Source organism: Phocoena phocoena, chromosome 6 (genome assembly GCF_963924675.1).
Source record: "Phocoena phocoena chromosome 6, mPhoPho1.1, whole genome shotgun sequence".
NCBI classification, from domain to species: Eukaryota; Metazoa; Chordata; class Mammalia; order Artiodactyla; family Phocoenidae; genus Phocoena; species Phocoena phocoena.
This window is the reverse complement of record NC_089224.1, coordinates 81,614,458-81,675,405: the sequence shown is the minus strand read 5'-3', so window position 1 is coordinate 81,675,405 and position 60,948 is coordinate 81,614,458. Positions and strand designations below refer to the sequence as shown.

Genomic DNA, 60,948 nt, shown 5'->3' with positions numbered 1-60,948 from the left:
CATTCTCTTAAAAATCTAATAATTTATTCTAAACTTCTTTGGGTTTTCAATTGTAGATAATCATATAATCTGTGAGTAATGACACTTTTCAGATATATATATATATATATATATACACACACACACACATAAGTAACTTTTTCCTTTTTTTTTGCCTTATCACTTTCAATACAATGATGAATGGAAGTGATGATACATGACATCCTTGGTTTTTTTTGTTTGTTTGTTTTTTGTTTTTTTGCGGTACGCGGGCCTCTCACTGTTGTGGCCTCTCCGGTTGCAGAGCACAGGCTCCGGACGTGCAGGCTCAGCGGCTATGGCTCACGGGCCCAGCCACTCCGCGGCATGTGGGATCCTCCCGGATGGGGGCACGAACCCGTGTCCCCTGCATCGGCAGGCGGACTCTCAACCACTGCGCCAGGGAAGCGCCTATTTTTTATTTTATTTATTTAATTTTTGGCTGCGTTGGGTCTTCGTTGCTGCGCGCGGGCTTTCTGTAGTTGAGGCGAGTAAGGGCTACTCTTTGTTGTGGTGCATGGACTTCTCATTGTGGTGGCTTCTGTTGTAGCGGAGCATGGGCTCTAGGCGCACAGGCTTTAGTAGTTGTGGCTCACAGGCTCAGTAGTTGTGGTGCACGGGCTTACTTGCTCCACGGCTTGTGGGATCTTCCTGGACCAGGGATTGAACCCATGTCCCCTGCATTGGCAGGCGGATTCTTAACCACTACACCACCAGGGAAGTCCCAGGTGTTGATTTTTCATATGTATTTTCTCCATCTGTTGAGGTAACTACATTCTTTAATCTGTTAATGTTAATCTGATTTTTAATCAAGCAAGAAATTGGAAAAATATTTGCAATAATAATGTAGACAACTGATTAATATTCTTAATATAAAATTGGCCATCTTAATAAGAAAAACATAAAACCAAAATGGAAGAATGAATGAAAAGCCCATTTCTAGAAGAAATACAAATGTCTAATAAACATGAAAATCTGATTATTCCTGAGTAATCAAATAAATGCAAGTTAAAATAAGGAAATGCTATTTGTTGCCTACAAAATTGTGTTATTTATGAAGGTTAACATTCAGTGTTGCTCACAGTATGTAAAACAGGTGTTCTCAAACACTGTCACAGAATATAAATCATTATAATCGCTACAGAAAGAAATTTAGCACAAAGGTGTAAATGGGGACTTAAATGCAAACATAGCAATGTTTCTTAAAATAGTTTTTAAAAAGTGAAAATAAGATGTTCAATAAAACAAGTGAACAAAAAAAATCTGATTTTTAAAAATGTTAAACAACCTTGCATTTGAGGGATAAGGCTTAACTGGAACATAATGTATTATCATTTTTATATATTTCTGAATTTGATTTGCTAATATTTTGATTGAAAGTTTTACATCTAGCTCATATATAAGGTTGGTCTGAGTTATCCTTTCTTTTAATGTTATTTTCAAGTTTTCATATCCATTATGGTATACTTACTAAAAAATTGGGGAATAGGTCCTTATTTCCTATAGAATAATTTTTTCTTAAATATTTGATAGAATTTGCTACTCAAATCTTCTGGATTTGTTTTCTTTATAAAAATATTTTCAATACTTAATTCAGTATATTTGATCATAGGACTACTTAGTTTTATGTTTCTTCTTAAGTCAGTTTTTAAAAAATCAATAGATTTTATTTTTTGGAGCCATTTTAGTTTCACAGCAAATGGAATGGAAAATACAGAGAGTTCCTACCTATTCCCTGCAACGCCCCCCAACCTCCCCCACCATCTACATCCCTAGCCAGAGGTATATTTGGTACAACTGATGAACCAGTATTGACATATCAACCAAGTCCATAGTATACATGAGGGATCACACTTTGTGTTTACATTCTATGGGTTTTGACAAATGTATAAGGACAAGTATTCATCCTTATAGTACAGAATAGTTTCACTACCCTAAAAATCCCCTGTGCTCCACCTGTTCATACCTCCTTCCCACAAACCCCTGGCAACTATCTTTTTACTAGCAGTGTCTTTTTACTGACTCCACGGTTTTGCCTTTTCCAGAAATGTCATATAGTTGGAATCAAACAGTATGGAGTCTTTTCAGATTAGTTTCCTTCACTTAGTAATATAAATTTAAAGTTCCTCCATGTCTTTTCATGGCCTTATGGCTCATTTCTTTTTAGCACTGAATAATATTTCGTTGTGCAGAGGTACCACAGTTATTTATTTATCCATTCATCTAGTAAAGGACATCTTGGTTGCTTCCAAGTTTTGGCACCTATGAATAATGTTGCTGTATATATTTGTATACAGGTCTTAATGTGGACATAAGTTTTCAACTCATTTAGGTAAATACGAAGGACCATGATTGCTAGATCGTGTGTTAGGAATAAGTTTAGTTTCCCAAGAAACTACGAAACTATCTTCCAAAGTGGCTCTACCATTTCACATTCCCACTAGCACTGGGAGTTCCTGTTGTTCTACAGCCTTGCAAGTATTTGGTATTGTCAGTGTTTTGGATTTTCAGTGTTCTAATAGGTGTGTAGTGGTATCTCATGTTTTAATTTGCAATTCCCTAATGATATCTGATGTCACTTGCCATCTGTATATCTTTTCTTGGTGAGGTGTCTGTTCAGATCTTTGCCCATTAAAAAAATTGGGTTGTTTTCTTATTGTTGAGGTTTTTTTTTTGTGGGGGGGAGATACGCGGGCCTCTCACTGTTGTGGCCTCTCCCGTTTCGGAACACAGGCTCCAGACGCGCAGGCTCAGTGGCCATGGCTCACGGGCCCAGCCGCTCCGCGGCATGTGGGATCTTCCCGGACCGGGGCACGAACCCGTGTCCCCTGCATCAGCAGGCAGACTCTCAGCCACTGCGCCACCAGGGAAGCCCCTGCCTTTGATGTTTTACTAAAAAGTCATTGTTAAACCCAAGGTCATCTAGATTTTCTCCTGTGTTATTTTCTAGGAGTTTTATAGTTTGGCATTTCGTATTTTGGTCTATGATCCATTTTGAGACAAGTTTTGTGAAGGGTGTAAGGTCTGTGTCTAGATTGTTTTTTTTTCTCTCTCTCTCTCTTTTGCATGTGGATGTCCAGTTGTTTCAGCATCATTTGTTGAAAAAAGTATTCTTTCTCCGTTGAATTGCATTTGCTCCTTTGTTAAAGATCATTTGACTCTTTGTATGGGTCTGTTTCTGGGCTTTGTATTCTATTCCATTGATCTATTTTTTATTGTTTTTGTTTTGTTTTGTTTGCCAGTACCACATTGTCTTGATTACTGTAGCTTTATAGTCAGTCTTGAAGTTGAATAGTGTCAGTTCTCTGACTTTGTTCTCTTTCAATATTGTGTTGGCAATTCTGGGTCTTTTGTCTCTCCATATAAACTTTAGAATCAGTTTTTCAATATCCACAAAAGAAATTCTTGGATTTTGATGGGGATTGTGTTGAATCTATAGATCAAGTTGGCAAGAACTGATGTCTTAACAATCTTAAGTCTTCTTAACCATGAACATAGACAATTGCTCCATTTGTTTAGTTCTTCTTTGATTTTTTTGGTCAGAGTTTCATAATTTTTCTTATTTAGATCTTGTACATATTTTGCTAGATTTATACCTAAGTATTTTTTCCCCTTCCTTCCTCCCTTCCTTCCTCCCTCCCTCCCTTCTTCCTTTCTTTCTGGTGCTAATATAAATAGTACTGTATTTTAATTTCAAATTCCAATTATTCATTGCTGGTGTGTAAGAAATGAATTGATTTTTGTATATTAACCTTGTATCCTGCAACCTTGCTATATATAATTGGTATTGGTTCCAGGAGTTTTTTGTGGTTGTTGATTCTTTGAGATTTTCTACATAGGCAATCCTGTCATCTGTGAACTAAGATAGTTTTGTTTCCTCCTTCCCAATCTGTATACCTTTATTTACTTTTCTTGTCATATTGCATTAACTGGGACTTCCTGTTATTGATTTCTAGTTTAATTCTGTTGTGGTTTGAGAGCATACATTGTATGATTTCTATTTTTTTAAATTTGTTAAGATGTGTTTTATGGCCCAGAATGTGGTTTATCTTAGTAATTGTTCCATATGAGCTTGAGAAGAATATGTATTCTGCTATTGTTGGGTAAAATATTTTATAAAAACTTAGTTATCTTTATATCCTGTGCTCATATTTTCAAGACTCTTTTATTTCTTGATACATAATTATTCTGATAATTCTAATAGCTTAAGTCTGCAGTTTTTGTGGTTCTGATATGTCATCTTGTGTATGTGTTACATTTCTGACTGTGAGCTATCAGGTTTTTTTTTTTAAACATCTTTATTGGGGTATAATTGCTTTACAATGGTGTGTTAGTTTCTGCTTTATAACAAAGTGAATCAGTTATACATATACATATGTTCCCATGTCTCTTCCTCTTGCATCTCCCTCCCTCCCACCCTCCCTATCCCACCCCTCCAGGCGGTTACAAAGCACCAAGCTGATATCCCTGTGCTATGCGGCTGCTTCCCACTAGCTATCTACCTTATGTTTGTTATTGTATATATGTCCATGCCTCTCTCTTGCTTTGTCACAGCTCACTCTTCCCCCTCCCCATATCCTCAAGTCCGTTCTCCAGTAGGTCTGTGTCTTTATTCCTGTCTTACCCCTAAGTTCTTCATGACATTTTTTCCCTTAAATTCCATATATATGTGTTAGCATACGGTATTTGTCTTTCTCTTTCTGACTTACTTCACTCTGTATGACAGACTCTAGGTCTATCCACCTCATTACAAATAGCTCAATTTTGTTTCTTTTTATGGCTGAGTAATAGTCCATTGTATATATGTGCCACATCTTCTTTATCCATTCATCTGATGATGGGCTCTTAGGTTGTTTCCATCTCTGGGCTATTGTAAATAGAGCTGCAATGAACATTTTGGTACATGACTCTTTTTGAATTTTGGTTTTCTCAGGGTATATGCCCAGTAGTGGGATTGCTGGGTCTAGCTATTAGTTTTTATAAGAACTTTATCTTTGGAAATTCCTTGGGTGCTATATCATTTCCCTCTTTCTTTTAACAGGTGGAACTACTCTCCCAAGTTTCTTCATTCACTTCCTATGTGAAAGTCAACTGGGTCTTATGTAAAGTTATTAGTTCACAACATTTTTAACTTTCAAAACTCTGTATATGTTACTTTATTACCTTTCACACTACTTTTGCAGATGAAGTTTGAGGCCAGTTTGAGTTTTGTTCTTCTGTGTTAACTTTTTTCTGTTGGTGGAGATTTTTCCCTTTTTATTGCTTATGATTCTGCTTTCCAGAATACATTTAAATGGAGTCTTTTTCATTGATTTTGCACAGGAAGTGCTAAAGCCTTTCAATTCTCACTAGGTCATTTTTCATGTCTGGAACATTCTCTTTTATAGCTTTTATTATAGCTTGTTTCATTTATTCTAATCTCTTAAGGAACACCAATTACATGTTTATTGGCTTATGCTTGTTTTTCCTCTATGTCTATCATTTTGTCTTTCACTATTTAGTCTTTTTTTTCTTTTCTATTGCATTCTGAGAAAGAAGTTTCAATTTTCTTCAGCATTAAAAAGCAATTTTTTATTGGCCTCTGATAATCCATCATTCACCTGTTGTTGGAAATTGTCAGTGTCCTCCCTGTATCACCTTGGCACTTACCTCTGCACATTGGAGGCTGCTTACTATGAATACCTACGATTCTCCTCTTAGTCCACATGTGCTGCAAAATGGACATTTTAGGAAGTTAATGCTGCCAGAAGCCACATCAAACAATGACAGATGGGGAGTTGGTGGGTAAATGCCCAAGCTTCCTCATTCACCAGGTGGGATAGCTCTGAGGTGTGATCTACATTGTTTCCCAGTGTTTCCTAATGGGATTGAGCTCCACTCATCCATGGTGGAAACCTGCTTAATAACTCACCCTTTAGAGGCTTTCTTTCCTTCCCTGACCCATTTCCTTACTCCTCTACTGGTGCTTCCTGGAATCACTTCTAAAATAAACTACTTGCATTCACAACCTTGCCTCAGGGTCTGCTTCTGGGGAAACCCAGTCTAAAACAGACATTTAAGTTGTTTCCAAATTTTGTCATTATAAACAATGTGTTGATGAATATATCTGTACATGAGTCTTTGTCTGCATCTTTCACTATTTTTTCTAGAATAGATTCCCAGAAGTAGAATTACTAGGTCATAGGGCATAGATATATTATTTTATCTTTTTTTTTTAGTGTACAAATATTTCAAATATGTAATAGATATTGCCAAATTTCAGGTAGGTTTTAGATAGGAAATGGATAGAAACCAGTTCATAGCTGAATCCTCTGAGACCAGGGATTGATAACTGCTTCATTTTTCCTGCTTGTCCATATCCTTATAATCTTAAAGGATGTGGGTAAGGCAGTCCTTTTTTGGAGTGAGAAGAGTGAATGCTGTCTGTGTTTGATTTTGTTCAGGTAGCCTCACGTACCAATCTTTTCAATCTTATCCTTATTTTGAATTTATAAACACTTAGGTTCTATGCCATCCTGCCACAGACACTATCGCTGCCACAGACACTAGCCACAGCCCTACTCAGGTGCACGCTATTTATTTTATTTATGTAATTCATCCAAGATCCTTTCAGTGATATTCAATTTTATAAGCACTCTTCCCCCCAGAATCATATATGAACAGACCAGTTTGAGCCTGGATTTTGGGTTCAAGTTTTGTAATCTTGAATTCATCTCCTCTCCTCTCTTAGCCTCAGAGTTGATAAAAATGAAGCTTAGACATAAAAAAGAATGAAATAATGCCATTTGCAGCAACATGGATGGACCTAGAGATTATCATACTAAGTGAAGTAGGTTAGACAGAGAAAGACAAATATGGTATCACTTATATGTGCAACCTAAAAAAAAATGATACAAGTGAACTTATTTACAAAACAGAAATGGACTCACAGACATAGAAAACAATCTTATGGTTACCAAGGCGGGATGTGGGGAGGAATAAATTAGGAGTTTGGGATTAACAGTTATACACTACTACTACTACTAATGGATAAACAGCAATGACCTACTGTATAGCACAGGGGACTATATTTAATATCTTGAAATAACCTATAATGGAAAAGAATCTGAAAAATATATATATGTATATGTATGTGTATATATATATATATATTTAAATCACTGTGTTGTATACCTGAAACTAGCATGACATTGTAAATGAACTATACTTCAATTTTAAAAATGAGGCTTAGAGAGACAACGGTGGTTTGCCAAAATCGAACAAGAGGTTAATATACAGCTGGGTTCAGAGTCTAGTCCCTTTGAAACCCTAGGACTAAAAACAAATCAAACAAAAACCCTCCTGGGTGGCCATGATGAATCTTCCCCAGTCCCTGTCCTTGCCCTCTTTTTCTAGCTCAAGTAGATGTTTAATCTGGTACAAAGTCCCAGCGCCATCCTTTAAGATCAGGGCTCTTCCCATCTCACCGGGCTCCTCCTCCACCACATTTCCTTACTTGCCCTTTTTTTCCAAACAACTCTCTGGCTTTTCTCTTACCTTGTCCTGACCTGCCCTCACCTCTCTCTCCCAGCCATTGACTAGGTGGCTTCTCATGTGCCACCTCTTCAGGGAAGCTGTCCCTTTCCTGTACCAGGTGATTGATTTGTTTGTTTTCTGGACTAGACTAGAAGTTTCTTGGTGCCAGGAATGGGTCTGGGTTTGCCACTGTGTTCACCAGCACTTACTGCAGGGCTTGGCCAAAAGCAGCTCCTGGGTAAATGTGTGCTAAATACACAGATAGTTGGATGAAAGAAGAGGAATGGAGGGCACTTGCTGATCACCGTGAATGAGGATTTGTTTGCAAATCAACAGTCAAATTATTTAAAAACCCATCCCCACAGAGAGCTAGGGAAATGAAACAAGAATGACAGGCAAAATGGCTTCTAAGGATACCAGAGCCTCAGGGTCTTATTTTCACACCAGCCTTGGCTTATTTTATTTATTCAGAATTTTCTTATTTCCATGTAAATCACATTCCCTGATATCATATGGCTTTGACACTATGTCTTCCTGTCTTTTGGTTAAAAAAATAAATACTATGGTTAGTGAGCTCCTGGATTTAACGTGCTGCTATTATTAAGAGCTACTGGGCTTCCCTGGTGGCACAGTGGTTGGAAGTCCACCTGCCAATGCAGGGGCCATGGGTTCAAGCCCTGGTCTGGGAGGATCCCACATGCCGCGGAGCGACTGAGCCCGTGCGCCACAACTACTGAGCCTGCACTCTAGAGCCCACGAGCCACAACTACTGAGCCCGTTCACCTAGAGCGGTGCTCTGCAACAAGAGAAGCCACGGCAATGAGAAGCCCACGCAACACAACGAAGAGTAGCCCCCACTCGCCGCAACTAGAGAAAGCCCGCACACAGCAACAAAGACCCTATGCAGCCAAATAAATAAATAAATTTATAAAAAAAAAAAAAAAGAGCTACTATTTACTAGAGCTTTCTGTGTCAGGGAGTGTGTGGAGTGCCTGACATCTGATATCTAATTAAATCCTCACTGGTCAGTGCTATTTCCCTCATTTTGCAGGTGAGGAAGTAAGTCCAGAGAGGTTAACTATTCGTGGTCACCCAAGAAATGATCAATGAAGCTGGGATTTGAACCCACGGCAGACCTTTTTGTTCTCCAATTCTTGTCTCCCCAATTTACAAAGTGGTTCTACGTTCATCATCTCAATGGCTCCTTGAAGCCGCTCATAAATGAAGGAAACAGGGTTCCCTAATCCCCTGTGGAAGGTGAGGGAGTTAATGACATACTTAGGACTTCAACCTAGTCCAGCAGACCCTGTGCTCAGCTTTTGCCGGGGGTGTGACTGTGGACAATATGTTTTCCCTCTCCAAGTCACAGGGTCCTCATCTGTAAAATGGGAATGAGGGTTTTTTTCCTTCCCCTGACACCAGATATGTGGTGTGTTTTCCAACACCCCTTGTCCAGCTCTCTGACACCAACTAGGTGTCCTGCAATTCAGTTCAATTCTAACATCGATACCTGGAGCTACTGTCAGACTTCACAGATTAAAGGCGCAGTCCCACAAGACTGCCCTCACTTCACAAGTAGTGGGTCCAGGTTATGTGCCAGGCTTGGCTACACAGTCAGGATTTCCCATAACCCCTCTCCTCCGGTTCAATAATTTGCGAGAACAATTCACAGAACTTCAGAGAATGCTATACTTACTATTGCAGTTTATTATGAAGGATATAAATGAACAGCTAGATGAGGAGGTACATAGCATGAGATCCCAGAGTCCCGAGTAGAGGAGATTCTGTTCCCATGGAGTGGGAGTGCACCACGACCCAAGCACCTTGATGTGTTCCTCAACCCAGAAGCTCTCTGAACTCATCTTTTAGGGTTTTTTTTTTAATATAATGGAGGCTTCATTACATATGATTGATTGTATACAATCATACAAATCATTGGCCAGTGGTGACTGAACTCAATCTCCATCCTATCTCCCCACCCCCGTCCTCCCCCATTCCCTTCCAGGTCAGGGGTGGGAAGGTAGGGCTGAAAGTTTCAACCCTCTAATCAAGTCTTGATCTTTTGGGTAACCAGTCCTCATCCTGAAGCTATTGGGAGGTCTCATGAGTGACCTCATTAGCATACACTGGGTATGGTTGAAAGAAAGTTATAGGGAGTAACAAAAGACACTCCTGTCACCTCTATTACTCAGGAAATTCCAAAGGTTTGAGGAGCTCTGTGCCAGGGACTAGAGGCAAAGACCAAATATATATTTATGATTATACTTCAGGGAATAATCATTGAACCTACCTGCAGGGTTGCTGGAGGAATGGAATGAGATAATGGAGATAAAGCAGAGAGCACACACAATTTGTCTGCAGGAAGCCCAAACCTTTCAGGCAAAAGGAGAGCAGACTGAAGCTGAGGCTGGAATGGGTGGTACTGAGGTGGAGCCAGAGCGGGTGGGAGTAGGGCAGCCAGGATGGATGGCTGAACCTCCACAGGCTTCTTGGTGATCTCAGGCTGAGATCCATACCGTTAGCCGAGAGAGGTTAGAGCTGAGAGAATGACTAAATCCAAGCTGCTTGGATCCCGGCCTCTCAAAGGCTCCTGCCTCTTCCTCCTGCTTTCCCAGTCCCACCTACACACGTGCGCGCGTGCACACAGCCCCACATACACACATACACACATTCCTGGGACTCATACACTCTGTCCCAGGAACCAGCCCATTATTTCTCCCAACAGTTAGCACCAGTAGCCTCCTAAGCAGCTCTCAGGGTCACTCACCCATTCATTCACTCATTCCTTCCTTCCTTCAGTCATTCACCAAGCATTTCCCAAGGTTTTGGTGCCCTGTACTGGCCTCACTGAACTGAACAAATCATGCTTCCCTTCCCAGTAATGGAGCTCCCCCATCAACCTAGCCAGCTCTCAGATGCTTTTTCAGGGGCATACCCTGTCTCTAGATATCCTTCCACCTTGCTGCCCTCATGAAATTCTATCACTGGCATCCTGTTTCTTATCCCTAAAATATTTTAAAATTACTATTCAAATGATGTTGAATAATATTATTAATATGATACTCATCACCTATTGCCTGAAGTTTCAGCTTTCATTTCTCTGAGAATACCACTATACTTATAGAGTTGGTTTTGCTGGAAGACAGTGTCACAAAGTGGTTAAGGGCTTGGACTTTGGGGCTGGCATAGACCATCTGGATCTGGGTCATGCCTGTATGTCTCATCATCTGTGAGACCTGAAGCGTGGTACTTAACCTCTACAAGCCTCCATTTTCTTCGGAAAAGGGGGATTATAATACCTAATCCAAAGAGTCGTAAGAAGTAAGTGGGAAAATGTTTATAAAGTGTTTAGCATTTAATGTATGTTGATAATTAAAGCGGTAGTCAGATTGTGTACACATCTCCATGACCTACTTTCTCTGCTTTACTTCATTTCATAAACCTTTTCTGTCTTGTTACTCATTGTTCATACTTATTATTTTGAATGGCTACAGAATGTTTCATCAAGCTTCATTACAATTAACCTAGTTTTTTTTTTTTTTTTTTTTGCGGTACGTGGGCCTCTCACTGTCGTGGCCTCTCCCGTCGCGGAGCACAGGCTCCGGACGCGCAGGCTCAGCGGCCATGGCTCACGGTCCCAGCCGCTCCGCGGCATGTGGGACCCTCCCGAACCGGGGCACGAACCCGTGTCCTCTGCATCGGCAGGCGGACTCTCAACCACTGCGCCACCAGGGAAGCCCAACCTAGTCATTTTCTTATTGCTGGGTATTTAGGTTATTTTCAGTTTTTGCCTAGTATAAATAATGCTGTGGTTAATATTTTGGAACATAAAATCTTTTTTAAAAATAGTAAAACGAATTTAGTTCAACATATTTTCGTCTCAACCCTGAGTAAAATTTTGTGAGAAATACCCTGGATACAAAGATGGCTCAGCCCTGGCCCCTTCCTTTAGGGGGCTCATGATCTTGAGTGGAGAGAAGCCTTGGGCATACCTCCTGTCAGTTATATAAGGCAGGGAGTGCTGAGTGCTTTCAGAGAGAGGAATAGAATGCAAATGTGTGAAGTGAAAGGGATCCATTACTGTGCAGGAAGTATTTGTGGACCTGGAAGCTCCATGAAAGTTCAACTCATCCGTTCAGATGTGCATCCAACAGGCTAAGCACCTCTGCTTGCGGGTTTGCATCCTGCCCTCACACACTGTTGGACTGTAAAACCAGGACGCTAATCCTAGGTAAAAAGGCCCCAGAGAGATTGTCAGCTATTCTCAGAAGCAGGAGAACTGGAGGCAGCCTGCCAGGAGGTGGAGGAAGGCTTCTGAGGTCGGGGCTTTGGCCTAAGCTCTGAAGGAAGGAAGATGGAGTCTTGGAGGAGTTACAGCTAGCAGAAGCCTCAGATGGGAGCCCTCTGGAATGGAGCATGCTGGGAGTGATGCCAACTTGCTTCACTGCTGGGAAGCAATTGTTATGTTAGAGTTCAAGTCCTGGTAGAGAAGGAGGAACTTCTATATGAGGACATTTTGCCTCCAGGGAACCTAAAGCAGCTACTAAGGGTGAGTGTCTGCGGTCACTTTCGCTCATCAAACCATGACAAAACTGGATAGTAAGTGACTGCAGCTCTCCCCAAGTGCCAGGAATACATGAAAAACCCCACATAACATAAATTTACCACCTTAACTTAAGTGTACTGTTCAGTAGTGTTAAGTACAAGGTGTCCACATTATCGTGCAGAACTCTTTTTCGTCTTGCAGCATTGAAACTCTGAACCCATTAAACAACAACTCATCATTCCCCTCTCGTCCCAGACCCTGGCAACCACCATTCTGCTTTCTGTTTCTATGAAGTTGACTTCTCTAGGCATCTCATATAAGTGGAATCGCACAATATTTGTCTTTTTGTGACTGGTTTATTTCGGTTAGCGTAATGTCCTCGAGGTTCATCCGTGGTGTAGCCTGTGTCAGAATTTCCTTCCTTTTTTACCAGGCAACTTTGAGGCAAGTTATGCACATTACTTTATGCATGTTAAATCATGTAATCCTCACAACGACCTTGTGAGGGAGGTACTAGTCTCACCTTCGCTGTATTGAAGATGAGGATGTCGGAGGACAGTGAGATTCAGTTAACTGTCTCAAGGACTCCCAGCTGGTGGTGGAGCCAGGACTTAAACCCAGGCAGCCTGGCTCTGGGATCCATGCTCTTAACTACTCATACACGTTTCCTCTCTCACTGTCATGAGGAGCACAGAGGTGATCAGAGATCTAAACAAACAAGATACCTATGTCATCAATTTCCAATGTTAAATGGAAAAGAGCCTTAGGTTGGAATCAGAAGCCTGGGGTGTGCATCTGGTTTCTGTTCTTGATGTTCCGTGACTATGAGTGAGTTCTTCCCCGTCCCTGTAGGGTGTCATTTTCCTCATCAGTAAAATGAGACGGTTGGGCAAGATCATTTGTAAGGTTTCCCATGGGCAATTGAATCTGGGAAATTTGCTAAGGTTAAATATGTTTCCCTTTAAAAGAAACAAGCGTGGTTTTGGCAATGGTAAATACATAATTATTGCAGTTTTCTTTGAGAAAATCTTCCGGAGTGTGGAGCGGGGGAGAAGAGAAGAGGAATTAATTAAGGCAATTTTAGAGGAGCAGGAAGACAAAGACCACACCCTTTTTCATTCTGTGAAAGAGCATCTTGGGTGCACGGGCAATTCATCTCTGAATCTTCAATAGTCTTGCAGCTTCCTCCGTGTAGCTTGCTACCCGGGAAATATTTGAATGTGCCTGAGCGACTGTGGCCAGCTAATCTGAATGCGTCCCTAATTTACACACCTTTGTCTCTAGGTGGGGCCGTTGTAATGGACCCCTGTCAGAGTATTCACAGGACGGTGGAACTGCGGGGAGGGTAACTCCGGAGTACTGAGGAACTTCTATGAGCTGGGTGCAGTGCTACACATTTACTTTTTAAATAACAGCTTTATTGAGATATAATTCACACACCATACCATTCACCCACTTAAGGCACACTTCAGTGTTTTTTAGTATATTTGCAGAGGTGTGCAAGCATCATTGCAGTCAACATTAGAGCATTTTTATCACCTTCCTTAAACCCCGTGCCTATTAGTAGTCTCTCCCCATTCCTCCTCAACTCCATCCTCTTCTTCCATATCCCTAAGCTTAGGCAACCACTAGTCTAACTAATAGATTTTTCTGCTCTGGACATTTCATATAAATGAAATCATGCAATATATGGCCCTTCGTGGACGGCTTCTTTCACTCAGCATACTGGAATGTTTTCAAGATCCATCCATGCTGTAGCATGAGTCAGCACTTAATTTCTTTTTATTGCTGACAGTATCCTATTGTACGGATATACCACGTTTTATTGATCCATTCATCAGCTGATGGACATTTGGATTCTTTCTACTTTTTGGCTCATATGAATAATGCTGCTATGAACGTTCATGTACAGGTTTTCGTGTGGACACGGCTTCATTTCTCTGGGGTGTATACCTAGGAGTGAAATCATTGGATCACATGGTAACTCTAGGTTACCGTTTTTGAGAAAGTGCCAGACTATTTCCAAAGCGGCTGTACCATCTTACATTCACATCAGCAGTATATGAGGGTTCTAATTTTTCCACATTCTTGCCAACAGGTGTGTAGTGGATTGAAAGGGAGCCCCCCAAAGATATGTCCATGTCCTAATCCCTGGAACTTGTGAATGTGACCTTATTTGGAAAAAGAGTCTTTGCAGATTTAATTAACTCCAAGATTTTGAGATCTGCCCTAAATCCAATGACAAATGCCCTTATGAAAGACACACAGAGGAGAGACACAAAGAGAAGAGGAGAAGCCCATGTGAAGAAGGAGGCGGAGACTGGAGTGAGTAGCCACAAGCCAAGGAATACCAACAGCCAGCAGCAGAGGCAACAAATGGATTCAGATTTCCCTAAAGCCTCTGGAGGGAGAATGACCTTGCCAACACCTTGATTTTGGACTTCTAACTTCCAGAATTGTAACCATCTTCTTACAGGCCTCCTATCTCCAGCTTCTGCCCCCTCCAGCCCGCCCCCGACACCAGCAGCCAGAGGAACTTTCCTAAAGCACAGCTCTGAATATGATATGTCCCACCTCAAAAACATGCAATGACAACTTACTGCCCACATGACAAAGTTTAAACTGTAAGCCTGGCATTCAAAGCCATCCCTGATCTGGCTCCTTTATCTCTCTCCAAGCTCATTTCCTTCTTCCACCCTTCACACATCTTTTGCTCCAACCAAACAGAACTACTCACACTTCGCTCTTCCACAGATGTACACCTTGTCTTTGCTCTTTTTTTTTTTTTTTTTGGCCGTGCCGTGCGGCTTGTGGGATCTCAGTTCTCCAACCAGGGATCGAATCCATGCCCCCTGCAGTGGAAGCATGGAGTCCTAACCAGTGGACCACCAGGGAATTCCCTGCCTTTGCTCTTATTATCCCTTCTGCCTGGATTGCCCTTCTCACAGCATCTTTGTGGACTGAAGTCTTTCTGCTCTTCATGACTTGGCTCAGATGTCATCCCTCCATAAAGTCATCTCTTTTCTCCCACTTGGAAGTGATCTTTATTGCATTGTGTGTCTATCCTTGATTTCCTCACTTGCAGGGCCAGGGCTGCAGCAGTACACATCTCTGGGGATGGGGGCATTCACTTCATAGTCTATGAGATTGGTTTTCCTTAGAGTTGTACAGTAAAAACCACCTGTGCAGCCTTACATGGTCACTCTGGGTAGGTTTATGTTATCCACGGGAGTCTAGAGGGATGGTCTTATGAGCTTTTCAAGCACTTTTGCAAAATTTATTAGCTCCCAAACATGAAAAGAAAACTGCAAATCTGAAATTAAGTATAAGTTCTAAAGAAAAATTACTTACTTTACAGTAAAACATTTTTACACTAAAATGTAAAATGTTTACACTAAAAATTGTTTTTACAGTACAAAATTTTAAAATTTAACTGGTGGGATACAGCTTCCAAAGAAAAAGTAATTAAAGTTGGTGATGATGATGATGATTGATGATAGGTAACATTTATTGAGTGCTTACATGTACTAGACACTATTCTAAATACTTTACACATTTTAAACTAATTTACCCCTTACAGCATTTTTATGAAGTTGTGCTATTATCACCACTTCAAAGATATGGAAACTGAGGTATAGCCTATGAATGTCTTAAAATGGCCCTGCTTACCTGCATCATCCTCTAAGTTCTAGAGCACAGGGGCCATGAATGCCTCAGCGCCGTGTTCAGCTCAGGCCGTGGCACAGAATAAGTGCTCAGGGGCTGTAAAATGAAGGTACGAACGAATCATTGAGCTGAAGGTCTTCCACGGCATCTTAGATGTGTGATGTACATCTTTATGGGATACACTGCCTTACCTTATAGTTTTTTTTTTTTTGTTCTTATCTGTATTACTAGGCTCCATGGAGACCTGGAGCATCATTCTGGATACGGGTCTATCGGTTGTCCTGCAGAAGCGGGCATCTGCTGTTTTTAACATAGATATTCTATGCAAATAATGAGCAAAAGAGAACAGGGGTGACTACATTACTATTGGGCAAAATAGATTAAATTATACATGTGAAATAATTATCCCAGTCAAACTAACATATCCATCACCTCCCATAGTTACCATTTTGTGTGGGTGGTGAGAACACTTGGCATTTACTTTCTTAGCAAAATTCAAGTATATAATATGTTATTATTAACTACAGACACCATACTGTACATTAGGTTTCCAGAACTTATTCATCTTATAACTGAAAGTTTGTACCCTTTGATGGATATCTCTCCACCATTCTACTCTCTGTTGCTATGAGTTCTACTTGTTTTTGTTTGTTTGTTTTTCAGATTCTACATGTAAGTAAGATCATGTGATGTTTGTCTTTCTGTGTCTGGCTTATTTTACTCAGCATAATGGTCTTCAGGTTTATCCATGTTATTGCAAGTGGCAGGATTTTCTTTCTTTTTTATCAAGGCTGAATAATATGCCATAGTATGTATGTACCACATTTCTTTACCAATTTATCTGTTGTTGGACTCAGGTTGTTTCCATACCTTGGCTATTGTGAATAATGCTTCAGTGAACACCAGAGTGCAGATATCTCTATGAGGTAGTGATTCTATTTGCTTCAGATATGTACCCAGAAGTGGGATTGCTGGGTCATATGATAGTTCTATTTTTATTTATTTTAAAAAAAATTTTTTTGAGGAACCTTCACACTGTTCTCCATAGTGGCTGCACCAATTTGCATTCCCACCAACAGGGCACAAGAGTTTGGTTTCCTCCACATCCTCTCCAACACTTGTTATCTCTTGACTTTTAGATAATAGCCATCCTACAGGTGTGGTTTTGATTTGCATTTCCCTGATGGTTAGTGATGTTGAGCATCTTTCCATGTACGTATTGGCCATCGGTATGTCTTTTTTGAAGAAATGTCTATTGAGGTCCTTTGCTCATTTTAAAAATCAGGTTATTTGCTCTTTTGCTATTGAGTTGTATGAATTCTTTTTTTTTTAACTTTTAAAATCATGTTTATTTAGCTTATTTTAAAAATATATAAATTCTAAAAATATATCATACCAAGAGTATCCAATAAGGACTTTTTATACCTTCCAGTTCTGCCTACATTCTCAAAACACATCACTGACAATAATGATATCACTGAGCATAGGGGTAGGGGGTTGGGGGCAGCCTCTGAGACAGTCACTGAGGAGGGGCCACACCTCAGTGTAAGTCAAGTTACAGTTAGAACTTAGTCATAGAATAATATGTCTAACACAGGCATCTTTCCTTACATTTACATTATTCTTCCCTTTTTTCCCTAAAGCCTTTCTTTCCTCTATAAGCCCTCATCCTAAGCACTCATTTATTTTGCTTTTTTTTCTCTCTTTTGTTCCACTGGTGTAACATAAAAGATTATGTTCAGTAAACTATCTTCTGGAGAAGAAAAATCAAAACATGATCAAGGATAAGAATTTACCAAGTTTAAATTTTAGGACTTTAAAAACCTAAGTGGTTTAATCATCTGTTGCCCCAAAGCATTCTGTTTCTTTTCCAAGATGATGATGATTCTTCATACATTTCCTTTTTCCATATGGGTATCTTGGCTTTTAAAGTATCAATGGCATAGCTCACAGCTTCAAGGGATGCAGCCCTATGGGCTGAGGACACAGCATAATGATTGCTTCTGACACTGGAACTAAGCCAAGACGATGGAACACTGCTATGTGTTTGGCCATTTCTGCCTAATGTCACTACAAATTTTTCTGACTTCATTTTCTGCCATTGGTAGATATGCTTCATATTCTAAGCTAATGACTTTTTTCCCTTCGAAGTTATTCCTTGAAGTTCCTACAAATAGGGATATTGCACCACGGAGTGGAGAAATCACTAGCTGTGAGACTTCATCTACTGAAAGTTTCTCAGATGTGAATTTTATTATACCTTTAGATTTCGCTTCGAATTCATTTATGTCTTTCTCAGGTGGCTCCAAAGCACTATCCTCCACTAACGGGGGTGGGGGGGATAATGGCAATTTTGTCTCCTGATTGAAGCAGGAGGAGCTGATCTCCAAGCTCGACATATTCTTGAGGAACAGCAAATATCACCTGATTTCTGACATCAGTCAATCCAGAATGTTGCGTTTCTATCTCATTCCACAGCTGCAGTGCTTTTATTTCTTGTGGCACAGAAATGGTCTCCAAACGAATTCCTGTTATTTCAGCACTTTTTGCAAAATACAACACTTCCACCTGGCACTGTGGCACCATCCTGCCAGGGAACCCTAGCCCGGTATCCCTGAATTCTTTATATATTTGGGGTATTAACTCTTTAACAGATATATGGTTTGCAAATATTTTCTCCCATTCCATAGGCTGCCTTTTCATTTTGTTGATTGGTTCCTTTGCTGTGCAGAAACTTATTAGTCTGATGTAGTCTCATTTGTTATTTTTGTTTTTGTTGCCTGTGCTTTTGGAGATAAAATAGATTTTAAGCAAAAAGTTTACAAGAGACAAAGAAGGACAATATATGTTGATAAAAATTTAATCCATCAATAAGTGTTAAATTAGGTAACAACTATAAACATATATACAACCTGAAAATAGAGTCCCAAAATATATGAAGCAAAAATGGATAGACTTGAGGGGAGAAAGAGACAATTCTACAGTAATAGTTGGAGACTAGTTGTATTTGGAATATCATTCTTCTCCAACTAGTTCAGGCAATTCAAGTTTGAAGAAAGAGAGTTAATTGCAGAGCAATGAGTCACCATGGCTTTCAGAGACAGGATGAGTGGGGAATAAAGGCAAATTCAGAATAAGTGGATGGATGTTGCAGCACACCTCTGGAGTTGAGAGCATGACAGTTCAACTGGTGTACAATCACGAGCTTGAAAACAAATTGCTATATTCACATCACTGGTAGCGGCCACGGGGAATAGCATCTCATCCATAGCAGCTTGGGGACTGACTGGAATTTCTTTGGCTGGTAGCTGCTCTCATTTTGGAAGGGCCTCTGGTCCCCGTGTGAGATTCCTCAGCCCCTTTCTGAATACCTACTGTGTGCTGGGCACTGGTAGGGTACCGGGGACATGAAATGAATCAGATAAGGAATGAAGTACTGACACATGCCACAGCATGGATGAATTTCAAAAAACATTATGCTAAGTGAAAGAAGCCAGACACAAAAGACCACATATCATCTGATTCCATTTACATGAAAGGTCCAGGAAAAGCAAATCCATAGAAACAGAAGGCAGATTAGTGGTTGCCTGGGGCTGGGGATGGGAATGGGGAGTGATGGGCCTGAGGGAAATTAGGGGGATGATGGAAATGTTCTCAAACTGGACTATGGTGGAGGTTGTACAGCTCTGTAAATTTATGTTATAAATCATTGAATTGTACACTTAAAATAGTGAATTTAATGGTGTATAAATTATACTTCAGTTAAGTTTAAAATAAATCATGAGGTCCCTGTGTCTTCTTCTGGAATGTGGACCTTCCTCAGGAAGAGGAACTTGCAGGACACATGTTGGACACATTGGGGTGGAGCCAGCATGTATGGGACACAGTGCTAGGTACTTGCGAGGAGGAGGGGGAAGGGCAGGGAGATGTGTGCTTCACCCATTTTCACTTTGGGAAACACATGTTGCACGTGCTGTACATTTTATTCCTCCCCCCAAAGCAAAAGATTCATGCCTAGCCCAGGAGAGGACCACCAGGACCCTGCCAGTGTCTGCAGTGATTGGTCTGTGCTATCCTGGTGTTGTTTTTGGTTTTTTTGCGGTACGCGGGCCTCTCACTGTTGTGGCCTCTCCCGTTGCAGAGCACAGGCTCCGGACGCGCAGGCTCAGTAGCCATGGCTTACGGGCCCAGCCGCTCCAAAGCATGCGGGATCCTCCCGGACCGGGGCACGAACCCGCGCCCCCTGCATCGGCAGGCGGACCCCCAACCACTGTGCAGCCAGGGAAGCCCCCTGGTGTTTTTTTGATAGTCAGCCACTGGTGGGAATTTCAGCCCACCCCAGCCAGTCTCAGAACATGGAGGCCTAGAAGGGGAAAGGGCTGTGACCCTGGTTCAGACAGCAACTGGGTGGATTTAAACCCAGGTCTCCAGCACCCCATGCTCCTGCTTCTTCCCAACAGGTCTCTCTGGGCTCCTGCATAGCAGGCTCTTTAGGACAAGGCTGGGAGGACCTGGGCTGACTCAGAGGCATGGTGTTTCTCTTCTGAGATGGTGGAAATCTGGGCTTGAGGTCAAGCTCTGACACTGGGGGAAAGAAATCATGTTCTTTCTCTTGGGGATCAAGGGTCTGTGTTTGCACAATGGGGGCGCGAGATGAGGTGAGCTCTCCTGAGCACTGATCTCTTCTGAATAAAAGCCTTACTCTAGGGAGCTTGGTAGTTCCAACCTGCCTAGGAGCCTGGAACATCCCAACCTCTGGGCCAGCCCTTGGAGGTGAGTCACAGGGAAGAAGATAATTCCATTATGGAAGGGGGCCACCCACTGGGGCTTTATTATCCAACATAATAGTAAAGTAATTGCCTCCATTTATCCAGTGCCTAGTATGAACCAGACACTGCGGTAGGTGCTTCCCTGGCTTTATCCCACTTAATCCTCAAAGTAGCAGGCAAAAGGTAAGTGGTATTATTTGTATTTTACGAAAGAGGAAACTGAGGCTTAGAGAGGTGAGGCAACCTAGTATGCATTCCCTACCCACATCTGCCTCTCGAAATCTTACTCATGGCTCTAGCGAGACCCAACCCTGGTGCCGTAGCTCTCCTTGGAGCCACCTCAATGCCTCTGCTGTATCTGTCTCCCATGGCACTTAGGCTGTGGACTGTGGTTCTCTGAACTTGTGTCAGTTGCCCCATGAAGCTGGGAGCTCCTGGAGGGCAGGAAGCTGGCCCAACTGGCCTCTGCCTTCCCAGACTCTGGCCAGGCCTTCTGGGAATGTGGGTTGGATTGCCTCCCAATATGCAAATTGGGTCAAGACTCACAGATAACAATAGGAAGGAAGATGACAAGGTCAGGCATGGTGAAAGGAAGTTGTAATCCTCATATCCACCCTATGAAGTAGGAATAATGATTCCCATTAAAAAACAATGAGGAAATCACCCAGGAGAGCCTGAGTTAGTTTACTGAGGTCACACTGCCAGCAAGTGGAGGAACTAGATTCAAGCCCTGGCCTGTCTGATTCCAAAGCCCATGTTTTGGGACTTCCCTGGTGGTCCAGTGGGCAAGACTCCACGCTCCAAATGCAGGGGGCTCGGGTTCAATCCCTGGTCGGGGAACTAGATCCCACATGCATGCTGCAACTGAGCCCACATGCTGCAACTAAAGATCCCGCATGCTGCAACTAAAGATCCCCCATGCTGCAAGGAAGATCCCGTGTGCCGCAACTAAGACCTGGAGCAGCCAAAATGAAGGAGGGGAGGAAGGAAGGAAGGAAGGGAGGAAGGAAAAAATTGTGGCTTCAAAGCCCATGTTCTTTTCATTGTTCTAGGGAAGTTGCTGGATTTTCTATCTTTCAGGATAGCAGTTTGTCATGATTAATTTCTTCTATTGGAATTCAAGCTCCCTGAGGGCAGCGATTGGGGTGGATTTACCTTCCTCTCTATAGAGTTGGGCACATACAAATAACAAAGAATTGTGGAAGTGATTAAATTGAGTGCACTAAAATTTTCAGAAACAGCTGTGGTGAAGGAGAAGCCAGTAAATAGTGGTACCCCAATTAACCACCTTTTTGAGGGTGAAGAGAGGGTGACCAGCTGTCTCCCAGGGCTCGCTGCTGCTTTGCCCTGTGCCACTGCCTCACGCCTGCAGGTTGAGGAGGTGAGAGCCAAGGGGGAAGTTGGCTGTCTTCTCACTAATGCCTTTGACTCACTGACTTATTCAGCAAATGTTTACTGACTATCTCTACACATTAGTAATATCTTCAGCTGAGAGTCGCGGCCGTAGGAGTCTCTTTTTGGCACCATGTGGAAGGACCTTTGGGTCACACCTTTATGTGCTGTGGGCAAATTGCCAGTAGATGAGGTGGGCTAGAAAGAGGCTCAGGATAGCTGGGCTCAAGTCCTAATTTTGCTGCTCCCTTGGACAAGTCACATCCACTCTCAGTGTCCACACTAATCTACGTTATTGCATTTACCACATTATTACATTGTAATGATATATGGTTTCTGCAGTCTCTTTCCATACCACGAATTCCCTGAGGGGAGGACAGTGGCTATGTCATCTTTGTTTTCCCACTCACTGTCTTGTGTATCATACTTGGTACATCATAAACTCTTAGTAGTAGTAATAATAGTATAGTACTGATGATGGTAAAATTTCTCCATTTATGGAGAGCTAACTGTGTGCCAAGCACTGTTTTATGTGCTTTTGTGTTGCAACTCAGTTAATCCTTGTAACAAGTCTATTAATTAAACAGTGTTATTATCTCTGCAGATGAGAAATCTGAGGCACAGAGAGGTTAAGTAACTCGCCCAAAGTCACACAGTAAGTGGCAGAGGCAGGGTTTATGTTCAGTTCCTCTGTCCACAGTTCATGGTATAAACCACTTGTACAACATGGTCTGTTTGAAGAAAGGAACAAGTTGTGAAATGAGGCCCTCCAAGGTCTCTTTAGCTCTGATTTCCTGTGAGTCTCAAAAATGCCTCTCAGCAGACTGCAGAAAGGGACATCTGCTCTGGCATGGCTGTGTAGACCAGGGAAACAGGTCCACACTGGTAAACAGTGGGGTCTGCTGAGAGTAGGAGTTTGAAAGCTGACTGTGGCACTTACGGCTGTGACCTTGAGAAAGTTATTTAACCTCCTTGAACTTCAGTTTCTTCACAGCGCAAAGGACAGTAATAGCTACATTGTAGCACTGTTGGAAGAATAAAATAAAAATACAAAAAAACAAAAAGAGAATATCTTATGGAAAGTGCTTAACACAGAGGAAGCTCTCTACAGAAAACTGTGGAGTTTGGAATGTAATTGTTACAGAGTTGGAGATGCTTTATTTATTTTTTTAAAAAATATTTATTTATGGTTGTGTTGGATCTTCGTTGCTGCGCATGGGTCCTTTCTAGTTGCAGCAAGGGGGGCTACTCTTCGTTGTGGTGCGCGGGCCTCTCATTGCAGTGGTCTCTCTTGTTGCAGAGCATGGGCTGTAGGCGCACAGACTTCAGTAGTTGTGGCATGCGGGCTCAGTAGTTGTGGCTCAGGGGCTGTAGAGCGCAGGCTCAGCAGGTGTGGCACACAGGCTTAGTTGCTCCGTGGCATGTGGGATCTTCCCAGACCAGGGCTTGAACCCATGTCCCCTGCATTGGCAGGCGGATTCTTAACCACTGCCCCACCAGGGAAGTCCCTGGAGATGCTTTAGAACAGAGCTTGGTGGGGGATTCAGGTGGGTCAACTTCTCAAAGATTAGTATGAGAGATCATAAAAAATTAAGTGAATCCAAGGGTGGTCTGCTTTCTGGATGTATGGACTTTGGATGGAAATCTAGGAGGTTGCCTTTGTGTGGTGAGTGTGTGTGTGTCTACGTAGGGAGACTTGGGGTTAGTTGCTGGGGATGGGGTGGGAACATATGTTGGACCGAGCAGAGACCAGGGAGTGAGGAAACATATTCAAATTCCAGCTCTGCCACTACCTTCCTGTGTGATGGAACAGGTTTGGCAAGTCACCAATCATCTTTGGGTTTCCAGTTCCCCAGTTCCAAGTTTAGGGGGTTGAATCTGAAGAGCTCCAAAATCTCAGTGAATACTACCAGTTTAGAAATTCCCAAGCCAAATTCCTCGATGAATGAAAATTCCTCTAGTATCCATTTCTACTGAAAGAGCAACAGGTTTTTCTTCCCGCTGGCATTGCTGTGTATTTGAATCGGATACAGGTGAGAGGCGTTTTGTTCTGGCATTTAGAACCCTCCTCTCTCAAGTTGGTGAAGAGCTCAAAGAGGCCCAACTCTCCCAGCCAGGTTGACTCAGGCCTCTGGATAAAAATATCCAATCAGTCAACCAGCGTTTACTTTATTTAAAAAAAAAAAAAAAAAAAATCATGAGAATTCCCTGGTGGTCCAGTGGTTAGGAGTCTGCGCTTTCACTGCTGAGGGCTCGGGTTTGATCCCTGGTGGGGGAACTAAGATCCTGCAAGCCTCGAGGCGTGGCCAAAAATCACATAATTAGAGAGTAAGTACAGGATTATGGGAGAAAACATGGATAAGCAAAATGAACTAAATTAGAATCTCCCATCATCCCATGACATGATCATTAGTAACATTTTGGCATATATATATTTCCTGACGCTTTTTTCTGTGTAAAATTTATTTTAAAAATTAGATCCTTACAGTGCATACCTAGCATTTTGCAACCTGCTTTTCCCCACCTAACATTATATTGTGAACGACTTTCCCCTATATTACATACACTCCTATATTTTTAATGGCTCAAAAGTATTTTATTGTATGGAGGTAATATTTATTTAACCAATCCCTTACTGGACCTTTTGGTTGTTTCCATCTTTCACTCTGATGAATATGTGTCTTTAAATATTTGGGTACATCTTTCAGGTTTTCTTAAATTTCTCAAAAAAGGAATTGCTGGGTTGAACAATATGGACATTTTAAAGGCTTTTGATACATGTTTCCTTTTGCTTTCTAGAAAGTTTGTATCAAAACAAATTCACCATGAGATAAGAGTTCATGTATTCCTACTTTGAGAGCAAACAGGAGGGGTCCCTAAGGTAGTTAGGGATTGGGGGTCAGGGGAAGCTATGCAAAAGAATTGTCCAGGGGGAGATCCGTAGAACAAGTAGGACTGAGCCAAACAAAGAGGGAACGTATTGGTAAGTGTTCTCGACAGAGGGAACAGCATGTGACAAGGCCCAGGGGCATGGCACTCTGAGAACAGAAATAAATTCCATGTGGTTAGAGTCTGGAGAGCAGGCAAGTAACATGTGGCATGACATGATAAGATTTGTATTTAGTAAGGGCACTTTGGCTTCAGTGTACAGGACTGACTGGGGGCAAGACTGGAGATGGAGTGACAAGTTAGGAGGCTGTTGCAGTCCTCCAAGTGAGCAATGTAGCAGTGGCCAAGACTGGGGTAGTGACAGTGGGAATGGAAAATAGACTAAAGGGACGTTAAAGAGGTGGGAAGGACAGGACATAGTGATTGCCTGGACAGTAGGAGGATGAGAGAGAGGGAAGCCTTAAGGATGGCTCTCAGGTTTCTCCCTGACCTGGGAAGAATGGAGAGCCTAGACAACGCGCTCTGATTTTGGGTTAGGAAGATGATGTGTTCAGCTTGGAACATATTGAATGTGATGTTCCTGTGGCACCCATCCGAGTGGAGGTGTCCTGTAAATATCTGGATCCATAGAAGAGAGGTCTGGACTGCATGTAGCTGCTGGGACCTGAAGTCTTGGAGAGGATTCAGTCACCAAGTCATCCCTCACCAAGGAACAGAGGGATGCCTAAGAGAGAACCCCAAGGCACACCAACTCCTAAGGGATGAGTGAGGGAGGAGGAATCTGCAACGAGACTGGGAAGGAGTAGCCAGAGAAGTGGGAAGAAAACCTGGAGTGCCTGTTGTCATGGAAGCCAAGGGAAAAGAATTTTTCAAGGACAGTGGCTGGCAGGATCTGATATAGGTGTGATCCTCACACCTTTTCAAGGGCCACCTCATTTAATACTCCCAACAGATTGTCGAAGTGGATACCTTCATCACGCCATTTCGAAAGAGGAAACTGAAGACCAGAGAGGGTAGGCAAAATTTCCAAGGTCATTCAGCAAGTCAGTGGCAGACAAAACTTGAACCCAGGTCTTGATAGGCTGTGTGTGGGCCAGGTGGGAGAGGGTAGCATATAGAATTTTAGCGTGAGCGCCTTCAGTAGGTGATAAGAGAAATAATGGCCACCACTCACCGTGTACCCAGTGTGTGCTTGGCACTGCTCCAGGCTTCACCTGCACTATTTCTGAGCCTCAAAACCACAAGGAGAGGTAGTGATTTTACTCCTTGCGCACAGAGGAACCTGGGGACCGGAAGCTAAGTTACATCCGAGATCACACACCATGGCAGGTGGCAGGACCGGGTTGGGAACCCAGGCCTTCCCCATTCCCAGCAACGATCGCGGCGGCCCTTCCCCGAGGAGCGGCGCGTTGTCCCCAGCGGGAACGCCCGGAGGCGCCCCCTGAGACCCCCCGCCCGCCCCTCGCCCCCGCGCGCATGCCTGGCCGCTGAGGCGTGAGAGCAGCCGCCCGGAGCCCTCCCTCCCGCGCTCCTTGCACAACCGGCTCGGATAAGTGCTGCGTCTCTGGGCAATTATCGCCCTCCCGCCAATGCCGCAGGGGATGGCCGGCAGAAGGCCAAAGGCCAAGGGACTCCCAGCCACCCAAGAAGAGCGGTACCCACCGGTGGGACCAGCCACCAGCTCTATGCGCGACTGCACAACGCCAGGCCGCGGGGAGCGGAAAGCAGGGAGGCGGCGCGGACGATGACGTCACGCGCAGCGGCCCAGAACCCAAGGCTTCTGCCCGACGGGCCACCCCCGGCCGCGGACCTCCGGGAGAAAGCCGGGCTTGGCCGTGCGTGCGCTGCCAGGTAGTCTGAAAAGCATTCTTTTCCTTCTTTTCATCTCCATTTCTTCCCTTTATTTCCTTCTTCCTCTCTTCTTTTCCTCTTCATCCCTGTGATTCCTCCCTCTACCTCCCATTACTTACTCCTCCCTTCCTCTTTCCTTCTTCCTTCCTTTTCCCCTTCTGTCCTTCCTCCCTCCATCCTTTCTCTCTTTCCTTCTCTTCCTTCCTCTATCTCTTCCTCCCTAACTCCTTCCCTACTCCCTTCTCATTCCTTCCTCCCTCTCTCCTTTCCTTCCTCTCCTCCTTCCTTTCTTTCTCCCTGCCTCTCCTTCCTCCCTTTTTCATTTCTTCACTTTTGAAAATAATTTTTAATTTCTAACCATGGTAAAAAGCACATAATATAAAAGTTACAGTAAGTAGTGTTAAGTACATTCACATTGTGGTGCAACCAGTCTCCAGAACTATTTCATCTTGCAAAACTGAAACTATATACCCACCCATTGAAAAACAATGCCCCATTTCCCCCTCCCCCCAGCCTGTGGTAATCACATTATACTTTCTTTTTCTTTATTTCTTCCCTTTGCTTTTTTGTGACCTTCTTTCTTTTCCTTTACCTCTCTTTTTTCTTCCCCTCCCTTTCCATCTTTCTCTCTTTCTTTTCTTAAAAACTTGCTGGCCCCTCTGCATTCTTGCCAGCCCTCTACAGCCTCTGCCAGGGGCTGGACCAAGAGGCCTGTAAGCGAGGCTGTTAGAGGGCTAGTGAATCATCATTCCTCTTCCGTGTGTTAGGGCCAGTGGGCGGCCCCTGGAAGCCTCACCTGGCGATTGGATGGTAGGCAAACATGTCCAGCAAGGAACTTTTGCCAGGAAGAGTTAATTAGAGAGAGGCCCTAACTCCACGGTCAGGCTGGGAACCCCTGTGTCCTCTGGCCCTTCCCCAATCCTGGGGCTCCCCTTCCGGACAGTGCAAGACAGCCTGATGATGGTGATGGTGGTGATAAGTTGGACTGACACAAAACTTTATAGTTTACAAAGCAATTCCATAGACATGATCTCATTCTTGTTCTCACAACAATCCTGGGAGGTAAGCCTTACTATTCCCTTTTTACGGGTGAGGAAACTGAGCCTCGGAAAGGTGAAGGGTTTTGTGTATGGCCGTGGAGCAGTATTGGCAAGGTGGGGTCGCAGATTTGTATCACAAAAGCAGGAAAAGGAGGGGCTAGGTCAGTGTTTAAAACATCTTTTAAAAAGTCATTGCTCCCTCTTCTGTGTTCCCATAGCACCTTGTTTAGACCTCTTGAGTGTAGGCCCCACCTGATGGGTTTCTTCAACACCTGGGCCTAATGCGCAGACACTGAATGAGTGAGTGGTGGAGGTATTTGATGGTATGCATAACAAGTGTAAAAAAGTTGATATGTAAGCCACTTAAGAGACTTTTAAAAGTCAAGTAGAGTTGCCACCCGGCTGTCCCTGGGTTATCTGGAATAGTGGCTCTCCATTTAGGGAACATATTGAGAGAATAGAGGACTTCTAAGTGTGGATGGAGTTGCAGTTTTACCACCTTTTCTTGGTAGAACCTCTGGCTCCCAGACAGTTCACATTCTTTGAGTACGTTCGGTTTCAATCCTTCTGTCATTTGTTGGTGCGGAAATAATTTTATGCATGGGTAATTGTGGTAGATTATTAATGTTCACCAATATCCACTTCTTCCCTACATCATGCAATCTCCAGTCCCCTTGAAGTAAAGCATGGTCACATGCCTATTTTTGGCCAATAAATATGATTACAAGTGGTGTTTGTCACCTGTGGACTGGAACTTTGAGTCACAGGTGCTTGATTCTTTAGTTCTCTCTTCTCCGGCTGCATTGACTAAGGAGGCCACATTCCAGGATGTTGGAGCTTTATTGGCCTGGGTCTCAGGGAGACTACCATGAACATGACCCCCATCAACTGTTATGGATGTGCAGGGTAAGTGAGAAATAAACCTCGGTGGTATTAAGCTGCTCAGATTTGGGCTGTTTGTTACTGTAGTTTATTCTAGCCTATTCTGTCCAATACAGTCATCGATAGAGCAATCAGTATAACACATTGAGTGCTTGGTCAAGTTTTAAAATTTATTTACTTTTATTTTTGGCTGTGTTGGGTCTTCATCGCTGTGCACGGGCTTTCTCCAGCTGCGACAAGAGGGGGCCACTCTTCGTTGCGGTGTGTGGACTTCTCATTGCGGTGTTCTCTCGTGGTGGAGCATGGGCTCTAGGGCGCGTGGGCCCCAGTAGTTGTGGTGCATGGGCCCAGCAGTTGTGGCTTGCGGGTTCCAGAGCACAGGCTCAGTAGTTGTTGTGCACGGCCCTAGTTGCTCCACGGCATGTGGGATCTTCCCAGACCAGGCATCAAACCCATGTACCCTGCACTGGCAAGCGATTCTTAACCAATGTGCCACCAGGGAAGTCCCTGGAACAAGATTTAAATTTTTTAAAGACAAATTTATAACTGCACAATCTAGTAGAAAATAAAAGCATGATTTAGATTTTCTTCCTTAAACATTCCTTATCACATATACTTTAGAAAATGTTTTTAAGAGCATCATTGAGATATAATTGAAATATGATAAATTCCACATATTTAAAGTGTATAATTTGATAAGTATTGACATATATGTGTACCCGTGAAACCATTACTCCAATCATTATAGTGAATATGTCCCTTACCTGCAAAAGGTTTCTTGTGTCCTTTTGAAACCCCTCTGTCCTATCCCTAGTCACCAGGCAACCACAGATCTGCTTTTGTCACTATAGCTTAATTTGCATTTCCTAGAATTTTATATAAAGGGTATCATTCAGTAGTGCTCATTTTTGCCTGTCTTCTTATACCTTAGTATAATTCTTTTGAGATTCTTCCGGATTGCTGAATATGTCAATAACTCATTCTTTTTATATTGCTGAATACTATTCCATTGTAAGGATAGACCACAATTTGTTTATCCATCCTCTGTTGATGGACTTTGGTTATTTCCAGTTTGGGGCTATTAGAGTAAAATTGTTATGAACATTTGTGTATAAGTCTTTGTGTGGACATGTGCTTCCATTTCTCTTGGGATACCTAGGAAAGGAATGGCTGGATCATATGGTAGTTGATGTATGCTGAACTTTCTAAGAAAGATTAGTCCTTTGGTCTTTTTTTTTTTTTTTTTTTTTTTTATTTTTTTGCGGTACACGGGCCTCTCACTGTTGTGGCCCCTCCCGTTGCGGAGCACAGGCTCCGGACGCGCGGGCTCAGCGGCCATGGCTCACGGGCCCAGCCGCTCCGCGGCACGTGGGATCCTCCCGGACCGGGGCACGAACCCGTGTCCCCTGCATCGGCAGGCGGACTCTCAACCACTGCGCCACCAGGGAAGCCCAGTCCTTTGGTCTTTTTAACCTTAATCATTTGAATAGGTGTGCAGTGTATCTCACTGTGGTTTTTAAAATTGTGATAAAATACAGAAAAACATAAACTTCGCCATTTTAAGCATTTTAAAGTCTGCAGTCCAGTGGCATTTAGTATATTCACAATACTGTGAACCATCGCCACTGTGGTTGCAGAATATTTTCATCACCCCCAAAGGAAACTCCATATCCATTAAGAAGTCACTCCCTATTCCCCACTCCTCCAGTCCCAGGCAACTACTCATCTGTTTATTGTCTTTATAAATTTGCCTATTCTGGATATGTCATAATGGAATATGAAATAAATGGAATGATGCAACATATGGTCCTTTATGACTAGCTTCTTCCACTTAGCTTGTTTTTGTGGTTCGTGTTTGTAGCACGTATCAGTACTTCATTCTCTTTTGTGTCTGGATAATATTCCATTGTATGTGTATACCGCATTTTATTTACCCATTCGTCAGTTCATGGACATTTGGGTTTTTTTCTACTTTTGGGGTATTATGAATGGTGCTGCTATGAACATTTAAAAAATTTTACATTTTATTGTGGTAAGAACACTTTACATGAGATTTACCTTTTTAACAAATTTTTAAGTGTATAATACATTTTTGTTGACCCTAGGTACTGTGTATAGGTGTTTGTTTGAGCATGTATTTTCAGTTGTTTTAGGTATATATGTGGGAGCGGAACTACTAGATCACATGATAATTTTACATTAAATTTTTTGAGGAACCACCAAACAGTTTTCCACAGTGGCTGTATCATTTTACATTCCCACCAGTGAGGCATCAGGGTTCTAATTTCCTTGCAAACATTTATTTTCCATTTTTTTTGGATAATAGCCATCCTAATGGGTGTGAAGTGGCATCTTATTGTGTGTCCTTTGGTTTTGAAAGATAATTTCACTGCATGTAGAATTCTGGGTTGCTAGTGTTTTCTTTCAGATGTTAAAGATTTTGCTGTACTCTTTTTTACCTTGCATTGCTTCCAACAACAAATCCGCCATCATCTTTGTCTTCCACTGTATATAATGTGTCTCTTTCTCAGAGTACTTTCAAGATTTTTCTCTGTCATTTGTCTTGAGCAAGTTGATTATGATATGCCTTGGTGTAGTTTTCTTCATGTTCCTTCTGTTTGGAATTCACTTGGCCTCGTGGATCTGTATATTTAGAGTTTTCAATATAATTGGAAAATTTGGGGCCATTCTTTTTCAAACAGATTTATTGAGATATAGTTTGTATAACATATAATTAAGCTATTTAAAGCCTACGATTAAATGCATATTATTATCGATGGGGCTGGTGCACATCCATCACCGCAGTTTCAGAGTGTTCTCATTATCCCAAAGAGAAACTCTGTTCCTTTCAGCGTTCACCTTCCAACCTCCCCCCACCCCACCCCCACTACTAATCTATTTTTTATCTCTGTGGATTTGCTTATTTTAGACATTTCATATAAATGGAATCATTCAGTATGTGGTCCTTGGCCGTTATTTCTTTAAATATTTTTTTTCTGTCCCTTCCTCTTTTTCTCTCCTTCAGGTGCTCCCATTTGTTTTAAAATTATTTTGAAAATTGTATTTCAGTATAATTAGTTTCCGTTGTAATCCTTTATATTTTATACACTTAAATACATCATTCTAAGATGTCCATAGGCTCTGCTAGACTGCTAGAGAGGTCCTTGGCCCAAAAATGTTGAATAAATATTCTTACTCTAGATAGTACTATAGATGAGTGTTTTTCAAAGAAAGCTGTTCCTCAGGATATTAATAGTTGCTGTGGTAGAGGTATTCTTTGCACAGATAAGCTTGGGAAACAGAGTGAAACAACATTTGATATCTTTTTCTGTTGGATTTCTCAGAGCCTTTTATTTACTAAAATGCTTTGTGTATGTCAGAGAGGAGATACGATGTACATTTTCCAAATCCAGTGTAGCATATAGTACACACTTTTAAAATTTGTTATTAAAAAAAATCCTCTAGTAATATCTAGTTTAATGAATTTTACAAATGAAATGCTCCAGAACATAAATCCCCTGAAAAAGGGCCTGAAATACATTTAAATTATATATAAATATTTCTTAAATTAAGGATAATAGTCTAATGGACCCATTTAAAAGGACAAAAATCTCATGGATTCCCCAGTATTGACTTAAATGTATTTTAGTTTAATGTAATTTTAATATGTACAGATATAAAACTAGGTATAACCTCCCTATAAATAATAAAACCAAAACAAATCTACAAATTAAATATAATACTAGAAAACCCATCAAATCCAGACTAATGGCATTTAATGTGTTGGATTTTTTTTTTTTTCTTGCTGACACTAAACAGTTATTAGCAACACTACTCTGGGGCTGACCTTTTAAGGGGAAGCTTCTTTTGGATCCATCATGCTTATACTACTGTGCGTGTGAGATGACTTAATTCTCCCACAACCTTTCTCCATTTGAACCTCTGTAAGCTTGCTTCTTACAGGCCTGTGATAGTTCATCTTCAGTTGACACCTTGAGATTAGGTCTGCCTCGCTTTTCCCATTAACTATTATAATTAAAATATTACTGCCTGATTCCAATTCAATCATAAAAGTGTGAACGTGGGCACTGTGATGGTTAATATTATGTGTCAACCTGACTAGGCCAGGGGGTGCCCAGATGTTTGGTTAAACATTATTCTGGTGTTTCTGTGAGGGTGATTTTTATTGAGATTAACACTTAAATTGATTGAGTAGAGGAGATCGCCATTCCTAACGTGGGTGGACCTCATCCAGTCACTTAAAGGCTTGCCTAGAGTAAAAAGGCTGGCCCTTTCCTGAGCAAGAGAGAATTCTTCCTGTCTGACTGTCTTTGAACTGGAACATTGGCTTTTTTTCTGGATCTCTAGCCTGTCAGCCTTTGAACCAGAACTACACCATCAACACTCGTGGTTCTTAGGCCTTGGGACTTGGACTGGAACTAAACCATTTGGCTCTCCTTCATCTCCAGCTTGCTGACTCACCCTGTAGATCTCTGGAGAACGCTGCCTAATACAAGCACTGACATAATGTGGCAGTCGTCAGGGATAGAGTATAATTTTTTAGTATTAAGTATGTCCCGTGCAATATCTGGGATCTATTTATACTAAAAAAGTATTCATCATTTATCTGACATTCAAATATAACTGTGAGTCCTGGATTTTATCTGGTAGCCCTACCTCTAGATGAAACTGTCCACCACAGCACTGCACTACCCAGAAGCAAAGTGACAGACTGTGGACCTTGTGCTCCAGATCTCCATAGCACTGCACCACCAGAGAGAAAAGTTGGCCGTAAGGATCCAGCTTCAGGGCAGATGGCCTCTCCCCAGAAGCCTTCACAGAAAACTCCAGCACCAGCCACTTAAGAGAACAATCCCCCAGGGGCTCACTTTGTGATTTCTGCCCCACGTGCTGGCACAGGACATGGCCCACCAGCCATGTTCTTTCTATATCAAATCTGCCTTTCCGTAGGAGACCCTCAAGATTAACCCCAAGATGCCTCGAACACCGTTTAACCTCAGTCATCTCCAGAAACTCAAACTCTTCAGGGCAATGGGACCCTAATCCCCATGGTACTCTGAACAGTCTCTAATCTGACTCAATTTCCTACCTCTTCTGGCACTCCCACACTCTTCCTCTGGGGATTTGGGAACTCATGGCCGTCAGTTACACTCTCGCCAATATCCTCAACCTCTTCTTTGAGTGTTCACTTCCGTTTCTGTACCAAATGAAAACTGGGTGTCTGCCGATGACACTCTTTCTTCTGCAACCCTTTCAAGTGGAGGACGTTTTTCCTCTTAACCACTGGGTACCTGAGGGACTGGAGGTGAAGTAGGAAGGATAGGTGAGGTAAGTGTAGTGGATTAGGTAGAGTCTCCTTGCTTTCTGTTGTTAATTCTAAATCCAGTTCTCTCTTTTCCTTCAAAACTCCACTCCCTTGTAGTTCACATGAACCCATTCTTTACCCTCATTCACTAGTGTCTTTAGCACTGACACACTGTCTTCCTGTCTGTCCTTTTTCCTGACACCGTTCCTGGTGACTTCGGCATCCATATGGATGAGACATCTAACATGTTGGCCTCTCAGTTCCATGCCTTTCTTTGATCATCTCCTCCCTTGATCTGTCCCACCCCAGCCACCCATTCCTTTGTCACACCCATGACCATATCATCACCCAAAACCTAGGCATCCCACTCTCTGACCACCACCTCCTCTCATTCCAGCTCCCAGAGGGTAATGTTTCTATGCTGTCTCATCAAGACCTCTAATACACTGCTCCTCCCACTTTTTTAACATCTGTCATTTCCCTCCTGTGCTCACTTTCTGCCTTAACCAGCACTTATTTCTGTGGTTCATTGTCGTAGCTAGTCTTTTCAAACACTCCTAATTCCCTTATTCTACTCTTCTTCCTTCATATTTGCCCTCTGCTTAAAGCCTACATATCTTCCTACCACATACCTGAACTCAAGCATAGGAGAAAACATACCCAGACCAACTGGTTTCACTTTAAATTCATGACAACAAATCCCCAATGAACACCCAATCCTGTTCAGCAATCCTACCACTCTTCTCTAGGTGTTTACTTCCTATTCCCAAAGACAGTTATTTCACATCTTTACTTCCTTCCTTCCCCGACTCATTGGGAGGACCTCTCAGGAGGGGCCATCCATTCCACACACACACACACACACACCCCGTCTTCATCTGATGACCTCATCTCCTATTTCATTGATAAAATAGGAAGCAGTTACAAAGGAACACCTTATCTTCCCACCACACCTCTTAATCCATCTGAATTTGTGTTTCTCTTTCCTTCCTGCCTTCGTATTGCTATGGATGAAGTGTCCCTACTTTTACCAAAAGATACTCCTTTTACTTGGGAGCTGAATCCTCTGGTCTCTTGTTTTTCCAATTCTCCCATCTCTGCTACAGTTCTCCCATCTCTGCTGCATCCCCAGTTTCTTTCTCTTAACTCAGGTCATTCCCAACAAAATGCATACCTATTCCATCATCTCCACCGTCTGCAGAGCTTTTCCTTTACCCCATGTCTTCCTTCAGCTGATGGCCTGTCTCCCTGCTGTCCTTCAAAGCAGCCTTTCTCACGGACTTGTCTCCTGTCTCTTCTTCCTCACCTCCTATTTCTGCTCAGCCCTCTGTGATTGGGCTTCTTTTCTCTCCAGTCCACTGAGACTGTTTTTGATGAGGTCACCAATAACCTCCAGTGGTCCCTTCTCTGTCCTTACTTGATCTCTCAGCAGCACTTCACTCAGTAGACCACTCCCTTCTTGAACTGCTTTCGTCACTTGGTTACTGGAATATCACATGCTTTTGGCTGCTCCTTTGTGGTCTGTCTAGCTGATGGCCTCATTTACTGCTTGACTTCCCCACATCAGAGTGCTCAAAGTTTTGGCCATAGTCCTCTTCTCTAGCTACTTCTTCTCCGTTGGTGATCTCCTCTGGTCCAAAACTTTGAATACTCTCTGTGTAGCCGTGTCTCCTCAGACTCAGTCTCCAGCTCTGTCTGCCTCTTGGAACTTGACTTAGAAACATCCAGCCTTATATTGAGTACCTTCACTTGGATGTCTAATAGGTGTGTCAGACTTGTCTCAAATCAAAATTTTGGTTCCTCCCAACTTCAAACCTGTTCTTTCCTTAGCATTTCCTATTCCAGTAAATAATATTTGTTCATACAGGTTATCAGGCCTGAAACCTTAGATATATAATTACTTAATTAATTATTAATTTGGCTGTGTTGGGTCTTAGTAGCAGCATGTGGAATCTTTTGTTGCGGTGCGCAGGCTCCCTAGTTGCAATGTGCGGGCTCCAGAGCATGCGAGCTCAGTAGTTGTGGTGCACGGTCTTAGTTGCCCCGAGCCATGTGGCATCTTAGTTCCCTGATCAGGGATCAAACCCGTGTCCCTTACATTGGAAGGCGGATTCTTTTTTTTTTTTTTTTTTTTGGATTCTTAACCTATATATATATATATATATTTTTTTTTTTTTTTTTTTTTTGCGGTACGCGGGCCTCTCACTGTTGTGGTCTCTCCCGTCGCAGAGCACAGGCTCCGGATGCGCAGGCTCAGCCGCCATGGCTCACGGGCCCAGCCGCTCCGCGGCATGTGGGATCTTCCCGGACCGGGGCACGAACCCGTGTCCCCTGCATCGGCAGGCGGACTCTCAACCGCTGCGCCACCAGGGAAGCCCCCTTAGATATATTTTTGATTGCTTGATTTTCTCACCCCTTATACACAGGTCCTGTTGCGTGTCCCTCTAGAACTAATCAAGAATTTGAAACTTTTCCTCATCATCACTATTACCACCTTCATCCCAGCCAACATCAACTATCACATGCATTATTGCAGTGGCCTCTTAACTGGTGTCCCTGCCTCTGTCCTGTACCCCTGCTCTCTATTTTCCACTCAGCAGCCAGAGTGTTTCTTTAAAAATATAAATCATATTATGCCAACTCTCCTGCTTAAAATCCTTAAATGGTTTTTCAAAACACCAAGAATAAAGTCTAAACTCCTTATCCTGGCCTACAAAACTCCATGTGATCTTAGCTCCTGTTTACTTCTCCAGTGTCTTTTTGAACCAGGCTCTTCCTCATTAGTTACACTGGCTTCTTTCCATCCTTTGAACACAAATAATTTCCTGACTTAGGGCTTTTGCACTAGCTGTTCCCTCTGCCTAGAACTCTCTTAACTCCATATCGTTCTACAGCTTTCCCTGATGCCCAGTCAAAAGGAGTCATCCAGATAATCTGAATCACATCATCCTGCTTTAATTATCTGCATAGCTCTTACATCTGCCTAACAGTTTCTTATTTGTTACACATCCTGCTAGGATGAGAGCCCTGTGAGAGCAGGAATCTTGTTTGTCTTATTCACAGCTGTATTCCTAGTGCTTAGGTCAATATCTGGTACAAAATAGACATTCAATAAATATCTCTAAATGAACAAAAGAATAAATGAATAAACATGCTAACGTAAAACAATCATGTGCTCCATAACTAGCATTAAGGCTTGGAAGACTTTTATTGTGGTCTAGTATGAGGCTCGTAGTCTAATGAGGCCTTTTCACATGTGAAGTTCTCCTATAACAGGTGTTACTTCCCCATCTCATGCCTGTCCCAGTGGCAGACATGACCAGTCCATCATCAGCTTTTTCCTGATGAGCCTGCTGGAGGTTCTACAGTCCTTTGTAACTTCAGGTGGCCATAATTAATCCACTTGAGCTGGCAGAGAGGATGAAATCCATCTGTTGTTCCAGTTGATCTGTGGTCTAATTTGCTTTACAGTAGTAGAGTGTCTGAAGCTTGGCTTTGGGAGGTTGGACCCTATTGGCGAAGATAAGGAGATGATATGAGTTTAGATCTGTTTGTTCTGTTCCCTGATCTCAAGTATTGACATTAGTTCTTTGGTAGGATCCCTGAGCTGGTGGCTGGGCTATATCAGGAGGAATCTTCAGTGCTGAGTGTTGGTCATTTGGAGAGCCCTGTAGCAAGTCATGGTGTGACTGTGCAGGCTGGTGGGGGAGCCTAGAAGTAACATTATAAACATTTCTTTTGAGCCTTCAAGTGGGCAGGGCCAGGCATAGCCCCAGAAAGTCATGACTCCTGACATCAAAGGGAAGCATTTGGAGATGGTATTTTTAGAACCAAGCAAGGAAGTAGACATTGAAAAGGTAACCTGACATCCTCATGTGCACAGATGGCAGAGATCCACTCTCCTGTTGGAGCAGGTTTGGGGGTGAAGATGGTATGGATTTGGATATATTGAGATTGAGATATCTGTTGGGTATATGTTGGTCTAAAGCCCAGGGAAAGGTTTGGACTGGGGTCAGAGATTTGAAGGTCATCAGCGTCCACCTAGTAGTAGAAACTGTGATGGAAGATGAGATCACTCAGTAGGTGTTGCTGTGATGGAGTCATGATCCTTGATCACAGCTTGGAGCCCTGAGCTTTGTGAGACTCTGACATGTATCTGTATGACCAAAACTAAGTTATTGAGGACTGGCTGTAGTGGGAACCAACAGTCATTGATGTGCTCCAAAATGGGTTAATGCATGAATGAATTAATGAACACACACAGCAGCAAGTTCAAGGTCTTCAGTCTCAGCCAGGCTCTTAGTGCCACTTGTTAATCTTTTTACCCATTCTTCCACTTTCTTCAACCTTTATTCACACCCCATTTTTAGTTTCCCACACCCTCTGTGTGTGCCCTACTTCATGGAGAAATTAAGACCATCAGGTGTGACCATCCCTGTCTTCCCACTTACCTACCCTCAAATCCAGCATCACTCCCTCCATCTCATCCTCAGAGTGTCCTTCATTCTTTTCAAGGCCAATATGTCCACCTATGCTCTGGACCTCATCTGTTCCCTCTAGCTGTCTTCAGGGCCTTGTTGCAACAATTATCTCCTTTCTTTCCTGTATTTGCCTTTCAACTTGTTGACCAATCTTACCAAATTTCTTCAAAGAGTGGTCTAAAATCACCATTTCTACTTCATCACTGCCTATTCACTCCTTGACCCACTGTACTCTACCTTCTGCCCCCACCCTAGATTTCCCTAAGGATACCAAGAACCCCTAACAGCCAAACCCATTAGAAACTTTTCAGTCCTTATTTGACTCAACCTCTTTGCTGCATTGGACAGTTGAGGAGTCTTTTCTTTTGGTACTACTACCTTGGTACACACAGCAATGAATTTTCCTGTTTCTGCTTTTACTTGTCTCCTTTGTGAGCACCTCTTCTTCTGTCCTTTCCTTAAATGTTATGTTCTTCAGGATCCATTCTTGTCTTACAGGTCTTGTCACTCTACAGACTTTCTTTGGGCAATCTCATCCACTCCTGTGGTTTTAGCTACTGTCAGTATGCTGAGGAGGCACTGGAGTACTATGGCAAGAACACTCAGTGGCTTCAAATTGAATTAGGAGAGCAATTCTGAACTCTGTACTTAATTGGCGAGAGATCTGGATTGAAAGCAACTCTGGTTAATGTTTCATCCCCATTGCTTTCTGGATTAGATACTCTTGTGACTTTTTGTCATGTGTGTTTTCATATCTATTAAAGATGTCCACCTAGTGAAGACCTGTAATCCCTTACAGTCTTGAGATACATTTCCTCTTTATTCTTAGTTGATACATAGGATTTTTGGAGAATTCCCTGGAGGTCCAGTGGTTAGGATTCTGCGCTTGCACTGCAGGGGGGCCCTGGTTGGGGAACTAAGATCCTGCAAGCTGTGTGGCACGGCCAAAAAAAAAAAAAGGATTTTTGTAATTTAAATTATTATTTTTTTTAATTTTAATTAATTAATTTTTTGCGGTACGTGGGCCTCCCACTGCTGTGGCCTCTCCCGTTGCGGAGCACAGGCTCCGGATGCACAGGCTCAGCAGCCACGGCTCACGGGTCCAGCCGCTCTGTGGCATGTGGGATCTTCCCTGACCGGGGCATGAACCCATGTCCCCTGCATTGGCAGGCAGACTCTCAACCACTGCGCCACCAGGGAAGCCCCGGATTTTTGTAATTTAAAAGTACTTATCTGTTCTATTCACGATGGACATGGGATAGGACACCAAGGCACCAAGCTGATTGTCACATGCTGAGAGCTCACACATTGAAGATACGAGATTGCCCAGGACTAATGTCCTGAATTAGGGGTGAAGGATGCCCCACTTCAGATCCTCTTGGCCTCACTATCTCTTATTCCAGTGGCTGCTACAGTCACCAACTTTCTGTGGATGCTTATTTCATACAGGATCATCCTGGTAGTATCTCACTCAGGCCCATGTTACATGTCTCTCTCCTCCCTCCCTGAGGTTTCCCCATTGACCTTCCTGTCAATTTGATGCCCATACGTGCACAACCCAGAAATACGGGGGAAATTAACACTCTATAGGAGAAAATTCAACCACTGAAGACAGTCCTGAGAGTAGGGTGACCAACTCATCCTGGTTTGCCTGGAACTGTTGCAGTTTTAGCACTGAAAGTCCCATGTCCTGGGAAATCCCTCAGACCTGTGAAAACCAGGACAGTTGGTCACTCTACCTGAGGTGCAGATTGCATGGGGACATTTCCGTGAAATTGAATAATGAGGTGCATCTAGCGGTAGCCTTCTCCATAGCACGTGCTTGTATTGGTCCTCCCTCCTTCCTGCTTCACTCCCCTTATCCCTCACTCCTGATCTCTAATAAGAGAATAGTTCTTAAGCCCCTGACTCATGCTCTGCTTTCTAGGAACGCAGGCTAACTCAGAGGAGTAGCCTGACTCTTGCTCTGATGATTGCCCCAGGTGTCATGGGTGTGGGAAGAGGATTGAATTATTTCAAGGAGGAAGAAGTTTCTCTGGAATTCATGTAAGTGTTATTATTTGTTCCTGTTCAAGGCCTTGTCTTCCAGCCATGTGAGCTGTGTCTCTATTAGCCCTTTTCTCTCACCCCCCGTAGCTGTACTTTATCGCTCGGCGACACTGTGCCACGTGTGGTTCCCTATTCATGCCACACTGCTTCAGACCCTGGGCTCTCTTCATGCCTGGAATGCCCTTTGTACCTTCTTGTGAGCAACTCCTACTCATCCTTCATGATTCAGCTCGGACAACACCTCCCCCAGAGCCTGCCAACCTTCCTGGCCAAGCCTGGGTAGAGCTCTGTCCTCTCTACCTTGCCTATCTCTACAAATTTGTTTCCATATTGTTTTCTGTCCTCTTTGTTCAGTTGTTAAATGTGAATTGCTTGAAGGTAGGAATTTTATCCTGTTCGCTCCATATCCCAGCACTTGTCACACTCCCTGTTCAATACAGGTTTGTTGAATGAATGAGTGCATTTTCCCAGTAACCCTGTGAGGCCAGTTGTAGCAGCATCATTTCCATTTAAAAGATGATACAATGAGGCTTAGAGAAGGGAAGAAGGAATGTCGGAGGATAGAGGCAGAGCCACATCACGGGTTCTTTCCACCATACCAGTTGTCTCTCTAGAGGGAACATTTCTGGCTTTTCCAAGCATTGTAAGCAGAGGGCAGCCAGGGACTTAGAAGCACACACAGAGTGAGACTCCCAAGGGCCCTTCTAGTGCAATTCTTACCAATCTTCCCACATGCTTGGAAGGCAAGCCCCTAGTTCCACTGCTACCCTGACAGCTCCTCTGTAAGACTGAAGCCCTCTTCCTGCTCTGGTTTTCAGCTCTCTCTTTGTTTTTTTAAATAATTAATTAATTAATTATTTTTTTTTTTTGCGGTACGTGGGCCTCTCACTGTTGTGGCCTCTCCCGTTGTGGAGCACAGGCTCCGGACGTGCAGACTCAGCGGCCATGGCTCACGGGCCCAGCTGCTCCACGGTATGTGGGATCCCCCCTGAACAGGGCACAAACCCGTGTCCCCTGCATCGGCAGGTGGACTCTCAACCACTGCGTCACCAGGAAAGCCCTAATTAATTAATTTTTATTTTTGGCTGCATTGGGTCTTCGTTGCAGAGTGCGGGTTTCTCATTGCGGTGCCTTCTCTTGTTGCAGAACACGGGCTCTAGAGCGCGGGCTCAGTATTAGTGGCGCACGGGCTTAGTTGCTCCATGGCATGTGGGATCTTCCCAGACCAGGGTTCGAACCTGTGTCCTCTGCACTGGCAGGCAGACTTCCAACCACTGCACCACCAGGGAAGTCCCTCTCCCTTTGTTTTGATCTTGGAAATACCCTTACTTTCCCGTGACATTTCCGGTATATTTCAAATGACTAAAACAAATATTACTCAGCATTTCTAGGTGTTTTGTAGCAGGGAGCTTTCAGGTTATTTATCTGCCACTTTGTCAGTAGCCCTTCTTCTTAGGTTTAGCCTTCATCTCCTCCACCACTCCCACCCCATCTTGGTGTGGTTTCTCCATAATGAAGGGCAGTTGTATAGAGAAACCTAAGGGGTTGCCCCTCTTGACCCTAAAGTTGCTGCTGAAGCCACTATGGAAAGGCTTGATCTTGGGGCAGAAGGGTTTGTAGCTGGGGCTTTCCGAACCTGGGAGGATGCTGTACGCTGTCCTATGAGAGGGTGTGGGCAGGTACTGGGAGGAGAGTTTCACCCCAGGTGGGTCCTCTCGCTAAGCCCAGCTCCAGGCCTTTGGCTCTTTACTGCCTACACAACCAAGCCCACTGCGCTTGGCCTGACCTTACGGCCTTTGCCACCTGGCCCTGTTGACGCTCCAGCCTCGCCTTCCTCTTCAACCAAACAGATGGTCTACATGCTGTTACTCAGACACAGCCCATCAACCCTGCCTCCAGCTTTGCCTCTTGCTGTCTCCTCATCCCAGGGCACCCTCTCCCCAGTGTTTTGCCCCCAGGTCTTCTCTGTTCTCCAAGGGTCAGGTTCAGTATCACCACCCAGGAGGGTGAGGTTACTCTTTCTCTCCCCTAGGTCCCCATAGCCCATCTCTGGGCTTTCCTGTGGCCCTATTGACCCTGCTTTACTGTGGCTGGGGTCTGCATCTGTACAGTCCTGGGGGAGCCACCTTTGGCTTACTCCACTCCTGCCAATGCTCAGCACACCTTGCTCATGGAAGGTGCTTGATACATTTCAGTGGGACAGCATGCTCCTGGTCAACTGGGCGATGACCATCTCATGGCGACCCTGAGCTTGATGGAAGGTGACCCCTGAGGCTGCCCTCCATTTTCTCATCCAGCACTGGAACTGAAGGCTCAAAAGCAAAGGAGGGAACACAGCTTTGCTCTGAATGGAGGAAAGTTTAAGGCTTTCATGTTCTGGGGCCTGGGAGGAGACAAGATGCCATGTCCTGAAAGATCCCTCAGCCACCATCACTCCATGCTGCTCCTCCCATGGGCAGCACCTCTGACAGCACCTCTGAATGGGGGAGCAAAGGCTTGGGAGGTCAGTTGATGGTGGAAGAGTTTTCAATAACAATTTTGAGTATGCAGAGTTTTTGCCTTATATGCTGACTTTAGCCTCCAACTCCCATGTCAGGTGTCTCCATCTTGTAGCACCAGCACCTGGTGTAGGGCGTGGCAATAAATGCTTGTTGCATAAATGAATGAATCCTCAAACACTGGAATTAGGAGAAAGCTTAAGGATCTTTTGATCCAATCCACATTTTATGGAGAAGTAAATAATAGTAATATCCTTTTATTGAGAGCTAACTCAGTGCTAGGATCCATGCTGAGCACTTCACATACATTACCTGATTTTATCCTTTCAACAACAATGTGAGCTGGAAGTTATCATCCCTACTTTTTTTTTGTTTTTTAAGATTAAGACATTTTTTTCTTTGTTTTGTCATGTAGATGTCTTATATAATCCATTCAGGGAAGATCACTTTGTCCAACTTGATGAAGCCTGTATCCTTCATGGACTGATGGAAACACTGGTGGCACATATTTAGGTTGTATTTCCTGATCAGATGGTGCCAGTTTGAGCAGATGCAGTAAGAGTTAGAACTCTGGCTGAATTTTTGTGGATGGCTCCAGTAGAGCTATTGGTGATGTATCTTGCTTTCAGGGATGCAATGAGGTGAATGTTGCACAGCTGGTGACTTGCAGAACCATCTGTGTCCAGAGGCTGGCTGACTCTATGCTGTACTGCATCTCATTGAATGTGCAAGAAGTAGAGACCCCCAGAAAGGCAGAAACTTGACCTGGTGCCCCAGCCCCTCAGAGGCAGGAAGGCCACTTTATGAGGCACCTTCATTCCTGAGCTTTCCAAGACCCCTGGCTGCAAGGACACCATGAAGAGGAAAAGAGAATTTCAAGTGCATTCTAAGAATCTCCTCTATTCTCTTGCTATGCAGAGCAGGAGCATGCACTCAAAGACTCAGCCAGGAAGAAAGATTTGATCTCCTGGGCAGGATCCACTTCCCATGGTGACGCCTTCTTGAGTAGAGGCTCTGGTATGAAGTAAGACTTGTTTAAAGCATTAAAAGCAACAATCCCCATTGTGTCGAGTGGTGACAGTATAATCCTCCTTAATGATTTCATTCCCTCTCCAAACTCCCTTCCATTATGCTTCCTTAAAATGTGACTTCAGATGCCTCGTTAGGTTTCTAGTCCTGTAAGTGCAGGGGGATTTGGCGAGAGGGAGGAGGTAAAGACTTGTCTCTCTTGCTCTCAGACCACTCAGAGATGCATCACTGGAAACACTTTTTTTGGCTAGAGCTATTTGTTTTAAAGTTTTTTTAAATGAAAATTTAAATTATATATAAAACTAAAGATATTTAGTTTTATATAAATATAACCTCCATTTCCCCATCACCTAACTTTAAAATATCAATATATGGCCAGTCTTGCTTCATTTATACCCTATTCACTCCTACCCCCTTACCACTGGATTCTTTTGAAGAAAAATCCCATATGCATTGGAATAGATGTATCTTTTATCTCTAAAAGATAAAGGCTTTTAAAAAAATTATCTGTAGTAACCTATCACACCTAAAAATTAAAAATGATTCCTTAATATCATCTAATATCCAGTCAGTTATATATACAGTAATATATATATTTCAAATGTATTAAATGTTCAAATATATATATATGTGTATATATATATATATCAGAATCCAGAGATAGTCTACACATTTGGATTTGGTTGATGTATCTCCTAAGTTTCTTTTAATCAATAGGGTCCCCTTCTTCCTCTATTTAAAAAAAATTATATTTTGAAGAAACTTGGTTGTTTGTCCCGTAGAGTTTTCCATGTGTTTGACTTTGTGGATTACACCCTCAGGGGATCATGTAACATGTTCCTCTGGCCCTTGGGATGAAATCTAGAAGTGTTATCAGGCTCAGATTTGATTTGGGGACAAGAAACCTTCAGAGTTGGCGCCATATACTTCTTGTTGCCTCATATCAGGAGGCACGTAAAGTCTGGTTTTCTCTCTTCATGGCTTAGTAAGAAGATATTGATCGTTGGGTTGAGGTGTTTTCAGCCTAATCTGTTATACCGTTCCTCGCTGGGGTTTTGCCTAATGATTTTTGCAGTCATTGATGATCGTTATTATTTCATCGGGGATTTCAAATGGTGATATTCTAATTCTGATATTCCCTCATCATTTATTAGCTATAATTATTTATAAAGAAGAGCTTGATCTCATCAACTATTTGGTTACTCTGAAGTACAGTTCATAAAGGGAAGGTAAGATAAATACTTGATTCTTTATTGTTACCTATTTCTGGAATTATGAGTTTATTCTCAAGCGTCCTCCAAAGGTGATGTGCTGCTTATGTACTATAGTGTATTAATTACTCTAGAACTTAGTGGCTTAAACAACAACCATTTAATTATGTCCCATAATTTCACGGGTCAGGAATTTGGTCCAAGATTAGCTGATTGATTCGTCTGCTCCATACAATACCGACTGAAGTCACCTGGGGGAGATTCAGCTCATGGATGGGCTGGTCTGGAGGACGTGTGGTGCCTTACTACGAATGGCTGAAAGGCTGAGCTTTGCTGGTATTGTCAACCAGAGTGCCTAAATGTGGCTTCTCTAGGATGGCAGTCACAAGGCCCATGGCTTTCAGAGAGTGTTCCAGACAAAAGCTTGAAAGCTTTTCCTGACCTAGTTTCAGAAGGCATGCAGCTTCACTTCTGCTGTGTTCTCTAGTTACAGTTGAGTACCAGAACCAGTCCAGGTTCAAGAATAGGGTACTACACAAGCACATGAATACCATGAGGCACAGTTCATGGGACCCTCTTACAATTACAGGGAGCCCAGAGTCAGAGCGCCCCCTGCGTTTTTGAATGCACTTGACTCCTTCTCCCCAGGGAGTCTGGCCATCCTCTTTTTTTTTGGCTGCATCGGGTCTTCGTTGTTGTGCGCAGACCTTCTCTAGTTGCAGCGAGCGGGGGCTACTCTTCATTGCGGTGTGCGGGCTTGTTATTGCGGTGGTTTGTCTTGTTGCGGAGCATGGGCTCTAGGCATGTGGACTTCAGTAGTTGCAGCACGTGGGCTCAGTAGTTGCGGCACGTGCACTCTAGAGCGTGCAGGCTTCAGTAGTCGTGGCATGTGGGCTCAGTTGTTGCAGTGCACGAGCTTCAGTAGTTGTGGTTCACGGGCTCTAGAGTGCAGGGCTCAGTAGTTGTGGTGCGTGGGCTTAGTTGCTCCGTGGCATGTGGGATCTTCCCGGACCAGGGATCGAACCCATGTCCCCTGCATTGGCAGGCGGATTCTTAACCACTGCGCCACCAGGGAAGTCCCTGGCCATCCTCTTAATTTTGGTTAGGAGCTGGCTGCAGGAGACACAACCTTGCTCCAGGTGTCCATAGTCTCCTTCAAGGCCAGCAGAATGTGAACAGCCTCATTGTGAGCAGAGTCAACAGTAAGTTACCAAGCTACTGAAATGTTAGTATGCCCATTGCTACCTCCTGCAAATCCGCTGCCAGTATATTGTAGGCTATGGCTTAAGCTGAACACTTTCATTGGGAACATCTTGGAGAACTTGGCCTTGAGTGCTTGAAGACTTGAGCAAGGATCTGTTCTGAGAGTTTGGCCCTCCCCTGATCATGAAGAAACCATCCAACAGGACTCACAGAAGTTTTGTGGGCAGGACTAAGAGCACCTGGCCATGCATCCATAATGATTGCTTTAAATTTTATAAAATACTTCATCCCATGGATGCAGCATGCTTTACCAAACCATTTCTCCGTTGTCGTAGTTGCTGGCACTTTTTGATTATTTGTGAGTAATCTATATGTTTTAGTGCACAAAACTTTTTTATTCTGTTAAATTCTTCCCTTAAGATAGCTTTCCAAGAGTAGAATTATTTTTTGGCTCTCGATATATTTTATCAATTTGCTTTTCAGAGAAGTGAACAATTTACATTCCAACAGCAGTGTATGTGCATTGAGAGTTACTATTTAAAAATGTTTTTTGTGGGACTTCCCTGGTGGCACAGTGGTTAAGAATCTGCCTGCCAATGCAGGGGACATGGGTTTGAGCCCTGGTCTGGGAAGATCCCACATGCCGCGGAGCAACTAAGCCCTTGCACCACAACTACTGAGCCTGCACTCTAGAGCCCACGAGCCACAACTACTGAAGCTCACATGCCTAGAGCCCATGCTCCGCAACAAGAGAAGCAATGAGAAGCCCGTGCATCACAGCGAAGAGTAGCCCCCTCTCGCCACAACTAGAGAAAGCCCGCGCACAGCAATGAAGACCCAACACAGCCAAAAATAAACAAATTAAATAAATAAATTTATTAAAAATAAATAACTTAATTAAGATCAACCAAATGAGAAGAGCAAAGGCTATTTTAAAAAAAAGGTTTTTGCTAATTTAATAAGTGTAAAACTGAAGTTAAGTTTGCTTTGTATATTTTCTTTTCCTATTCTGTTCTAAGTTGTCAGTTCTTTCCCTTTATATCAATACTTATAAAAAGTTAATTTGTTTAATTTATATCAATTTGGTGTTAGTTGCTTAAGTGAAGTTTAGATTATTTCCAATAGTGCCTCCAGTACAATTTGTATCAAAAATATTCTCTTAAGCATTTAAAAAAATCAAAACACTTCTAATCTTCTCAGAGATGAGTAGCAGCAACATAGTTCTTGGATTCTGCACCTACAGGAAATTCGCAAGTAGGAGCAATACATAATTATATTTAAAATAATCAGAGAAAATATAAAAACCAAAACCAAAACCAAACACAACCCAAAACATTTAGAAGTAACTCCTTACATGTGTAAAACAACCCAGAGGTTATAAACAGCTTTCACATTTATTATCTTATATGCTTTTTGCATTCAACCCTGGAGGTAGACTGGGGGGAATTATTATGGCCATTTCACAGATGAGAACATTGAGGCTCAGTGAATTTTTGTGCATAGTGACCCAACTAGTTAATGGCAGATCTGAGTGGAATCCAGGCTTTCTGACTCCAAATGAGTTTGTTCCTGCATTTACTTAAAAAGTAATTAGTGGTAACTTAGCACATCTCAGGAAATAGGCTAGAAGCTGGGGATGCAGTCATAAACAAGAACCCACCTTCTTGGAGTGTATTGTCTACTAGGAGAGAAGAATTGCCATATAAACTAGGAAGCACGGGAGACCTAAACTACCCAGAGAACAGACACTCAGCCCAGCTTGGAGGGACAAGAATTAAGGTAGGCTTCCTAGAGGAGGTCAAGATTAAAGCAAACCCTGCATAACAAGCTACCCAGGCTATGAGGGATAGGGCAAGTTTGATCTAGGCCAAGGGAAGTAACTGATTCATCCAGAGGTGAGGGTATGTAAGGAGACAGGTAAACATGATGAACCTTGGTTGGATGTGGGAGGTTAGAGAAAGGGATTCATTGAGGATGATGCCCAGGTTTCTAGCCTGAACAACTAGGAGGGTGGGGGTGTCACTCACTGAGAAGGGGAATAGAGGAGGAAGAGCAGGTCTGAGGCACATGCATGTGCACATGTGTGTGTGCGTGTGTGTGTGTGTGTGGATTGTCAAGCCCCGAAAGTCCTCAGGTAAATAAGAACCTTTCCTTTCCGTAGAGAACTCTGTATTCCAGTGAGAGAAGCAAAGACATAAAAAATAATTCTGACATAAAATGAGAGGTGTTAAGTGATAGACATGTGTATGAGGTTTGGGGGACACAGAGTAGGGCAGGACTAAATCTGTGGGGTAGGAAGAAAGAACCATACAAGGAGGTTTCCCAAAGGCAATGATACTCATGTGGAGAAGGCAAGAGGGTTCCAAGTAGAAGAGGTGTGCGGGAACTGGTGAGGTTTTTTTTTTTGGCTTTGCTGGGTCTTCGTTGCTGAGCATGGGCTTTCTCTTGTTATGGGAAGTGGGGGCTACTCTTTTATAAAATTTTTTTTTAATTAATTTTTTTTTTTGGCTGCATTGGGTCTTTGTTGCTGTGCATGGGCTTTCTCTAGTTGTGGCAAGTGGGGGCTACTCTTCGTTGCGGTGCGCAAGTTTCTCATCGCGGTGGCTTCTTTTGTTGTGGAGCACGGGCTCTAGGCACGCAGGCTTCAGTAGTTGTGGCTCGCAGGCTCTAGAGCGTAGGCTCAGTAGTTGTAGCGCATGGGCTTAGTTGTTCCGTGGTATGTGGGATCTTCCTGGACCAGGGATTGAACCCGTGTCCCCTGCATTGGCAGGTGGATTCTTAACTACTGTGCCACCAGGGAAGTCCTGAAACTGGTGAATTTCGAAGGTAGCAATCTGGAAGTTCTGTTTGGTGAGGTGTAGGATGTGAGTGGGAGTTCTCTTGGAGCTGGAGGGGTTGGCAAGGGACTGAGAGGTATGGACTTCATCTTGTTGATGATGGGCTAGAATTCAAAAAATCCTTCTTCAATTACTAAAATGTAACTGCATCCATTAGAATGTAAGTTACACAGGGGCAGATCATTGAATAGTGTCCAGAACATAGTAGGTACTCAGAAACTATTTGTTGAGTGAATGAGTGGTTGGTGATATTGAAATCTTTGCCTTATCTTCCATATTGTTGGAGATTTCCCAACACCATCTATTTCTTTTGACTACATGCATTTCAAAATAAGGATTAACATAAAATTCATATACCAAGTTGAAAGTAGATTTTATTCATATATTTAATCTTTCTTAATCACTAGTAATTCTTTTAAAAGAAAAAGCAATGTGTAAGTGGTTCTTGTGGGTGTACAAATTTTTCCTATAAGGGTTGAATATTATGAAAGAATTGAGAAGTACACAGACCATTTTGAAAATATGAATAGGTGCTAAAACATTTTAGTTGATGCTGTTTTCATAACCATTAAGAAGTTGGAAGAGACCAGATAACTAAACTAAATTTGAAAAAAAATTAGATATTTCTAGACTATATTATATCCTGGAACCAGCAATCTAAAAGCTAGATGGGTTTAGCAAGTATTTTCAAATGTCAACATTCTTGGGAACATGAATAATACTTAACCAATCAAAAGTTATCAAATGTTAGAGGTGGGAGATATCTTTGATTTCTGGTCTATTTTTTCATTGTACAGGTAAGAAACTGGGGCCCAGAGAGGGAAAGGGACTTGTCCAAGATCACACAGCAAGTTAGAGGCAAGCCAAGAATACCATCCAGATGTTTGATTCTTAGTCCAGCACCCTCTTTATTATTCCATGCTGTAGTGTCTATTGTTTTTCTCTATCTAGAACATACTTCCTCCACTTCAGGAAACAGATTTCATCCCTCTGGCCACAGGGGTAGGCACTGGCCCAGGCTAGGTCAATCATTGTATATAGTACTTCACCCTTTCTGGCCTTAGTCGTTGGTTCAAGTAATGAGGATGTGACCCAAGCTTGGCCAATCAGAATCCTTCCCTGGGATTTGTGACAGTGGATCTAGAAAAGAAAAGGACCTTTTCCTTGCTGGTTGTGAGGCTGTGAGGATATGAGCTCAAAACTAGGGTGGCTAGGTCTGTGTCACATGGAAAGAATGAGAACAGAAGCAAGACAGACAGGAGAGGTAGTCCAGATGGGAGCTGAATTACACTAATCTCCAAGGTGTATCCATCCTGAAGTTTTTTTTAGCTCTTTTCATTTTTTTAAAAACAATTATAATATTCTTCCAATAACCACCCTGTTTTTGTTTTTGTTTTTTTCCTTCTTTTACTAAAGCAAGTTGGACTTGGGTTCCTGTCCCTTGCAGCCAAAGAGTCTACAGGGTTTCTCAACAGTAGCAGTACTGACACTTTGGACCAGATCATTGTGTTGGGAGGGGCTGCTCTGTGCAGGTATAGGATGTTTAGCAGCAGCCCTGGATTCTACCTCACTAGATGCCAGTATCACTCCACTCCACTTGTGGCAACCAAAAATGTCTCCAGACATTACCAGATGTCCACTAGGGGTTGGGACAAAATTGTCCCTGGTTGAGAAACACTAGTCTTGTCTAATACCCATGGTGACTATTACTAAAAACAAACAAACAAACAACCCAAACAAACAAACAAACAAAACAGATAGGGAAAACTGAAATTCAGTGAGATGTGGGACTTTTTTCAAAGTGGCAAAGACAGGACTACTAAATCGAGCAAAAAGGATCCAGGAAGTGATACTGTAAGGAGATGTTGGTACATGCAAATGTTGGCTCTCATAGCTGTTGGAATAATAACAAACTCCACAAAATGGTTTGGGATTTTACCCATGACACAGGCGGTAACTCTCTACCTAAGAATTCTCACGCATGTCACAAGATGATGAGACAAAGCAATGTCAGTTCGTTTTATTTCTGTTGTTTTAGATCTCTCTGGTGAATGACTTGGAGGTTTGGGTTCAGTGAACTTTTACTGTGTGTCTCCAGAAAGCTCACTGCATGCCTTTCTGAAGTAGATACCCAGGAAGTCAAACCTTGCTATAATTAAAATAATAATAAGATTCATTGCACAATGATGATGTGTTTACATGAATGAGATTAGTAAAATACCATGAAGAATCAACTTCATTTTTGTTAGAACTATTTTTGAAGAAGTGCTCTTCAGAAGCAGGATTGTGAGGAAAAGATTACTAGCACAGGAATCAAGAGGTCTAGATGTGAGCCTGACTCTGCCACTAATGCTGTGTGACATTGTGCAAGTGTCTCCCTCTCTCTGGGCCTCAGTTTCCTTCTCTGTATAATGAGGGGTTGGATCAGACAAATGCTGAGGAATTTCCAGGACTGATTTTCAGTGATTCTTGTTGGCAGGTACTATGTCATATCTCTCTTGGTTCCCCTATCCTCAACCCAGGACCTGGTGCAGCACCAGAAACAAAATAGGTACTAAGCAAATGCTTATTAAATGCACAGATAAATGAATTAGTTATGAGATAAATGACAAGAACATCCCAGCTTCCACAGATGCGTAGAATTAGAAGAGATCTTAGAATTGAAAGTGATCCCTAAGCTTACTTAGCAAAGCCCAGCCAAAGCTAGAATTCTCTACCTTGTTTCTGACAGATGGACATATAGTTTCTGTTTAAAAACTTATGATGACAGGGAATTCACTATCTGCAGAGGTTCCAGTTTTCGATAGCTCTAGATATCAGGAAGTTCTTCCTTATCTGGAACCAAAATTAGTCTCCTTGTACCTGTCACTTTCCTCTATTTTAATTTTTTTTATTAATTTTAATTTTAATCTAAGAATATATGCATATAACTTGAAAAGTGAAATAATACTAAAGTCTTATTATAATGAAAAATAACTCTCTTCCTCATCCTTTCTCATTCCCCAGGGCTGCCCCCTCCAACCACTTTACACTCCATTAGCTGTTTCTTCTGCTACTTATATCTGCATTTGCAATTGATATGCTTATACTGTTATTTCTTGATTTATCAATTTTAGACATTATCTATTGATTTCCTATTTTAAGGAAGAGGGTGTAGCCCTCTTAACTAACCTTCTCTAAATTTCCCTGTCTTTATGCTCTTACTATACTATCACAATGTTTGGTTCAGTCAGTATTCAGTGTTTTCACAAGTATTGATATAACTATGTAAATGTTGTTTAATGCTAAGCCAAGTAAAATACTGGAGTTTATAATTGCTTTGACTAGTTTTCTATGTACTTTTCTCTAATGATTCCCAAATATTTCAACTAAACTGTAAAACAGCTATCAACACGTCATTTTTAAAAGTTTTTATTTTATCAAAGTTATACATATACATAAAGAGTCAAATAACTATTATGAGATTTGACAATGATAAATGTCAAATTTATGCCACAATATACATTTCAGAAAGCTCTTTCACCTAATCATGAACAACAGATGTGGCTGGAGGTTGTTATGTTTTGGAAACAGGTTAAGAAATGGAAGCTCAGAGGGAAAATGACCTAAGGTCACACAGAAGCACCTAGAGAAGCAGAGCCTTTAACGCAGCCCAGCACTTTCCCAACTACATTTGCGTCTGGAAACATTGCTTTGACTCCAAACTGGTCAATGGCAGAATGTGTCCCAAAGATAAGGGGTTCCTGGGATGTGACTCGTTTTTAACAGACTGGAATAAATGGCTTCTATGCAAAGCAGGGCTCAGCAACTGGCAGGACCGAGTGGGGTTGGTGGCCGTCTGGAGCCTCAGTGTAAAAGGTGAGAATGTCTCCACACCCTGTAATCCGACAAACAGGGTCTCTACTTTTTAAGATTCCTGACAGTGTTACACAAACCCTCCAGGGGCTTAAACTTGACACACAGACAGGTAAGTTGGGAGAGGTAGGTAATCTCCTCATGCCACCTCCTTACCTGCTAGAGAACATATCACGTTAATCCACAAGAGGCAGATCTCTTCTTGTTCCTGTTGGGAACCAGGAGGGAAGGAGTGAGAAATGGCCCCAGGCCTGGAGTCCAACCATTCTCATTTTGCAGAAGTGAGTTCTAGAATGTAGAAAGGAAGCTGCGTTCAGAAACAACTAGAACAATCCCTGCACAATTAGGACTGTGGAGAGGGTCCCTTTGACCCTTGCTGAGGGAGTCGATTGAGACCGACTTCTGAGTCCCTGGAGGTAGGAGCGTCTTTAGCTATTTTTACCAGAAACAAGGCAGGGAGGATTTGACTCCCTAGACCCTTAGGGCAGCACTGCCAGGGCAGAGGGACATGATGCTCTCCCAGCTAGCCCCGAAATCTTCCTGACCCTCTTCCTCAGCTCTAATCTCCAAGTTCTCCCCAGCTTTTCAAAGCCTATGGTCTCCTGATTGGCCATCACACGCAAACCTTTGGAACAGCACAGAATTGACTCAACACCAGCTCTGGGGAGGGACAGACTGCCTGCTGAGGGGACTCACACCCAGAACATCCTGGAGCAGGTGTGTGGAGCTGGGGGCAGGGCAAGCAGCCTGGCCTAGAAGGTGACAGAGGCTCCCAGCCCACTTCACTGCCTCTGGAGTCTACAGTTTCATTTGGGTTGAAAAGGCTGGTGGTAGAGACCACAGAGCCCTGGAGAGAGAAGAAATCTTTGTGACAGCTCATTTGAGAGAGAGGAGTATGGAGGCTGAGAGCGAGGGCCCTGCCTCGGGCCATCCAGCAGGTGGGTGCAAGAGTTGCTAATAGCAATAGCAGTAATTAGGTGCTTACTGTATGCTAAGCACAGAGCAAAATGCTTTACATCCATTAACTCATTTGATCATCCCAACAAGTCTGTGAGGGGGGTACTGTAGCTTCTCCTGTTTTCCAGAGCAAACTGAGGCTCAGAGTGGTGAAGTCATTTGCCAAAGCCATGGGGCTAGAAAAATGTGGAAGCAGGACTTGAATCCAGGCTTCTCTGCCCTTGAAGCCTGTGCTGTGGACTCTTATGAGATATCACGTAGGGCAACACTTTGGAGAGAAATTAGAAAATTACATTTCCCTCTGTTCCAGCGTTCATTTGTCACTCAGCACTAATTAAAGGAAGAATTTGGGAGGCCATGATGGCGCGGGGAGTCAGGAGGTCTTGGGTCCCAACTTTCTGCCTGACTTGCTGTGTGCCTCGGGACACTATCTTCCTTCCTCTCTCTGACCCTCAGTTTCCTCATCTTGGGGGCAATGTCATAAAAGCACATTCTGTGCTACAAACAGGGGCAGTCATGTGTTGTGGACATACTTCTGTCCAGCCCACAGTGGCAAAGGGGAAAAAGACCACCAGAGAATTCTGGGCAGTGGCACAAGGCCTGGCCCGCCGAGAGTCTAGGCTGCTTCTAGCCCATCAGCCAAGCCAACACAAAACCTCAGCTTTTGTTTGACTTGGCTTCTTGCACCTTGTTTAGTCTGCAGAGCAAGCTGCTTATCCTACTGTCTTTGTCACAGGCCATTAGTATGGACATAATCCCCGGGGGTTTACTGCTTTCTCTAGGAATTCAAGGAAGGCCACAGAGGGAGCCCAGCTCTTAAGAGCCATCCCCTACTCCCCAGCCCCCATCAGAGCAGCCTCAGCTGAGAACCTGTGGCATTGTGTGCTCCTGGTCTGTGATTCTGGCTGTGTGACCTTGGACCAGTCTCTCTCCCTCCCTGGGCCTCCATCTGCCCAACTGTGCACAGAGAGAACTGGCTTAGATGCCGTCAAAGGGACTTGAACTCCCTGAGGTTCAGAAATACATTCCTATGTGGTTTCTTCCCCTTGAGGCCTCCCTCATCCCTCTACTGAGCTCTCCCCCATTTCTGAAGCAATCTGTAGCATTTTCACTGATCCCATCCCTGCCCTGAGCCTGGTGCCAATCCCTCTCTCATTCAACCTCCTGCTTGTAAACTGGGGATAATAATACCTGATTACAAAATCTGCAAACAATAAATGCTGGCGAGGGTGTGGAGAAAAGGGAACCCTCTTGCACTGTTGGTGGGAATGTAAACTGATAGAGCCACTATGGAGAACAGTATGGAGGTTCCTTAAAAAACTAAAAACAGAACTACCGTACGACCCAGCAATCCCACTACTGGGCATATACCCTGAGAAAACCATAATTCAAAAAGAGTCATGTACCACAATGTTCACTGCAGCTCTATTTACAATAGCCAGGACATGGAAGCAACCTAAGTGTCCACTGACAGATGAATGGATAAAGAAGATGTGGCACATATATATGATGGAATATTACTCAGCCATAAAAAGAAACGAAATTGAGTTATTTGTAGTGAGGTGGATAGACCTAGAGTCTGTCATACAGAGTGAAGTAAGTCAGAAAGAGAAAAATACCGCATGCTAACACATATATATGGAATCTAAAAAAAAAAAAAAGGTTCTGAAGAACCTAGGGGCAGGACGGGAGGAATAAAGATGCAGACGTAGAGAATGGACTTGAGGACACGGGGAGGGGGAAGGGGCAAAGCGAGAGAGTGGCATGGACATATATACACTACCAAATGTAAAATTGATAGCTAGTGGGAAGCAGCCGCATAGCACAGGGAAATCAGCTCGGTGCTTTGTGACCACCTAGAGGGGTGGGATAGGGAGGGTGGGAGGGAGGGAGACACAAGAGGGAAGAGATATGGGGATATATGTATATGTATAGCTGATTCACTTTGTTATAAAGCAGAAACTAACACACCCTTGTAAAGCAATTATACTCCAATAAAGATGTTAAAAAAAAAAAAAACACCTGATAACTCACCCTGCTGCTGTGGGGATTAACTAATTAGTGGTTATTAAGGGATGGGGGAACACAGTGCACTGTTTCCATTTAGGGCAGCTTTCCTCCTTCCTGCCACTGTCTGCACAATCCCAGAGAGTTAGTTGCAAAACCCCGAGAGTCTGACTTCTGACACCCAGATGGAGTAACTGAGGCAGAGGGCAAGGAGTAAGGCCATGCATTTGTTTTTATGGCGTAGAGGGGACCACCACTCAGGGCTCTGGACGTCTGCCCAGTGCTCCTCCATCATACACAGTGGTTGTGGTCCAGGTCTGTGGTGGTGGTCCCAATACTGGGCTGGAAGACCAACCAAAAGGCCTCCACACCTTGGGGCTGGTTCACAGGGGTTCCACAGCCTGGTGTCAAGGAATAAAATTTGGCTTCAGCCAGTTCTGGGTGCCAGTTCTGGCATCTTGGCTTACTAACTGAGTGACCTGGGGCGTGTCACCCCTGTTCACTGCTGAACTGTCAGTTTCATCAGTCAATGGGGATAATGACACCTTCCTCAAAGGTTGCTGTGAGTATTGGCCCAGAGCGGGAGTTTGGGAGATAGGTATTATTATTATTACGTTGTTTTTGTCGACTGTGATGATGGCCAAAGCTCACCATGAGAGCTGCTCAGCGATGCTTCAGGAGCAGACCCTCACCAAATGCTCCTGTGGGCTACGCCCTGCCTAGGGGCTTCCATGAACAGCACCTCCTTCATCCTGACCCCAAGGCAGCAAGCGTGGTGTTATTACCCCATTTGATAGAGTTGTACATGGAGGCTCAGAGAGGAAGATAACTTGTTCAAAGTTGTGTTTGCTTTACAAGTGAGGTGACCTCAATTTTGGTCTCTTTTCTTGCCATCTCTTAGTTCCCTTAGCCTTTATTTCCTGTGCATTCCCCTCTGTCTTTTCTGTAGAGTAGTATGGGCACTGCTTGGCTCACCACAGGAGCAGCTCAGGCCCCTCACACCTCCTCACACCACAGCCCCATTAGCACATTTGAACTCATCTCAGATACCAGCCATTTTCTGGGAGCCACGAGGGGGTACAAAAATCCACTGGGTCTGACCAGGCTCAGTTTGGGACGGTAATACTGTAAATACATTTGCCTTGGCCCTGGGTATGGTCTCTCTATAATAATATTGAGGATAATATTGGTATTATCTCCCACTGCTGAGAACTTGCTAGGTGCCATGCACAGTGCTAAGCATTCATTGTTTCTTCTTTGCAATCCTTGGACTCCGTGCCCTGTACTACTAGCTCCCTTTTACACATGAAGAAATGGAGGTTCAGAGAGGTGAAGTGACCCTGCTCAAGGTCACACGGCTGGTAAGCAGCTATGATTTAAACCCAGATCTTTTGCCCCTACAGCCTGTGCACATAACCTCTGTACTCCTCCACCCTCCTTGGGGCCTGGGGCCCTGGGACTGACCCAGACCCAAACCTGGGTCATCCCAGGTCCCATCCATCCTTTAGGTTCCTGCAATTGTCCTCTCACCTGGGGTGACAGACATGTATACAGGCAGTCACTTCATCTGTGAAATGGGAATAATAATGACCGGCTTGCAGGGTTTTGGAGATGAAATACAGGCAGAGCACTTTTTAAGTTGCCTGGCATGGTGAACACATAATAAATGGCAGTAGTTATTATTATTGACACGACCTTGGCTTCCCATGGGGTCCATGGAATAAGGGGGTTCATGTGCTAATGGGGAAGGGAAGCCAGAAGAGGTCATGTGCTAATAGAACAGAGCATCCTTTCTCTGATGACTTGTTTAGTCTGCAGTCAGGACAAAAGCAAAGTAGGGGGCATGGTCATTGTCTCTGAGGGGCTGCCCTGGGCAGAGAGAGAGAAGATATAGTCTTGGGAGACCCAGAGGGCAAAGCCAGTGGGGAGGAGTTGCAGGATTGAGGCTGGTTTTTAAATGGCCAAAGAAGGAAGGGGCTTCCTTGAGTGGTGTTGAGCTCTCCCAAACTGGAGGTGTGTGAGCAGAGGCTGCCAGCTAACTGGCAGTGGTGTTGCAGAAGGCATTTTAGTGGCTGTATCACATGATTTCTGAGGTCTCGGGACAGAAAAGTTACAAGGTTGATTTTTTTTTTTTTTTTTTTTTTTTTTTTTGCGGTATGCGGGCCTCTCACTGTTGTGGCCTCTCCCGTTGAGGAGCAAAGGCTCCGGACGTGCAGGCTCAGAGGCCATGGCTCACGGGCCCAGCCGCTCCACGGCATATGGGATCCTCCCGGACCGGGGCACGAACCCGTGTCCCCTGCATCGGCAGGCGGACTCTCAACGACTGCGCCACCAGGGAAGCCCACAAGGTTGATTTTGACTCAGCATAAGCAGGAGTTTTCTAGCAGAGCTATCTAAACACAGCTTCAGGAAATGATAGTGAGGTTCACATCTTAGGGAGCACTTAAGCAGAAGCTGGATAAACACTTGAGAGGAATGTTGTTGAATGGCTAAGTGCATCACACAGCAGGCTGGATTAGACGACTTCTTAGTGAGAGATGATACGACACTGGTGGAAAAGAAGGGGCCAGAGTCTACTCTGAGGTCTGATCCAGACACCAGCATTCGCCAGCTTGGTGACCTTGGACAAGAGTCTTCACATCTCGGAGCTTTGGCTTCCTTGCTTGTAAAATGAAAATTATAATCGCTATCCTGCTTACCTTCCAGGACTGTAGTGAAGGGTCAGAGATACACAGACTATAAGAAGGCTCTGAGGACTCTGAAACCACTGTGAATTATTCTTCTGGCCCTGTGGGGAGACAGGAAAATGGGGTGGAGGAAGATAGGTGGAGAGGAAGGAGAGAGAGAAGAGAAAGGAGGAGGTATCTGGCTTTGTGCTGAGTGCTGGATTGGAGGAGAAAGGAGTCTGTAGCAGATGATCTGCTCCTTTTAGAGCTGCGGCAATAGTTTGAATCTCTTAGAACAGTGCTGTCCACTAGAACTTTCTGTATTTATGGAAATGTTCTATATTTGCACTGTCCAATCAATAGCCACTAGCTACAAGTGGCTATTGAGCCCTTGAAAAGCAGCTAGTATAACTGAGGAACTAAATTTTAAATTTTACTTGGCTACCATATTGGACAACTCAGCGCTAAAGAAGGCAACAGGAACCTCCTTCCTTCCCATCGTCCCTATTCTTGCATCCTGCATGGGTGTTGTGACCCCACACTGCCTGGGCACTGCAGAGGTCACCAAGATGAACAAGACAGGGGCCTGCCCCAGAAGAGCTCACAGTTTATTCTGGGAGATGGACGGATTGGCATGTAGATAGAAATTACAATCCAAGGTGAGGCATACAGACTACAGCTGTGTGAGAGTAAAAGGAGGGAGCCCCTCACTCAGGTGGGGCTTTACAGACTGTACGTGAAGGATAAAGTGGGGCATCCTGGGCAGGAAAAAGCCTTCCTGTTGAGGGAACGGCATAGGCAAAGGCTCGAAGGCAAGAAAGAGCACAGAAGGTTTGGAGAGTGAAGGTTGGTGTGTGGATGGAGGAGGGCCAGTGGCAGGAATCAAATCCCAGATTCCCTGTTCCAGTCCCCCAAGGAATGCCCATTGAGCTGCTGGGTAGAGGCCGTCAGGGGCAGGCCTGGTGAGGGGCCTGTCTGTCCAAACTGCCTGGCTCCATTCAGGAGAAGTTAAGGTGGTGGCTTTGGAGAGGGTCTCCTCCCTCTGCCCCTTACTCATGGAGTCTTGTCTCCTTGCCTGGCCTTCATGGAAGAGCTCAGGGTCCTGCCATCCACCTTTGGCAGAATCCCCGAGGGTCCATCTCTTCTTGCCCTCAGTCTTCCCACCAAAAACTTGCCCATGACTCAGACTTTGGCATTACTGGGCTGGCCTGTTTCCTCATCTCACAGGTCCTGGTCTGATAGTCTGACTGACTTCCTAACTGGCACTCTTGCCTCCAGCCCCACCTCACTCCAGTCCAACTTCTTGCAGAAACTAGTAGGAGAAAATGTCCTGCCTAAGGATTTGCTGTGGCCCAGGTTCAAGGAAAGCTTCAGTGAGGGTAGCCATTGGATGTAGCGCAACACACATTAGTGGCTGCCTGCCCGGTGCCCTGCCTCCTCTTGTTCCCTTTTCTTTTTTGATATTTTTTGGAGGATAGTTGGTTGACAATGTTGTGTTAGTTTCTGCTGTACAGTAAAGTGAATCAGTTATAAGTATATCCACTCTTTTTCAGATTCTTTTCCCATATAGGTCATTACAGAGTAGTGAGTAGACGTCCCTGTGCTATACAGTAGGTCCTTATTAGTTATCTATTTTCCCTCTCGCTCCCTCTTTTTTTTTAATTTTTTTTTTTTGTGGTACACGGGCCTCTCACTGTTGTGGCCTCTCCCGTTGTGGAGCACAGGCTCCGGACGTGCAGGCTCAGCGGCCATGGCTCTTGGGCCCAGCCGCTCTGCGGCATGTGGGATCCTCCCAGACCGGGGCACGAACCTGTGTCCCCTGCATCGGCAGGCGGACTCTCAACCACTGCACCACCAGGGAAGCCCCTCTCTCGCTCCCTCTTAACAGAAGCCCCATCGTACACACACAGCAACAGCCATCTGCCTCTGGGGGACTCTGACCTACCCCTAACTTCAGAGATGAACCCATTTGGTCTCAGGAAAATTCTGTTTCACTTGCTGTTGTCCCTGTCCCAACTTGTTGGTTGAGGAAAGGCATGAGATCCAGGTTTAGCCAGTGAAACACAGGAGATACCTGCTGGAGAAAGTTTCCTTGTCTCACCCCTGAGAAAGAGATGTAGTAAAAGCGGGTCCCTCTACTTCCTTGTGCTGATGTCATGTGGATGTGATATCTGAAATCAGATATGATCATCTCATTTCTAAGAAGAATGGGAAGTTTGAAAGAATCTGGAGCCATCGTTGAACCCTTGAATGAACCCTCC

The 60,948-nt window shown here is 43.6% G+C and overlaps 1 protein-coding gene across 1 annotated transcript; it reads right to left on the bottom strand.

The window, feature by feature from the left end:
• Nucleotides 1-18,058: 18,058 nt before the first annotated feature.
• On the bottom strand, nt 18,059-18,331 carry LOC136124889 (molybdopterin synthase sulfur carrier subunit-like). Its single transcript, XM_065879695.1, has one exon. The coding sequence runs from the start codon at nt 18,329-18,331 to the stop codon at nt 18,059-18,061; it is 273 nt and encodes a 90-aa protein (XP_065735767.1).
• Nucleotides 18,332-60,948: the final 42,617 nt, after the last annotated feature.

Bases quoted from the DNA above. Each gene is read 5' to 3' on its own strand.
- LOC136124889 (XM_065879695.1), bottom strand. From the start codon at position 18,331: ATGGTGCCACAGTGCCAGGTGGAAGTGTTGTATTTTGCAAAAAGTGCT.